General features: G+C 41.5%; 1 long non-coding RNA gene and 1 pseudogene across 2 annotated transcripts; both read left to right on the top strand.

The window, feature by feature from the left end:
• The first annotated feature begins 6,091 nt into the window (after window positions 1–6,091).
• Window positions 6,092–35,131, top strand: LOC311118200 (synaptic vesicle glycoprotein 2B-like; annotated as a pseudogene). The gene is made up of 13 exons: window positions 6,092–6,097; window positions 6,336–6,434; window positions 7,782–7,943; window positions 8,279–8,441; window positions 8,792–8,913; window positions 9,260–9,423; window positions 9,658–9,739; window positions 19,793–19,885; window positions 30,912–31,000; window positions 31,180–31,307; window positions 31,574–31,669; window positions 31,973–32,132; window positions 34,620–35,131. The product of its transcript is annotated as a synaptic vesicle glycoprotein 2B-like (transcript).
• LOC311118193 lies at window positions 26,782–30,719 on the top strand. Its single transcript, XR_014611771.1, has 2 exons — window positions 26,782–27,780; window positions 27,832–30,719. It is a non-coding gene; the product is annotated as an uncharacterized lncRNA (long non-coding RNA).
• Window positions 35,132–66,002: the final 30,871 nt, after the last annotated feature.

The raw sequence follows: 66,002 nt of genomic DNA, 5'->3' as shown, positions 1-66,002 counted from the left end.
TTTGACCCCCTCTCAATCAGAAAGATTTCTGGCTCCCAGGTGTCTTTTATACAGGTAACGAGCTGAGATTAGGAAGTCACTGAGCTCTTCATTAAGGCCATTCTACTGCCAATGTTTGTCTATGGAGATTGCATGGCTGTGTGCTCGATTTTATAAACCTGTCAGCAACAGGTGTGGCTGAAATAGCCAAATCCACATACTTTTGTATATATAATTTAAAAAATAACACAGATCTGATTCCTACACAGGCTCAAGGGGAACCTGGGAGGGCTGGTCTTCCAGTGCCAGTACCTCTTGCAAGTCTTCAGATGTAAAATCCTGAAGTCCCAAAAACTTCTCTGCCTCAGCCACAATAATGTCCAGTTTCTTAGACTTCTTTGAAACGTGGGCCGTACAGTTTAGAACTGTGGCAATGAACGCCACAAAATACACCTTTTTAACACACAGGGTATCTTTTAACTGGCAGCAAACATTTACTACAGGCTGTGGTGCATCCACTACCATATCTTCACTAGCATCACTTGTTTTCTCAATACTGTTAAAATCACCTCCGCATAGGAGATTCGATTAACCTCTAACTTTTGCCACCTCAATCTCCTTCACCCTTACAGGGCACTCCATCTGGCCCGTCATTGGACACTGTGTTAACAAACCTCCAAACGAGCTTCAATGCCATACCACACTCCTTCCGTAGCCTCCAACTGCGCTTAAACACTAGTAAAACTAAATGCATGCTCTTCAATCGAACGCTGCTGGCACCTGCCCACCTGACTAGAATCACTACTCTCGGCGGGTCTGACCTAGAGTATGTGGACAACTACAAATACCTAGGTGTCTGGTTAGACTGTAAACTCTCCTTCCAGACTCACATTAAGCATCTCCAATCCAAAGTTAATCTAGAATCGGCTTCCTATTTCGCAACAAAGCCTCCTTCACTCATGCTGCCAAACATGCCCTTGTAAAACTGACTATCCTACCGATCCTTGACTTCGGCGATGTCATTTACAAAATAGCCTCCAACACTCTACTCAGCTAATTGGATGTAGTCTATCACAGTCCATCTGTTTTGTCTCCAAAGCCCCATATACTACCCACCATTGTGACCTGTACGCTTTCGTTGGCTGGTCCTACATACTAGTCGCCAAACCCATTGGCTCCAGGTCATCTATAAATCACTGCAAGGCAAATCCCCGCCTTATGTTAGCTCATTGGTCACCATAGCAACACCCACCCGTAGTATGCGCTCCAGCAGGTATATCTCACTGGTCATCCCCAAAGCCAACACCTCCTTTGGCCGCCATTCCTTCCAGTTCTCTGCTGCCAATGACTGGAACGAACTGCAAAAATCTCTGAAGCTGGAGACACTTATCTCCATCACTAACTTTAAGTGTCAGTTGTCATAGCACCTTACCGATCACTGCACCTGTACACAGCCCATCTGAAATTAGCCCACCCAACTACCTCATCCCCATATTGTTATTTATTTTGCTCATTTGCACCCCAGTATCTCTATTTGCACATCATCTCTTGCACATATATCATTCCAGTGTTAATACTAAATTGTAATTATTTTGCACTATGGCCTATTTATTGCCTTACCTGTTTTGTTTACCCCATTTGTAACTCTGTGTTGTTGTTTTTAATCGCACTGCTTTGCTTTATCTTGGCCAGGTCGCAGTTGTAAATGAGAACTTGTTCTCAACTGGCTTACTTGGTTAAATAAAGGTGAAATAAAAATAAAACTCCAGATCATGATCCCCCACCACAATTGCAACACTGTCGTCCTTCTACACACCGTTCTTCATTATACTCTGTCCATCTGCACATTCTTGGCCAAATCCTTTACAACTCTTACACTGAAGTGGTTTGAACATCCGTCGTCACTCCTGAGATGACTCCTTTGACGGGTGCTCTACTCCGAAGTTCAAACCACAAAACTTATGTTGTCCGGATTATTTAGTGGTTCTCTGTAGCTCAACTGGTAGAGCACATCCCTTGTAACGCCAGGGTAGTGGGTTCGATCCCCGGGACCACCCATACACAATAAATGTATGCACGCAACGTAAGTTGCTTTGGATAAAAGCGTCTGCTAAAATGGCATATTATTTATTATATTATTTTGAGGCCCATTGCAATGTTCCTCTGTTCCTCAGAAATACAATGAATCAAAATAAGACCACTCCTGGTCACTCTGACAGACCTTTCCCAACGCATACTTCACCATTTCCGACAACTCAAACGGGTCTCCCACATTTGCATCCTTACTCAAAAAACGCATCCCAACAAGAAGTGATTGATTATCATTCATACACGCATTCTCCACTCCAATTTTTGACAATTCACTTTTTGTTCCAGTTTTCGATACTACCGTTGTCCATTCAGAACATTCGTCTTCACCAACTTTGCTACTTCCGCCATCTTCTCCAAATTCCGAGTGGTTTTTGAGCTGCGTTAGTTTTAACAGGACATTCACCCTCATCTCTCCCCTCTCGTGAAATTGATTTCAACGTGGTAATTGATGAGTGATTGACAAAACAATGTTGCGTTTCTCTTTCGGTTTAGGTGACCCCAGTAGCAAAGCGCGAATGGTTATTGATTTGGACACTTTAAAAATGTGTTGACATCGGGATATTTATCAATAGGTATTGTCAACTGGACGCAGCTACATTATTTCCAATGGTATTGTACTCAGGTAAACACTGCTGAGTCCAAAAACGTGCTGTGATTCATTTATTTTGATGATATACCAGAAATCATCAAAACGGGTTTGCTCTGCCTACTATTGATGAAGGTACAGTACTACATTTTCTTACCGGGGACTTTTGGTAAGATATTCGATGCTTGCGTTAATTGCGGTTCGGTTTTGGAAACATAAGGAAGGTATCTTTCATATCAGCGATAAATCATTTTCAAAAAACAAAAGTTTAAATTACTACACACCTTTATATAGTTAGGGCTAGTGTTCCCACACGGCCATATCTCCATGTTACAGCGCGTGTTTATGGAAGACAGCTAATTAGCACAGGTGGTCGTCTATCTAGCATGCTCTGAACACATTCCTATGTGTAACGGAAGAAGGCGGCCAGAAACGTGTTGGAACTGAAAAATACTTCTGGCTGCAACTGTAATAGCAGGTTAAAAGTTTACAGTGACTGTATATTTTGCATTTGGGAAATTATTTTGTTGTGATATGAAAGTAAAGGGCTTTATGTTTCTAGAACCGGTAGGACACTCCATATGGGGTAGCTGCTCAGGAGACGAGAGCACTGTAGTTAGTTAATGCATATCCGGCTAGTTAGCTAACTAATAGCTTCGTGTCAATGAACCCAATGGATTTCACAGGCCCTAGTTAGCAATATTTGGCAGCTACAGTAGCTAGCTACTTGGATAGCAACCCGTAGAATGCCGAGGTTTTTCTTGACAAAATAACGTTAGTCAGAAATCAACAACACACACTCACTGCGCCAAGAAAAATGTCTTCTCCGTCATCACTGTCTTGGTCTCCAACTTCGTCAGGCTCCGGTTCCAGGTCCTCGGGAAAGGGAGGGGGACTACGCTCTGAACTGGTCGCCATCTTCATTCAACGCAAACAGACAGACAGCATCATATAAAACTTTTGAGACGGAGGGGTGGCAGAAAAAAAGAACACCACCTACTGGCTCAAACAATAGTGTGCAATTCGAGGCGTTCCTGTATCTGCGGAACACCCCCGTCATCGAGTATCCCATTGGTTCCTTCATGAACACCCCTCCTCGAGTATCCCATTGGTTCCTGCATGGACGCCCCCCCTCTAGTACCCCTTTGGTTCCTGCAAGAGTATTCTTCAAATGTCATAGATATGCTAATAATTTAGCATTTCTTTGAAATGTCAATGTATTCAAATAAGAGCTTTTATTTTGAAGGCCAACCAATTGCGGACCGCCATAATACAACACATAGAACAGTGGTTCTCAACTGGTTTTGCCTTGGGACCTAAATTGAACCAGTTTGTCTCAGTCGTGACCCAACATTCGCATCGCGAAAAATAATCGGCAAAATACAATCTGGAAAACTATTTCTAATGCTTTGAGAGTAAATGTATCAACTCTTTCGTTGTCAATGATACAATTTTGCCCATATTCTTGATGAAGAATCAACCAATATAGTGCTGCTAATAGCTCTATTGAAATTACTGTGATAAAAAATAAATAAAATAATCTGAGATTCAATTATTTAAAAATGTGAATTCATTATAATTTCTACACACTTTCTACCTGGTTTAAGTTGATTATGTTCAGACTGAAGTATTTTTTCATTGTAAAAAAAGTACATATTTATTTATATATGTTTTTTTTAATCAGACACCCGCGACCCATTCAAAAACTCCCGCGACCCAAATTTGGGTTGCAACCCACCAGTTGAAAATCACTGCCATAGAAGAAGGCCAACCAGGTCCGTGACACTCGCAGACCCAGTGGCGAGAGTGCTGAAACAGAAGACTCAATGTCTGTCTGTCCTTTTGAGTTTTGATGCTGAGTTGTAACCCAACAAAGTAATGTTAGTAATCAGTTATCCCATACAAGTTTTTGTGCTGAATCCACTATGGTGTTTCAGGTGCCAAGTTTATGGTCATGTTGCAGAAGTGTGTAGGAGGGAGATTCCTAGATGTGAGAAGTGTGCATGCAGGCATGGGAAAAAGGAATGTGTAGTATTGGTGAAAGAAGCGGTATTTGTGTTAACTGTAGGGGTGCCCATGTTGCTGGGTATCAGAAGTGTCCGGTGTGAGAGAGGCAGGTTGAGATTGCCAGAGTCAGAGGTGTACAGAAGGTGTCCTATGCTGAGGCAGTGAAGAAAGTAGAGGAAGATGGGTCAAGGGTGAGGGATCCTAATAGGCTCCCGGTGAGTAGTAGACTTTTGCCAGTACAGAGTGATAGGCCCACGAAAAGAAATGTAAGGTTGGCTTTTTAGCATTCATTGCCATGGTTATCAACTGTACCCCAGGAATGGAATGGAAATCATAGAAAATAGGTGTTGTGGTGGCAGAGGCAGAGAAGTACTTGGGATTGCGAGATCTTACTGCAGAAGAGTTACATGGGGTGTTGAATGGTAGTGTCCCGTCCTTCCAGGACGTCAGCCTGGTGTAGGATCAGATTGGGTTAAATTAGTGCAATTGGGTGGTGGGTTTTTAATGAGTGTAGGGTTAGTTGGCAGGCAACATTTTTTTCTCTCCCTTTTCCCATTTTGTGTCACAAAGTATAATGGATTTGTACTCCAGTTGATGGCGGTAATGCAACATTATATTGGATGCCAACGCCGTTAAACCCCACCGAAGAAGAAGGCTAACAGCTCATCCATTTCTTAAAACAGGAAGTAGGTTCAGTTCACTCAGAGAAGAAGAGGCGAAGCAAGAGGGATAATATAGGCCAAAATCTGTCTACTCCGGCAGGTGGCGTTTTTCGTTTTTTTCGCTTATCAAGCGAGGAGTTTTTGTATGGATGTCAATGAGAGTGTCGAAAAAATTGAATGATTTATTTGCTACATGTGGCTTATTTGATAGAATCGAAGTTTTGTAATGCTTAGGTTGTTATGAGTGTACTGATATAAGTAGGACACGTGACAACCCGGCAACCTTGAGAAAAAACACCTCATATCGGAGTTGTGCTTGTTGTTCATGAACGTATAGCCCTCTCATTGGCTAGTTCATGAACGTATAGCCCTCTCATTGGCTAGTTCATGAACGTATAGCCCTCTCATTGGCTAGAATGGTCCCATCTGATCTTGCCTCCCCCTCCGACTGCCTTTCTTTTTTGAAGACATTTCTTTTCATTTTTTAGAGCGGCAACTAGAGTATCTAATCAATATAATGGATAATCTTGCGCTTCACTCCATAACTGTGTGTGGATAAATATGTGGTTCTCTGGTAATACAGTTACTATGCATCAAGAAGTATCCACTGACATGTAGTCTCGACAAAACAAGAAGTCGTACTGGAGTTTTAGCTTGCTGAAACAGCCGGCTATGTCTCGACAAATCCATATAGAGGCGTCCGGAGATGATGCAGCACGACCGCCACTTCTCACCAGCCACCCGGAGCTAGCTAGCCTTGACTCAGATGAAGGTACATGCGTAAACTCCACCTGGTGGACTTTGAAATGTCATGCACCCACCCTATCCGTAAACTAGTCCAACGTCTAGTCTTTACTAGTATACAAATGTAGTCCTGATGTCAAATGCAATATGTAGTAGGTGTAACTGCATTATCAGACTTGTGTTTTCCATGAGATGTTTTTAGTAATTAATGCTCATGCATTTTAAATGGCTTTGTAAATTGTCTGTTGTTTTTATTAACATTTCAGGTGAAGTTCTTTTTGAGAGGAGTAGTGGAGATAATGCAAATGATGTTCATGGACGTAGACAAAGAAAACTAACATATGAGGAAGCTGTTGAAGAAGCAGGTAGACTTTACTGGTATTTTGTGTTTGATGTGTAACACGAGGTGTATTCATTATTATAAACTGGGTGGTTTGAGCGCCGAATGCCTATTATTATAATAATAATAATAATAATAATAATAATAATAACTTTTTACTGCTCTAATTACCATGGTAACCAGTTTATAATAGCAATAAGGCACCTCTGGGGTTTGTGGTACAGTGCATTTGGAAAGTATTCAGATCCCTTGCCTTTTTCCACATTTTGTTCAATTACAGCCTTATTCTAAAATTGATTAAATTGTTTTTTTCACCCTCATCAATCTACACACAATACCTCATAAAAAACGTAAATATCACATTTTACATGTGTATTCAGACCCTTTACTCAGTACTTTGTTGAAGCACCTTTGGCAGCGATGACGCTACAAGCTTGGCACCCCTGTATTTGGGGAGTTTCTTCCATTCTTCTCTGCAGATCCTCAAGCTCTGTCAGGTTGGATGGGGCGCATCGCTGCACAGCTATTTTCTGGTCTCTCCAGAGATTTTCGATCGGGTTCAAGTCCGGGCTCTGGCCGGGCCACTCAAGGACAGTCAGAGACTTGTCCCGAAGGCATTCCTGCGTTGTCGTGGCTGTGTGCTTAGGGTCGTTGTCCTGTTGGAAGGTGAACCTTCGCCCCAGTCTGAGGTCCTCAGCGCTCTGGAGCAGGTTTTCATCAAGGATCTCTCTGTACTTTGCTCCGTTCATCTTTCCCTCGATCCTGACTAGTCTCCCAGTCCCTGCCGCTGAAAAACATCCCCACAGCATGATGTTGCCACCACCATGCTTCACCGTAGGGATGGTGCCAGGTTTCCTCCAGACGTGACGCTTGGCTTTCAAGCCAAAGAGTTCAATCTTGGTTTCATCAGACCAGATAATCTTGTTTCTCATGGTCTGAGAGTCCTTTAGGTGCCTTTTGGCAAACTCCAAGCGGGCTGTCTGTGCCTTTTACTGAGGATGGCTTCTGTCTGGCCACTCTACCATAAAGGTCTGATTGGTGGAGTGCTGCAGAGATGGTTGTCCTTCTGGAAGGTTCTCCCATCTCCACAGAGGAGCTCTGTCAGAGTGACCATCGGGTTCTTGGTCACCTCCCTGACCAAGGCCCTTCTCCCCCGATTGCTCAGTTTGGCCTGGAGGCCAGCTCTAGGAAGAGTCTTGGTGGTTCCAAACTTCTTCCATTTAATAATGATGGAGGCCACTGTGTTCTTGGGGACCTTCAATGCTACATAATTGTTTTTGATACCCTTCCCCAGATCACATCACACCATATTCTCATTAGAAAATAAACAGTATTCCTGTCTAGTGTCTGGTCTCTGCGCCCCACCTTTTAGGTTTTGGTTTGTTCCATGGGCTCCTGTTGGTGGTGTGTGGATGGGCCAACGCCAGTGACGCGGTGGAGATCCTGTGTGTTTCCTTTCTGCTGCCCACGGCCCGCTGTGACCTCCATCTCAGCTCCTCAGACATGGGGTTACTGACGGCCAACATTTTCCTCGGTAAGGAATAGCTTATATGGGTAAATAGTTGATATAATGTCAACTAAACAATTCAGTCATCACATTTAAAAAAGGCCTAAATATCAGTTCACTTGATTACAGATGCTGCTGTAGTACTGATATGTAAGGACAGACTTAATCTGGGTTCTATTAGTGTGAGAAGGCTCATGTGGTTAACAACCAAGTCATTCATCAATCACATGTAAAACCACATTTCACGTCAAGTTCAAGGTTTATGAATAACAACGTTGTTCGTAAGAAATCTGTGCATAAGAACCTTTTCTAAATGAGGCGTCTGAATTTTCTATGCTCTGTTTTGCACTTTGTTCCCATAGGAATGATGATAGGTGGGTACATGTGGGGTTACCTGGCTGACCAGAGGGGGCGCCAGAAGGTCTTGGTGATTTCCCTGACAGTGAACGGAGTGTTTGGGGCGCTGGCCAGCTTCGCCCCGAGGTTCTGGCTCTTCCTTCTACTACGGTTCATCAGCGGTGTAGGGTAAGCACTTTGTTACATACCCCTCTGTTTGGACCTAATGAAGATGGTACACGCAAACACACACACGCACACATCCACAAAGACACAAACACGGAAATGCAAAGTGAATAATTTCACAAACACTCAAAGCTGCATCTGCTCTCTTCATTTTTAAAGGATGAATTTCAACTTTCACCGGAACGTCTTTCCAGGGCATAGGCTAGTCATATGTTTCCCTCTCACCCTCGCCAACAGGCAGTTGTCATTGAAATACCTAGACTCTGCTCAGTTAACACTTTGGAAATCTACTGTGTAGGACTCTTTAAGTGTGTAGTGGATTCTAACAAGTCTTTTCCGTTTGCCTTTTCCAGGGTGGGAGGTTCAATCCCAGTCATCTTCTCCTACTTTTCAGAGTTTCAGCCCAGGCTGAAGAGAGGGGCCATGATAAGTGCTCTGGCCACCTTCTGGATGGCAGGGAATATCCTGGCAGCAGGTGTGCAGTGGACGCCATTAATACACATTGTCTTCTGTCACAGTCAGATGATGCTTGTCCTCGTATCAAATGTTTGAGGGAGGTAGAGATGATTACTGTTGCATGTGTCTGTAGGCAATGTTTAGGTGCACATGCTCATTAAAACCATAAAATATAGGCCCATGTCCAATAATATAATTTTTCTGTTTTAAGTGTCAATCATTCGTGAGACGTGTACGTAATGGAAATACATTGACAAATATTCTAGCCACACACTTTTGCTCCAATGCAAATGTATTTATTGAAAGTCACAATATGTGATGCTAATGAACATTTGGTAAGCGTCTGGGTGTGTGTTTGCCTACAGGCCTGGCGTGGCTGATCATTCCCCGGACCTGGGTTGGCTTTTCTCTGGGTGGGCTGGACTTCCAGAGCTGGAGGCTGTTTGTGGTGCTGTGCTCTGTCCCCAGCCTCACATCGGCACTCATCTTCAGTCTGGCCATGCCCGAAAGCCCCCGGTTCCTCATGGAGGTACACCAGTGCTTACAGGCCACCGATCTTTAAAATCCAAAATGCTTTCTTTAAAGACCACCTTTTTGTGTAACAATAGGCCGTACAGTATAGCTCCGATAAGTGTTTCTGAATAATCCAATAGGACCCTTAGCCTTGTATACAAGTCCAACCAAGTTCAACAAGTTAGTTTACAAAATAATATCCGTAATTTGGTTTGTTTCATCATTAAACACACTTCTCTTTCTTTGCCAGGCTGGCCGTGAGACAGAAGCCCTACATGTCTTCTGCAGGATGTTTGGCAATAAACCACAGAGGCAGTCTCAAGACATTCCCAGTATGTACCTTAGTGCAGGAGTTCCCAAACTGTGGGTCGGGACCCAGTGGGTCGGGGCAGTGGTGCAGATAGGTCGCCGGTTCATCCGATTGACATTTTTTTGCCCATAGATACACATCATTGAATTATTAGTAAATTCCTTAACATTAGTCACAAGAGTTAGATGTTTTGAATGTTATTGTTTTATTATATTTTGGTCTGAGTATGTTTTTTCACTGCTCAGAACCGGCCCTTTTGTTCTGGGGGCCTTAAGATTATTAATAATAATGTATGCACTCACTAACTGTAAGTCGCTCTGGATAAGAGCGTCTGCTAAATGACTAAAATGTATGTAAATGTAAGAACCTTTTGGTCGGGGGGAACCATGTGTTGCTTTGCGTCACAGCTCAACCCTTATCGGGGGTTTGTCAGTCAAAAGAACACGTCAATTAGAGGGTTATGAAGCAAAAGGTTTGTGAACCCCAATGTATACCATCCCATAAATCTCCAGGTATAACAAACTTTAATATATCAGATATTGGTTTTGTTAAAATGTTTTACTTTTTAAAGAAATACTTACATAAAATGGCATATTATTTCATACAAAATTAATTCAAAAGTGGAGTTCAGCAGGCACATTTATTGAGTATAAAGATTACAATCTAAACATAAAGGTATCAATTTAGAGTTATTAAAGTGACTTACTAATAACTTCCATTAAATAAGCTGTTAATGCTTGTAAATGCTTGATAAATGGTTTGTAAATGGTTATAATAGTTACAAATGCCTACGATGCTTATAAGTGTTGTAAATGTTGAAAATAATGCTGGACTACTCATTTATTGATAACCTATTATTTTTTGATACTTGCTAAACAAGTTTCAGTAATTAGAAGTGATTCATCACACTTACAAATCATCAAATATAAACTAAAATATTCTACTTTATTACATCCAAAATTGTGGACCTTCATATTCTATACAAACCCAGATAAATGTACTATGTTACTGTAACATGAATAGTACAGGTCATGAAACCTTTCCCTCAAGGACTCTTGATACATGGGAGTTTCCCATCCCTAAGGAGTTATAGGAGGGGCTGCACAAACCCAGTCACAACTACAATGGACAAACTAATGGCCCTGGCAAGAATCCCCTGTGTGAATTCTAAGTAATCTTGCATAACTATTACCACTATCATCGGAAGATAGTTAATCAGCATTGTGACTAGAATAATCAAAATGATCCTGAAGACCCTCATCTTCATGTTCTTTGTCCCTTCTCTCTCCCTGTCCCCCTCCCGCTGCCCAGTAGGTTTCAGAGCAATCAGAACTGTCAAACAGCAGAACAACTTCATAGAGAACCAGACCAGGGAACTACTTAAGATAAATTCTACTGTATCACTCCTATCAGCAAAGGTCAAGCAGGCCAACCCTGAACATGCTATCTTATATCTCAGGTGTTTGTACTTCAGGAAGACCACAGAGCGGACCACCGCCAGGTAGCACTCCACACCGATATAGGATTGGAACACGGGCTGGCCAGTGAACATGAAAACTAGGAAAAATGCAGTAGTATGTCGAAGAACACCTAGAACATGTTGGTCCAGATAGGCTTAGGCAATGCACAAGCAGACAAAGATTTCAGACACAACGAGGTTGAGAACGAAGAAGTCTGAGGCCACCAAACCTTCCCCTCCCCTCACTATCAGAGGACATAGACATTAGTGGGGAGACTCAAAATGATGTTGGTTACTAAAGAAACAAGGAAGACTAATGCGGCTGCTCCAATGTCAGGATCCAAAGTGACAGTGGAAGTAGTAGTTGCGGTTTTTGCAATAGACCTGTTAATCCCTTCAATATCTGTGGCTTCAGTGGACACTGTAAAAAGTGTGAAAAGGGGTCAGGGATTTCTATTGTCGAGAAGCAGATGACTACTAAATTGTTTTTTATCGAAAAGGTTTAGAATTAAACTGACTGCATGTGGATGGAATTTACATAAACTCTTAAGCCAAAACTAATTCAAAACGTACAGTGCCTTCGGAAAGTATTCAGACCCCTTGACTTTTTACACATTTTGTTACGTTACAGCCTTATTCTAAAATGGAAAAAAACTAGTTTTTCCCTCATTTGCTATGAGACTCGAAATTGAGCTCAGGTGCGTCCTGTTTCCGTTGATTATCCTTGATGTTTCTACAACTTGATTGGAGTCCACCTGTGGTAAATGCAGTTGACTGGACATGATTTGGAAAGGCACACGCCTGTCTATATAAGGTCCCACTGTTGACAGTGCATGTCAGAGCAAAAGCCAAGCCATGAGGTCGAAGGAATTGTCCGTAGAGCTCCGAGACAGGATTGTGTCGAGGCATAGATCTGAGGAAGGGTACCAAAAAATTTCTGCAGCATTGAAGGTCCCCAAGAACACAGTGGCCTCCATCATTCTTAAATGGAAGAAGTTTGGAACCACCAAGACTCTTCATAGAGCTGGCCGCCCGGCCAAACTGAGCAATCGGGGGAGAAGGGCCTTGGTCAGGTATGTGACCAAGAACCCGATGGTCACTCTGACAGAGCTCCATAGTTCCTCTGTGGAGATGGGAGAACCTTCCAGAAGGACAACCATCTCAGCAGCACTCCACCAATCAGGCCTTTATGGTAGTTGCCAGACGGAAGCCACTCCTCAGTAAAAGGCACATGACAGCCCACTTGGAGTTTGCCAAAAGGCACCTAAAGACTCTCAGACCATGAGAAACAAGATTCTCTGGTCTAATGAAACCAAGATTTAACTATTTGGCCTGAATACCAAGCGTCACGTCTGGAGGAAACCTGGCACCATCCCTACGGTGAATCATGGTGATGGCAGCATCATTCTGTGGGGATGTTTTTCAACGGCAGGGACTGGGAGACTAGTCAGGATCGAGGGAAAGATGAACGGAGAAGAGTACAGAGAGATCCTTGATGAAAACCTGCTCCAGAGCGCTCAGGACCTCAGACTGGGGCGAAGGTTCAACTTCCAACAGGACATCGACCCGACGCACACAGCCAAGACAACGCAGGAGCGGGCTCTGGCCAGAGCCCAGACTTGAACCCGATCGAACATCTCTTGGGAGACCTGAAAATAGCTGTGCAGCGACGCTCCCCAAATACAGGTGTACCAAGCTTGTAGTGTGTCACAATAATTTTGTTATCTTAATGGTTGAAGTTAAACACTTCTTAAATCTTTGAATAATTCCCAGAGGTATAAATCTCTAGTTTTAAATAAATTAAACAAAGATTTCTTACTGCAATGGTCAGTCTTTATTCATTGAGAGCGCTCTGCCCTCTCAAGTTCAGAGTCCATCTTTTATACACACACACCAGAGTAAAAATCCCACCCCGCTTTAGGCAGGCTGTATTTTTCCACTGTACACATATATATCATTATCATATTCTGCAACATGTTTCATAATCTCCTCCAAGCCTAACGGTGTCTTCCCGCCCTAAATTGGGAGGCCTATTTCCTTATCTTGGTTTCACAGTTGTAAGTTGACTGTCGACAGTTCTCCTGCTCCTTTGTTGTTTGGCCTAAATCCTACTCATATGCTAAATAGTAACACAATGTCATAATCTTTACTTGTCCTATGCACACACATTATTATCTTATTATTCTTAATACATTTCACACCGTTACATAGTGACATGGTGGAATATTTTAGTCACTACAAATTCTCCTATCATAGTGTCATACCCATGAAGACTCAAGGCTGTAATCCAGGGGTGTCAAACTCATTTTAGCTCAGGGGCCACATGGAGGAAAATCTATTCCCAAGTGGGCCGGACCGGAAAAATCATGGTATATATAACTTCAAAACAGCAACTTCAGATTGTTTTCTTTGTTTTAATATGATCAACATACAACATAAAGCTGGAGCCTGAGGACAGTGTGTCCAAAATAGTACAAGCACAACATCACTATTGATCATAAAACACCTCAAGTTTATTTGAAAATTCTAAAGAAAAAGAACACACAAACACACAATGCCTCAGTGATTAACAGAACTGTTTCACAGATCACAGAACTATATCAGGGTGTCATTTCTCAGGCAGAAATGTAGATACAAATAATGAAATCCTGTTCCCCAAACAAGTGCAACAACCACAGAGTCAAGAATAGGTTAAATATACAAATAAAATAAAATCAATTAAAAACAATAGCACATCAACATAAAAACATATAAACATAAATCTGAAAGCGTTGCTCAAACTCCCGTAACAGTCCAGTTATTTTATCTTTGAACCGCTTCATGTCTGCCACATGTTGGGTCGCGCACACATTTTTCAGACAGGGGAAGTGAGCTGCATCACCACCGGCAAGTTGCGTCTCCCACAATGACAGCTTCAACTTGAAAGAACGTATGCTGTCATAATACTGCGTGACAACTTTGTTGCGCCCTTGCAGCTGTTTGTTCAAGTTATTCAGGTGCTCTGTAACATCCACCATAAATGTAAGGTCCGGCATCCATTCTGCGGAATGAAATTCTAACACTGGTTTGCCCTTTTCTTCCATGAACTGTTCAATTTCCTCTCGTAAATCAAAGAAACGCCTCAGCACAGCACCTCGGCTTAACCATCTTACCTCAGTGTGGTATGGCAGGCCATAGATGTGGTCTTTCTCTCTGAGAATGCTGTCAAACTGACGGTGATTCAGGCTTCTGGATCGGATGAAATGAACAGTTTGGATGACCACCTTCATGACGTTATCCATCTTTAATGACTTGCAACACAAAGCCTCCTGGTGCAAAATACAGTGAAAAGTCAAAAAATCACGTCCTCCATTTGCAGATTGCACTTTCTCTCTGAACTTTGTCACAATGCCTGCTTTTTTCCCGATCATTGAGGGCGCACCATCTGTAGCCAGGCTGACAGCGCGGGACCAGTTCACTCCGACCCTGTCCAGCGCGCCGACGAGTGCGGTAAAAATATCAGCTGCTGTCGTTGTATCTGTCATCGGCACCAACTCCACGAACTCCTCGGTGACGGTCAATGTGTCATCAACTCCGCGGATGAAAAAATGGCCAGTTGTGCAACATCTGTAATGTCCGTGCTTTCATCAATTGCAACCGAAAACGCAATAAATGACTTTACTTTTTGCTTCAACTGGCTGTCCAAATCCACTGAAAGATCGGAAATCCTGTCTGCAACTGTGTTTCTTGTCAGGCTGATATTTGCAAAAGCCTGCCGCTTTTCAGGGCACACAATCTCCGCTGCCTTCATCATGCATGTTTTTACAAATTCACCCTCACTAAATGGTTTTGAAGCCACTGCGATTTCATTAGCAATGAGGTAGCTAGCTTTCACTGCAGCGTCACTGATGTCTCGGCTGTGAGTAAACACAGACTGCTGTTTCTTCAGACCCGCCAACAGTTCATTCACCTTCTCTCATCTCCGCTGTCCTTGAAAGTTGTCATATTTGTCGGCATGAAGACTCACATAGAGGCGACGAAGGTTATATTCTTTCAGCACTGCAACATGCTCTGAACACACCAAACATACAGCTTTCCCATTCAATTCCGTGATTAAATAGGATGACCATTTTTTTTGGAACACTCTGCACTCTGCGTCCACTTTTCTCTTTTTTGACAGAGACATATTGGGGCAATGAGGGTGCCAAAGCACATAATGTTAAAAGTAGAAGCCGTAATAAATATTGCGGGCAAAACAAAGTAGCTCATTGGCTGCACGTGCTTGACCTACTTGCTCTGCCCCGGTATAAACAGTTTGCTTGCTTAACACAATTGCTATTGCGCCATCCAGTGGACGCAATTGGAACAGCAGTTTATTTTATTGAAAAATAGCAGCGCATTTTTATACCCCCAAAAAAAAAAAAAAAAAAAAAAAAAAAAATTTAATTTTTTTTTTTGAAATCATCTCGCGGGCCGGATTAAACCCGTTTGCGGGCCGGATCCGGCCCGCGGGCCGTATGTTTGACACCCCTGCTGTAATCGCTCCCAAAGGTGCTTCAACAAAGTACTGAGTAAAAGGTCTGAATGCTTATGTAAATGTGATATTTCATTATTTTTATTATTTTTACCTGATTTCGCTTTGTCATTATGGGGTATTGTGTGTAGATTAATGAGGAGAAAAACAAAACAATTTAATCCATTTTAGAATAAGGCTGTAACATAACAATGTGGCAAAAGTATGAAAATGTATAAACTCACTAACTGTAAGTCGCTCTGGATAAGAGCGTCTGCTAAATGACTAAAATCTAAATGTAAAAGTCAAGGGGTCTGAATACTTTCCGAATGCACTGTAGGTGCTTTTAAATAGGAAGACACACCACTAGCTAACAATCAATGGAAGTGATAGGGGCAATCGTCTAATGTTTTTTAAAGAATTGCCAAATCACCTTTGAGTAACGTCAAACCAAATATTGCGTTGATTTGACTCTTTTCTTTAACATTGCATGATTGCCCCTATCATTTCCATTGATTGTTAGCTAGCGCTGGCTAAAGATAGCAGAAGTTTCTAGTGGCTGTTTAAAGAAACCATGGATTACAGTTTCTCCTTGCACATGTCATAGACTACTTTCAGGGGATAGGAACCATCTAACATCAAGTTATAAAATCCTGAACTTCCCCTTACATAGTACTTCATTCATTTGTTAACATTGATGGTCTGTAAAAACCAATTACTATATGAATGGACAAAGTCATCGATCACGTGACACTGTTCATTCCTATGTCATGATCTCATCAGTCCATTCGAAGCTTTCAGGCCCCGTACACACTCCGGTCGTGCAACGGATATACAACCAGACCTGGGTTCAAATACATGATTTTGTATCACATATCAGTATAGGATTAGGTATGCTTCATATTGTGGACCCTGCTCAATATACATATCTTGGAGGGACCAGTTAGACAAGGGGTGTCATGTGGCTCATGGGCAGTGGCGATTCTAACATGTAAATCTTGGTGAGGCAAACCCCAAAACTTTTTTTGCTGCAATGCACAACACCACCCTAAACAATACATTAATTGCACTATAACGGTGACAAACGGTGCCCACAAACTGTTAGGGCCTACATAAAGCTGTCCCAACAGAAGTCCCAACAACTTACCACTGCTACACCTGGCTATCAGCGGAGCCTTGTCTGGCAGCGAAACAGTTTATTCAGCCTCATTTACTGCCTTTTTAAAAACATAGCTGATATGGCTGACTTGCATAAGCAAATGTGGTTTCTACTGACAATTGAGATGTACAAACTATGGCATAAGGGGACGACGAGCGGATAAGAGGCAATCCGTAATTTCGATTAAGACATTAATGAGCGAGCTAGGACGGATGTAGTCAATATAACAATTTGTTCAGCACTTTTGAAATGTACAGCGACAGAATTCAAACATGGGCCGTTCTTACAGTATTTTCCCTCTACACCAAGTCAGAACCGTAGAATAAATAAAGGGGGTATATAAGCAGACAATGAAAGCTCTTACAATATTAAATGATTACATTTTTCCCTGAGTTCCCAGTTGTCTTGAACTCACTGAAATCAGATTTCCCAGTTCCGAGTTAATTTTGGTTTGAGCGCGGCCGAAATCATGCTGGATTGACAGCATGGCCAATGTTGAATGTTTATCATTTTTAGCTTGGAAAAGAGACCTTTTAAACCCAGACTTGGGACCACACACCCACTACACTGAATAGCAGGCTAGTGATTAATTTGCAATGCTTGCAGTTAGCCACTGATTCCGTCCAAACCACTCATTGTTGAATTTGCAATTTCCAACTTGGAAATGAGCACCGATACGTTTTATCTATAATTTCTCTTAATTATTTATCTTTATATGACAAGGATAAAAAAATATTTGCCAGTAGATTGTCGACTTGATTCATGATGACGACTGCTTGCTAAGATTTTGAAAGTATGACGTTGACTGTCCCCCCCAAAAAAAATTGTAAAGTGGTTATCCCACTGGCTATAGGGTGAATGCATCAATTTGTGAGTCGCTCTGGACTAGAGCGTCTGCTAAATGACGTAAATGTGCCCTTGAGCAAGGCACTTAACCCTAATTGCTCCTGTAAGTCGCTCTGGAGAAGAGCGTCTGCTAAATGACTAAAATGTAAAATGTAAAAAAATGATCAGTCCAGTCAAAGCTACTGTAGATTTGATGTCATGTTATTTGTGGCCAATGACCTTGAGCCTTCTTGGATGGGCACTTCTAATGTAACTCTATGGCAGCACCCAAGGGATTGCATTTTCGAGCTCTACCCTTAGATTTGGCGGTGACGTAGTGTCCCCATGAGTGACAGAACACTGAGCCAATCAAGGCACAACTATAGAACATTACCAACTCCTATGCTCCGTATTTTCCGCTGGCTGCCCCACCACCACAGAAAGCACTGAGCTAGGCTGAAACGCCTGCATTTTGGAGCTGCCTTACTCAAGAAAGCTAAAAAGAGACCATGTTTGTATGCTGCTTTATTAACTCAATGATATACAGTGAGGGGAAAAAAGTATTTGATCCCCTGCTGATTTTGTACGTTTGCCCACTGACAAAGAAATGATCAGTCTATAATTTTTATGGTAGGTTTATTTGAACACTGAGAGACAGAATAACGACAACAAAATCCAGAAAAACGCATGTCAAAAATGTTATCAATTGATTTGCATTTTAATTAAGGAAATAAGTATTTGACCCCTCTGCAAAACATGACTTAGTACTTGGTGGCAAAACCCTTGTTGGCAATCACAGAGGTCAGACGTTTCTTGTAGTTGGCCACCAGGTTTGCACACATCTCAGGAGGGATTTTGTCCCACTCCTCTTTGCAGATCTTCTCCAAGTCATTAAGGTTTCGAGGCTGACGTTTGGCAACTCAAACCTTCAGCTCCCTCCACAGATTTTCTATGTGATTAAGGTCTGGAGACTGGCTAGGCCACTCCAGAACCTTAATGTGCTTCTTCTTGAGCCACTCCTTTGTTGCCTTGGCCGTGTGTTTTGGGTCATTGTCATGCTGGAATACCCATCCACGACCCATTTTCAATGCCCTGGCTGAGGAAGGAGGTTCTCACCCAAGATTTGACGGTACATGGCCCCGTCCATCATCCCTTTGATGCGGTGAAGTTGTCCTGTCCCCTTAGCAGAAAAACACCCCCAAAGCATAATGTTTCCACCTCCATGTTTGACGGTGGGGATGGTGTTCTTGGGGTCATAGGCAGCATTCCTCCTCCAAACACGGCGAGTTGAGTTGATGCCAAAGAGCTCAATTTTGGTCTCATCTGACCACAACCAACACTTTCACCCAGTTCTCATGCGTTTTTCTGCATTTTGTTGTTGTTATTCTGTCTCTCACTGTTCAAATAAACCTACCATTAAAATTATAGACTGATCATTTCTTTGTCAGTGGGCAAACGTACAAAATCAGCAGGGCATCAAATACTTTTTTCCCTCACTGTATATATTTCTTAGCTAAAAAGTTGGGGCTCAAAACAGTTGGCACTCATGATCTTTCTCATCAGTCCCTCTTCACAGTAATGGCCCCAAATGGCAAAATCACACTTGCAAGTTAGACAGACACACAGTATATTTTTGTCTCACATATGTTTTAGCTCCCCATATCCCTGTACTAAAAGCTGCACAATTCTGTTGATATCATCTTTTCAAATCCCTTTATGTTTTGGCCTCAAGTAACTGCACATACTGTATTAGCTCATATACCAGAGGTGATCAATCTTGGGACTCTATTCAATCTGTATCGCTGAGGTGCTACAGATTGCGCGATAGAAATGTAAAGGTCATTTCCAATTGAGCCGATATATGCAGTGTTTCCGATGAATGCAGTCTCCGCTAACGCGGAAACATTGCCTTTCAATTTAAATCACACTGAACTTCCGTGATACGGATTGAATAGAGCCCTTACCCTTCACGTTTCAGTGTGGTTGAAGGCTTTTGCTCCAGCCAAGCAGTAAACATACTTGATTCTACTAATCATAGTCTTCCATCATGGCCTTGATTAGTAGAATTAGATGTGTTAATGATGCTACTACTTTTCACTTGATGTCATGTTAAATATGGTGTGTTGTGTATCGTTGACAGATTTGTGGGCTGCATGCCCCTTCTGAGAAGAAAGAGAGGGAGACTATGAGAGGTGGAACACACACTCAACGCTTTGTCAACCTCCTCAAACAGGTAACACCATGCATACATGTACACGTGCTCACAGACATAGGAGACAGGCACATACACAAATAGGCGCACACACACTCGTGTTTTTTTTTTTTTCAAGACTGAAGCGCCCTCCGATGGGATATAACAGCTTCAGAACTAATGGATTTGCTGAAGGAAATGTTGTACTGTACTTAATGCTGCATCTCAGATCCCCTATATATATATATATATATATATATATATATATATATATACATAAATACATACATACATACATACATACATACATACATACATACATACATACAGTGGGGAAAAAAAGTATTTAGTCAGCCACCAATTGTGCAAGTTCTCGCACTTAAAAAGATGAGAGAGGCCTGTCATTTTCATCATAGGTACACCTCAACAATGACCGACAAAATGAGAAAAAAAATCCAGAAAATCACATTGTAGGATTTTTAATGAATTTATTTGCAAATTATGGTGGAAAATAAGTATTTGGTCAATAACAAAAGTTTCTCAATAGTTTGTTATATACCCTTTGTTGGCAATGACACAGGTCAAATGTTTTCTTTAAGTCTTCACAAGGTTTTCACACACTGTTGCTGGTATTTTGGCCCATTCCTCCATGCAGATCTCCTCTAGAGCAGTGATGTTTTGGGGCTGTCGCTGGGCAACACAGACTTTCAACTCCCTCCAAAGATTTTCTATGGGGTTGAGATCTGGAGACTGGCTAGGCCACTCCAGGACCTTGAAATGCTTCTTACGAAGCCACTCCTTCGTTGCCCGGGCGGTGTGTTTGGGATCATTGTCATGCTGAAAGACCCAGCCACGTTTCATCTTCAATGCCCTTGCTGATGGAAGGAGGTTTTCACTCAAAATCTCACGATACATGGCCCCATTCATTCTTTCCTTTACACGGATCAGTCGTCCTGGTCCCTTTGCAGAAAAACAGCCCCAAAGCATGATGTTTCCACCCCCATGCTTCACAGTAGGTATGGTGTTCTTTGGATGCAACTCAGCATTCTTTGTCCTCCAAACACGACGAGTTGAGTTTTTACCAAAAAGTTTCATCTGACCATATGACATTCTCCCAATCCTCTTCTGGATCATCCAAATGCACTCTAGCAAACTTCAGACGGGCCTGGACATGTACTGGCTTAAGCAGGGGGACACGTCTGGCACTGCAGGATTTGAGTCCCTGGCGGCGTAGTGTGTTACTGATGGTAGGCTTTGTTACTTTGGTCCCAGCTCTCTGCAGGTCATTCACTAGTTCCCCCCGTGTGGTTCTGGGATTTTTGCTCACCGTTCTTGTGATCATTTTGACCCCACGGGGTGAGATCTTGCGTGGAGCCCCAGATCGAGGGAGATTATCAGTGGTCTTGTATGTCTTCCATTTCCTAATAATTGCTCCCACAGTTGATTTCTTCAAAGCAAGCTGCTTACCTATTGCAGATTCAGTCTTCCCAGCCTGGTGAAGGTCTACAATTTTGTTTCTGGTGTCCTTTGACAGCTCTTTGGTCTTGGCCATAGTGGAGTTTGGAGTGTGACTGTTTGAGGTTGTGGACAGGTGTCTTTTATACTGATAACAAGTTCAAACAGGTGCCATTAATACAGGTAACGAGTGGAGGACAGAGGAGCCTCTTAAAGAAGAAGTTACAGGTCTGTGAGAGCCAGATCTTGCTTGTTTGTAGGTGACCAAATACTTATTTTCCACCATAATTTGCAAATAAATTCATTAAAAATCCTACAATGGGATTTTCTGGAAATGTTTTTCTCAATTTGTCTGTCATAGTTGACGTGTACCTATGATGAAAATTACAGGCCTCTCTCATCTTTTTAAGTGGGAGAACTTGCACAATTGGTGGCTGACTAAATACTTTTTTCCCCACTGTATATATATATATATATATATATATATATATGTATGCTGTTGGCCTTATAGTAATAAATTATGTATCGTTAAGGCAAAATGTTTGGAAATGTCAAAAGTAAAATATAGTAAACATGATTGACATTCTATAATCCAGATGTATGTTTAAATAAGCAATATAGCCAATACAGTGTGTAACCATGCCTTAATGTATGTATGTGTATTATTTTTGAGAAAGGGTCTGCCACCAATATAATGAGATAAGAGGAAGAGGTCATATGGAAAAGTTCACATAGCCTTTTTGGAGAAAAACAACATGTGACATCTAGACGTTGAAAGATAAGGGTGGCGTGGCCATGGAAGAAGTTAATCAATTACCCTAAGGATAGCAACTGTGTATGCTATGCAAGGATGACTATGCTCTTGTATTTGTATAAAAGGAGATCTTTGAGCCAAGGAGAGCCAGTTCTTTCTGCATGGAGAAAGGCTCAGGCTTTGAATGCAATAAAGTCTAAATTCTTAAATTCACAGGCTCTGATGTCTTGAGAGATATTTTTGAGTTGATTATCTAGTAAAATGTTTCTACAACATAATTGGCGTCACGAACAGGATTTGATAGGGATCAGTGACGGTATGTATTTGCAGTTGTGAAACGGCTTGGACGGACCATACAAACAAAAGCGGCCGCTTTTAAAAAGGTAAGAAGTTCTTACTAAAATAGTATAACGTTTGTGTGGTCCGATCCGGGGCTCGGCAACATCTAAAGAAATACCAAGTAGGTCTCTCCAAATTTAAGAACCAGAAAGTTAGACACTATGAGCTTTTGAATTTAAGAATACATGTCGCTGTTGTTTGTCTGAACCGTCTGTTCAATTGATTTGATTCATTTGATTCAGTTGATTCATCTTGCTGATTGCTATGTCTGGGTCATTTCGACACGGGTGGTTGTACGGCTGGCTGAGCGATCAGACAATAACAGGTTAAGTCCTGCAGATACCGCTTTAGACGTTAATCGTCTTGAGGACTGCATAGGTAGGCAGAAATCCTGGGTAATGCCGCTTCTTTTTCTGTGTTGAGGAAGTGTAACAGAAAAATTAGGGCAGAATTGACAGGTCGCTTAGCAAAGCGTAGTATAAATAGAAATCTTGTGGATACCGCTTTGGAGGGCTATAATTAGCATTCCATTGGCCTGAACAGACAAGATTACTTACGGATACCGCTCTGATGATAAATTCTTTGTTAGAGGTCTGTACGGGTAAGTAGTGAATCATCCTGTGTTGTGATGATGTCAATATTATGTAGGGTCTATCATTTGATTCATTTGATTCAGTTGATTCATCTTGCTGATTGCTATGTCTGGGTCATTTCGACACGGGTGGTTGTACGGCTGGTTGAGCGATCAGACAATAACAGGTTAAGTCCTGCAGATACCGCTTTAGACGTTAATCGTCTTGAGGACTGCATAGGTAGGCAGAAATCCTGGGTAATGCCGCTTCTTTTTCTGTGTTGAGGAAGTGTAACAGAAGAATTAGGGCAGAATTGACAGGTCACTTAGAAAAGCGTAGTAGTGAAGTCCAGGTATGTAATACTTAGGGGGCTATAAATAGAAATCTTGTGGATACCGCTTTGGGGCTATGATTAGCATTCCATTGGCCTGAACAGACAAGATTACTTACGGATACCGCTCTGATGATAAATTCTTTGTTAGAGGTCTGTACGGGTAAGTAGTGAATCATCCTGTGTTGTGATGATGTCAATATTATGTAGGGTCTATCAGGTAAAAAAGTTAGGTCATCCTGAGTAGATGAACGGGTTAAATAGCTACAAGGGCTTCCAAATTTTGATAAAGTGTTATATATAGAGTAGGTCTGCTCATCTGTGTGAGTGAGAATATAATATTAAATCCTGTAAGTAGATAGCCTTTCTGTAAGGAAGGGAAATCTATTTGAGGTTGGTTGAAGCTTCTGTCTGATGGAGAAAGGGTGTGCAAAATCTCTCTTAGGAAAGAGAAGAATAAATGGTGCGTGGGTATTCATTGACCAACTGAGTGTAGAAAATTCACGTTACCAGGAGGGGTAGAATAAATCCTGTTGGAGGAACAGGTCACGTTTATTGGTGTGGTCATATGACGTCTATGCATTGTATTTTGATAAATCTGTTAGGGTATGTTTCTGACATTATATTTAGAAACTTTAGAGGTGATGCAGTATTATGATAAATTGACTACAGTAAAATAATAACTAGGATAGGGTTAACATTCCAAATTTGGGCCCTTTGATAGAATAAAATATTCCTGTAGGTTATACAAAGTAATTAAGGGCGTTTAAGAACAACATTGTATAAATATGGAATAAGAGTGGTATAATGATGTAAATTAGTTGCACTCTGAAGTTTGAATGATGAGATATAGAGGTGTGTTTGATAATTATAGATACATTGAAATAATAAGCTTTTCTTGTAAATTATATCTTGGAGTTTCGTACAACAATGCCTGTCATAGAATTTTGTAAGATCAGGGAATAGTGACCAGCATATATGATTCTAGGAGGATTCTATGACTGAGGGAAAGGATTTGGGTAATTTGTTGTTTGTTCTGCTGAGACTAGATGGTGATTAACTGATTTGTGGCAATAAAGAATAATTAGAAACATGAATGGTTTGGTAGATATGAATATATGGAATATAATGAATTTTATGTGAGTGTGATTTAATACGAGGGATTGGATAAAATTATAGGTGTTGATTTGCCCAAACACGTAGATGTACGTGGAAATGGGAGAGAGTACATAGGACATGTGGTAGAATTAAGCATTATAATAAACTATCTATTATTTCAGAAGCAGATATATAATTCATTTGGTTAGGTCGTTAGATCTATTTCAAAATCAATGAATGTGGGGTTTGACTTGTTGACTGCTAAGTTGATTACGTTGAGCGTGTGAGATCTGTGTCCTTCAAAGCTATTTTCTGATAAAGTGTGGTATGTGTCAGATACTGAAACTACTGACCATTATCATTGGAATAAAGGAGGATTAACTTGTCATTTCGATAAAGCATAGATTCTGCATCGCTGAACAGAGTCTAGGTTTTCTAAGTAAAGTTTAGCTACAGTTGTGGGTTGTTTAGATTGAAGGAACAGTCAGGACTATTAGTTATTGTTAGGATGTGAGTAGATTTTACTAATGCCATGAATTAGTTTCCGGTAAAAAGAGAGTCATACTTGTTTGACTGTATCGAGCTGAAATAGTTATTTAAAGAAAGTTTGAATAGTTGGATGGAAAACATGCATTTGACAAAATTCTAATTGTTATTACTTTATTCTATGGTTTGCGTGACATCAGTAATGTATGCGAATAGTTGAATTCTAGAATGATAATGTATTTTAGTTACGTGAATTGGGGGATGCAAGAAGCTTTGGCTATTATGCTATAGTGGGTTCTAGATTTGTTGAATAAACAAACTCATATTTTAAACTAAAGTAATGCAATAGGCTACAATTATAACATTATCAGAAAAAGGCACTATATGCTCATCTGTGGTCCTCTGTAGCTCAGTTGGTAGAGAACGGTGCTTACAAAGTCAGGGTAGGGTGTTCGATTCACAAGGGGGGCTAGTATAAGTATAATAATGTATGAGCCCACTAATTGTGAGTCGCTTGGAAAAAGAGCATCTGCTAAAATGTTAACGGATATGGAGAGAAGAGTGCGTGGTAGTCATTGAATGAGGTTTTGCTAGATTAAATGAGTGACAATGGTGAAATATGTCTATAGATAAATTGGATTGTGATAAATTGATTATTTCAATATATGATGGTAAACTACAGCAAGTGTTTGGTATTACTTGTAGCTTACTTAGAAAGGATATATTAATAGATTCATTCATTCTGATAATGGCGGAGTGGGGGTTTAATTGTGTGGCTATGATTTTAGTTGATTACAGGAGAAATAGGATATAGTTTACGACTTATGGAGAAGTGAACGTCTTTTATGGTAATAGATCAACTGAACCAAACATATGACATTACTACGGCAATTTAGGATGGTTAATGTTGTTAAGTGGGGTTTTTAAACCCTATGATAGAGGTAAATGCAGAACGCTGTTTGAAAGTGGTTTTATTTCGTCTGCTAGGAAAAATTGAAGAATTTCCATTTTTTCTCTGTGGATGTTAAACTTGCTGAAACGTGAGAGCGTTATAATGGACATTATGGGGTACGTTAGGTGTACGGGGATCGTGTGTTTTGTGGGAGGTCGTGGAAGGTGGAATGTAATCGGCAGGAGATTGCTAGCTAGTTAGCGGTGAAAGCTAGTGTGGTTTTCGTTGGGTGACGTCATTTGCTCTATGAACTGGAAGTAGATGCTTTGTGTGGCACTGGTGGAGCGACGGGTAACGGTACTTTTATGGTGAAAGTTGTCAATGTGTGCAGAGGGTCCCTGGTTTGAATCCAGTAGGGGACAGAAAGCAAATCTTTTACATTGATGGTATTGATGTGAATTACTGGTTTCGTTGATAACATTATAGGGAAGATGTCCTACCAATCTATGTCGAATAGGATAACATAGTAATTGAAATTGCATATTGGTGAATTGGATGTTTTATTGATTTATATTTAGGAGAATGAGAATATGTTATTAGGTAGTATTGCTTTGTGGAGACGATTAAATAATGAAGAACATGTCTCGATAGTTGAATAAGGAACGATATTTGATAATTGATCATTTTATTATGACATTATATAGTTTGTGTAAACAGCAGTGAGTTATGATGATGTTTATTACTTCAGATAACGATAAATTGTTTATAGTACGTTGAACCTGGGGAGGTAGTTGTTGCTGTTGGCTTGATGGATTAAGTAGACATCTTTTTATGGGTTTTGGATTATGAAACAATAAGTTTGTATTTTAGGTAAAAAGAAAAAAGAAAACATCGATGCAACAGTTTGCGACGTTTAAATTACTAAAAAGGGGTTATAGGTTTATAGTGGAAGGTGTAGTTAACTTAATAAAATGGGTTAATATATAGTATCTTCTAAGTGGGAGTTTTCTTTTAAGGATTGATGGGATTCTCCTATAATATTGTGTTAGGGGTGAGATAGGAATGGGGAGATATGTATGATGTTTTGTGTGTAATTACTATCTTTGGATTGATGATTATATGTTAACGACATGTATACTTTCTCTTCCAGGAACATGGGGATTTCTTTATTGGGAGGTTAAAAAAGTCTGTAGGCTAAGGTGGAACTAGTTAGTAAAATTAAGTAGTTTTATTCTTAGGTTGTCATAGGGAGCTACAAAAATAAATAAGGCCTGGCCATTTTTGTTTGTTTATTGTTTTACTATATGGTGTTCAAATAACCACAAACAAACTACTTAGTATGAAATGTTAGTTGTATAGGATTTTTATTTCTATTTGGGGTTTTTTGACAGGATGGAAGTGAAATATCTTAAAGGGGCATACACATGTAATGTGGGTTTTATTTACTGAGGGATAAGTAAATATGTGTGATTTATTTTGAAAAGAGCTGTACTAAGGAATTACAACATTTATGAAAGGTTTTGATGGTTGTTAGAAGTAGTATACTATAGGATGAAACAATTCATTGAATGATTTCAATGACCTCTGAAATCTGTCCTGGCTTTATAGTGTGACCTGATCACCCGCACTATGAATTCTAGAGGCATGCTGAATTAAGGGGTTAGATAAAATAAGGATAATTGTGAAGAAGTTTACAAATTGGAAAAATCCTATATATAAATTAGTCTAAACAGGACAAGGAGGAAGTGAGAGTTAGTCCTGAAGGAGAAGTATTCCTTGAATAGTGTTATGGAATACAGTTAAGTAAAGATGTGCTCAAGGGTTGTCATTTTAAGGTTAGTTATTATGTTAGGTTTGATAGGCAATATTGTTTTGTTTTGTTTTTTGTACACATGAATCACGATGTGATGTATGTGTCCAAGGGGGGAAATATGCAGGGTGTATTAAGGATGTGAGCAGTAGTAATAATGTGTTATGGGTTAGGTTAAATCATTTTTGTTTTTGTGATAGGTTAAATATTTTTTTTTGTGTTAGGTTAAATCATTTTTGTTTTTGTGATAGGAGGCATGGTGTAGAGGTGGTCTGTCTATGTGATAAGTGGACTACAACAAGCTGTAAGTGGGTGTGCTTCATAATCTCAAGGCTTCTTTTAACGGATGAGAGGACATGAGTAGCATACTGTGTCTCACCTAACATAACAATGTTCTTAAGATTTTATTTTCATGGGTGAAGATAACTCTGCCCAATTGAGTAGGATAATCTGAGTATTTTCTGTGCCCTGGAGACTATGTGATGGCAAAAGACTACAGAAGAAAGAGCTGTACCAGGTGTTGTTGGCTACCTTAATGATGGTAAAACTGGTGGAGACAGATACTAAGATTCATGTTTCCCACTATAGGAGTGTTCCAACCTCAGCCATTGGGTAGCATTGTTGTCTTTTGTGTGTGTCTGTGCTTGTGTTTTTGCAGCAGTAACTCTGAGCTTTCCTGTGAGAAGGCTGATAGAAGGACACTTTTCACAGACCGATGTTGATAGATTGAGAGGGACTTTGGCTGATCCGGAAATCCTAGTGATGGGGGAAGGTTAACAACAAAAGTGACCTACATATCGTTGTCCAGGTTATACTGACGATGGTACGGATAGAGGGGAGTATCGGGTATCATCTTAACCATTGTACCAGAGTGAGGGAACTGATGATTGAGAGATTCCAGACCTCCAAGATGCACCAGATATCCTTATCATTGATTTCTCTGTACTTGACTAGTTACCTGATAATAAGGGGAATGGAGTACTGATAATAATAAAGAGCAGAAGAACAAGACATAGAAGGGATATAGACAGGATTAGAATGTATATTCTTGCACAGGCAGGAACCATAACTAAAAATACAGGAAGGGATCACTATTAAAATACAAGGGTTAAAATAGTATTGGTGTGTGAGAAACCAGCACAAAGAGTATGGGGAAGTCACATGGGGTAGTGTGACCTTAAGGTAATGAAAGAAAGAGACAGGTGAATCATAGACATAAGGAGAACAGTCCAAGATTTAGATAAACAATTTGATGTAGTATTTGGTGTTAGATTTCCAGGGGAAAGTGGTATTAGAAGAGAGAAGTGTAAGCAATTGTTAGAATAGGAACAAGGAAAGGGAAACACCAGAGTAATGTCAAATAGAGTATGAGCAAAAATATAGGAATGTTACAATAAAACAATTGTGTTATATAGTTTGGAAGAATTCAAGGGAGAATGTGAAACATAATGATTTGTCATGTAGACGATGTTACTAGGGATGTTTTGGATTGGAAATTAACTCAACTGAACTGTTATGATCTGTCCTTTCCTGAGGTTACAACGGATGGTGTCGTAATGCATTGCAGAGATCAATTGGCTCAGAACGGTGTAAACCTCAATAAAAACCAAAAATCCTCTACTCGGCTGAAGAAGAACAACAAAGGCGTTGAAGATGTTCCTGTCTGACACCACCCCTGCCAGGAGACCTGAATCCAGCATCAAATATACTGGGTTGCACATGGACAAAACAGGATGATGGTGGAGGTGTGGTGGTTCAGGTGTGACATTGGAATTGGGACATTGTTATGGGTAATCCAAGATGAACTATGAAGAACATAATGAAGACGCCAGAAGATTGAGTGCCGGAAGAGGAAGGGAGTGTTAGTTGAGGTAGTATGTTGATTAAGGAGGTATTATACACTACTAAATTTATAGTAATTTGGACAATGCATTAGGGTACGGATCTGTTGTAATTCTCGTTATGAGGAAGTTAATGCTAGAATTATTATAATATAAATATACATTCGGCTAGTGTCAATATGTGCCAAGGTGAGAGATTTAACTTTGAATGATGGAACCAAAGTGAATAACTAAGAATTGTCATTCTAAATTTGGTTTGGGTAATTTATCTGATAATGACTATGAATTATAAGGTGACTGATTGATTTGAATAAGTTATTAATATGTTAATAACTAATGATGTTGACATTGCAATTAATGGGTTAGATATTGACATTGATTATTTTGATTGTTATAATACTTGTGATATGGGGTAAAAAGGTTATGTAAGCTAAAGATGTTTACACTATTTTTAACATGTCCTAGATATTATGGTTAAAACAAAGTTGCATTTATTTCTTATATATTTTGATGTGTTAGGATACTACCACGTATATTGGAAATATAACAAAATAAAAGGGGAGCAATGGTTACAAAGCTCAACAGCAACAATTGGAGGTTAGCTTAAAGGGAAACCTTCAAGACTTGTAACCAATACCTGACTGGGCTCTGGGTCCTCATCAGGATGGGTCAGACAATGAGGAAGATACATTGGTCTGAATATATATTCTTATAAAATGTAACCACAGATGTCAAGGCTAAGAATAAGTATATGCACATGCTTACACTCATTTTATGGTATCTTTTGTTTTATTGGTTGGGACTTAAAAGTCCCAAAGGGGGGATTATATAGTAATAAATTATGTATCGTTAAGGCAAAATGTTTGGAAATGTCAAAAGTAAAATATAGTAAACATGATTGACATTCTATAATCCAGATGTATGTTTAAATAAGCAATATAGCCAATACAGTGTGTAACCATGCCTTAATGTATGTATGTGTATTATTTTTGAGAAAGGGTCTGCCACCAATATAATGAGATAAGAGGAAGAGGTCATATGGAAAAGTTCACATAGCCTTTTTGGAGAAAAACAACATGTGACATCTAGACGTTGAAAGATAAGGGTGGCGTGGCCATGGAAGAAGTTAATCAATTACCCTAAGGATAGCAACTGTGTATGCTATGCAAGGATGACTATGCTCTTGTATTTGTATAAAAGGAGATCTTTGAGCCAAGGAGAGCCAGTTCTTTCTGCATGGAGAAAGGCTCAGGCTTTGAATGCAATAAAGTCTAAATTCTTAAATTCACAGGCTCTGATGTCTTGAGAGATATTTTTGAGTTGATTATCTAGTAAAATGTTTCTACAACAGCCTTTAGATTCAGGTTTTTCTTTATCACATGAGGTTCAGCACAAAGTAAAATACAAACCCTGTATGTGAATTTACAACAACGCTTCTTGTATGTAGAACATGTTTATTTTCACTTAAATCAATGTTGCTTGTGTTGTAGGGCCTGACACCAATAAGACAGCTGTTTGTTGGAGAGTTGGCCTCTAGAAGTGTATGTCTGGTCGTCATATTCTACTGCATCTCATTTGGGTGGGTCTCAGCTCTCCTTAATACAATATGTCTGTCTTCAGCTGTCCTTGTTATCCATACTGCATGTACGGATGACTTTTGACACATAAATATACATAAACATTGACAGTTTATACCTGGGGGTAGTTATCCTGTGTCCTAATCCCTCTCTCTCTGTGTGTGTGTGTGTGTGTGTGTAGGTACTATGGGCTGTGGATGTGGTTCCCAGAGCTTTTCAAGAGAGCAGAGGATGGAGGCTCTCCTTGTGCCAATGTGTCTCGCTTCCAAAGCCATGACAACCAAAGCTGCTACCCAGTCAAAACGGCAGGTGTGTACCAAACACAGGAGCAATGCACTTCTCAATAAAATGCTCACTCCTGCCAGACTTCAGAAATCGGTTATGTGTAAACAGTAGCTATGTATGTTAAATCTGTGGGCACCAGTTTCTCTTTAATGATGAAATATTGTGCTATCTTTAACATTTTGCTAAGTTTGTTATTCAAGTAAAAAAGTATATTTCATGGGACTTTAGTGGCACTTTTATTTATTGAAGACTAATTGTGTGTGTGTGTGTTGGACTGCTTCCTTTCGCAGTGTACATGGAGGGCTTTGTCACTGCAGCCTCCAACCTACCAGGGAACATCTTCACCATTCTCCTAATGGACGTCATTGGAGGAAAGGCCCTGCTTTGTGAGTTGTTTTTCCCTCCCGTCTTAAAAGACATAAGAGCATGATCGAAAATATGCATTTAGTTATTAGAAGTTTCAGTGACATATTGTTGCTAAATCAGGATAATTATGCAGCATTGGGAATGGTGTCATAAAATGGCCATTTAGCAGACACTTTGATCCAAAGCCACTCACAGTTAACCCATGTTTGTGGTCTATGCAGGAATCAAACCCACAAGTCGAAGTTGCCTAGAACCATTCTATTCCCCTGTGTGTGTGTCATCTGTTTTTTTTTTTTATGTATGTACTGTGCTCTCTGTCCCAGGTTGCAGCCTATTGTTGTCCAGTGTGAGTGTGTTCCTCATCTACGAGGTGAAGACGAAAGCTCAGAGTCTGCTCATCTCCTGTGTGTTCAGTGGAGTGTCTGTGGTGGCCTGGAATTCCTTGGATGTGTTGGGCACCGAGCTCTACCCCACCCAGCTACGGTAACCGCTCCATCACTGCATACACCAACATAATAGCCCCGGTCCCAAATCTGTTTGTGTTGCCTTCCCAACTCCTATTTACTAGAAGGCTTCACGGATCCACCTGTACCCGAATACCCGAGACCCGAGCGGGTCCGGATCCAGAATTCGAAATAATGTCACGGGTCTGGGTCGGATCTATTATGATTGTCACTGGTCTCGGGTATGTGTAATTTTAGCGGACTTGTCCGGAAGGGCCCGTACAGATCAGAAAGGAGACATTTTGTAATTTATGCTGCTGCTCTTGCTTTTCACGAGAGTAGAGCGTGTAGCTTGTTGTTGACCAATCATAAGTCATCAAAGCGGCATTAGGCTAAAGCCATAGAGCCTCGCTCGGTGTGAGGCAAAAGTTAGGAGATATCTAAATCAATGTAAGATGGAATTAAAAGTTAAAGGAGAAGGCTACAACGACCAAGATCCAACAGGTAGGCTGCTAATTCATATTCTTAATGGAGTTGTTGTCATTCGTAACTGTAGGATGAGGAAGCGCATGCACTGCGGCCTCAGTTAGCCTAGCTAGCTAATGTTAGCTAGCTTCTCCTGGTTTGATGCAGTCCAAGACAGGTACTACGTAATCATATTGGATGATAAATAACCTAGCTGTGGCAGCTATTAGTCTACTATAGCGCAAGTCGGCTTGGTTGGTTGCTGTCTCTCGTCTCTTCCTCCCTGCTCCCCATGTCACTCATTCACAGTACAGCCTCTCCCCCGCCTGCTAGAGTGACACCCCTCTCCCTCCTCTCGCTTATCAGCTCTTTTTAATATACACTACTGGTCCAAAGTTTTAGAACACCTAGTCAGTCAAGGGTTTTTCTTTCTTTCATTTTACTATTTTCTACATTGTAGGGCCCCGTGTAGCTCAGTTGGCAGAGCATGGCGCTTGCAACGCCAGGGTTGTGGGTTCGATTCCCACAGGGGGCCAGTATGAAAAAAGTATGGAAAAGTATGAAAATGTATGCACTCACTAACTGTAAGTCGCTCTGGATAAGAGCGTCTGCTAAAATGACTAAAATGTAAGACATTAAAAACTATGAAGTAACACATATGGAATCATGTAGTAACCAAAAAAGTGCTAAACAAATATATATATTTTATATTTGAGATTCTTCAAATAGCCACCCTTTGCCTTGATGACAGCTTTGCACACTCTTGGCATTCTCTCAACCAGCTTCACCTGGAATGCTTTTCCAACAGTCTTGAAGTAGTTCCCACATCCGATTTATCCCAAACCATCTCAATTTGGTTGAGGTCAGGGGATTGTGGAAGCCAGGTCATCTGATGCAGCACTCCATCACTCTCCTTCTTGGTCAAATAGCCCTTACACAGCCTGGAGGTGTGTTGGGTCATTGTCCTGTTGAAAAACAAATGATAGTCCCACTAAGCCCAAACCAGATGGGATGGCGTATCGCTGCAGAATGCTGTGGTAGCCATGCTGGTTAAGTGTGCCTTGAATTCTAAATAAATCACAGACAGTGTCACCAGCAAAGCACCCCCACACCATAACACCACCTCCTCCATGCTTTACGGTGGGAAATACACATGCGGAGATCATCCGTTCACCAAGACACAGCGGTTGGAACCAAAGATCTCAAACTTATCCTCTGCAGCAGAGGTAACTCTGGGTCTTCCATTCCTGTGGCGGTCCTCACAAGATCCAGTTTCATCATAGCGCTTGATGGTTTTTGCGACTGCACTTGAAGAAACTTTAAAAGTTCTTGAAATGTTCCGTATTGACCTTCATGTCTTAAAGTAATGATGTACTGTCATTTCTCTTTGCTTATTTGAGCTGTTCTTGCCAGCCCCCCATACCTTGTCACAACACAACTGATTAGCTCAAGCGCATTAACTTTTAAGAAGGCACACCTGTTAATTGAAATGCATTCCAGGTGACTACCACATGAAGCTGGTTGAGAGAATGCCAAGAGTGTGCAAAGCTGTCATCAAGGCAAAGGGTGGCTATTAGAAGAATCTCAAATATAAAATATGTTTTGATTTGTTTAACACTTTTTGGGTTACTACATGATTCCATATGTGTTATTTCATAGTTTTGACATCTTCACTATTATTCTACAATGTAGAAAACAGTAAAAATAAAGAAAAACCCTTGAATGAGTAGGTGTGTCCAAACCTTTGACTGGTACTGTACATAACGGGTCTAGTTGTCCTCGGGTCCGTTTGGAACGGGTCTCTATATTTAAAAAATGAATTTATGCATGTTGAGTCCGGGTGGGAAAGCCCCAGGTCCACTTTAGAACGGGTCCTATTGGTCCTCTATTGTCACGACTGGTCCAAGATCTGTTTCTGCTGTCTTGCCAACTCCTATGACATGCAATGGGACCAAGCTACCAAACAGCCATCTTTTTAAAACATTTCCCAGCAAAGGCTCTTTGCCAGGCTGATTGTCTTGTCTCTCACACTGTGCTCACTGTCAATCTTGGTTTATTTTAGGTCCTCCGCTCTGGGCTTCTTCACAGGAGTAGGCAGAGTGGCAGCCATCATGGGTAATATAGTCTTTGGCCAGTTGGTGGACACCAACTGTGTGATACCAGTTCTACTTGTGTCTGCTTTGCTGCTGACAGGGGGGATCACTGCCTTGCGCCTTCCAAGCACTAAACAGGCAGAGCTCACCTGAGGCCTCTGTGAAATGAAGTCCAGAAGACACATTGTTTATTCCTGCTTGTAGTCCTCGCCAAGGGTTATTCCCTGAACCTAGTCTACCTAGAGATGCCTTTTTCCAATCATGACCAAAGATATCAGATCTAGAAGACATTTTATAAAACGGATGTTATGAAATGCTGGATTGCACAAGTGCACTTTTAGAAACCGTGTACCTTAATGGTTTCTCAGTCATTAACAAGTCATTGACCAGAGCTAATACAGTGAGGGAAAAAAGTATTTGATCCCCTGCTGATTTTGTACGTTTGCCCACTGACAAAGAAATGATCAGTCTATAATTTTAATGGTAGGTTTATTTGAACAGTGAGAGACAGAATAACAACAAAAAAATCCAGAAAAACGCATGTCAAAAATGTTATAAATTGATTTGCATTTTAATGAGGGAAATAATTATTTGACCCCCTCTCAATCAGAAAGATTTCTGGCTCCCAGGTGTCATTTATACAGGTAACGAGCTGAGATTAGGAGCACACTCTTAAAGGGAGTGCTCCTAATCTCGGCTTGTTACCTGTATAAAAGACACCTGTCCACAGAAGCAATCAATCAATTCGATTCCAAACTCTCCACCGTGGCCAAGACCAAAGAGCTCTCCAAGGATGTCAGGGACAAGGTTGTAGACCTACACAAGGCTGGAATGGGCTACAAGACCATCGCCAAGCAGCTTGGTGAGAAGGTGACAACAGTTGGTGCGATTATTCGCAAATGGAAGAAACACAAAATAACTGTCAATCTCCCTCGGCCTGGGGCTCCATGCAAGATCTCACCTCATGGAGTTTCAATGATCATGAGAACGGTGAGGAATCATCCCAGAACTACACGGGAGGATCTTGTCAATGATCTCACGGCAGCTGGGACCATAGTCACCAAGAAAACTATTGGTAACACACTACGCCGTGAAGGACTGAAATCCTGCAGCGCCCGCAAGGTCCCCCTGCTCAAGAAAGCACATATACAGGCCCGTCTGAAGTTTGCCAATGAACATCTGAATGATTCAGAGGAGAACTGGGTGAAAGTGTTGTGGTCAGATGAGACCAAAATGGAGCTCTTTGGCATCAACTCAACTCGCTGTGTTTGGAGGAGGAGGAATGCTGCCTATGACCCCAAGAACACCATCTCCACCATCAAACATGGAGGTGGAAACATTATGCTTTGGGGGTGTTTTTCTGCTAAGGGGACAGGACAACTTCACCGCATCAAAGGGACGATGGACGGGGCCATGTACCGTCAAATCTTGGGTGAGAACCTCCTTCCCTCAGCCAGGGCATTGAAAATGGGTCGTGGATGGATATTCCAGCATGACAGTGACCCAAAACACAAAGGAGTGGCTCAAGAAGAAGCACATTAAGGTCCTGGAGTGGCCTAGCCAGTCCTTTCTGTGGAGGGAGCTGAAGGTTCGAGTTGCCAAACGTCAGCCTCGAAACCTTAATGACATGGAGAAGATCTGCAAAGAGGAGTGGAACATAATCCCTCCTGAGATGTGTGCAAACCTGGTGGCCAACTACAAGAAACGTCTGACCTCTGTGATTGCCAACAAGGGTTTTTCCACCAAGTACTAAGTCATGTTTTGCAGAGGGGTCAAATACTTATTTCCCTCATTAAAATGCAAATCAATTTATAACATTTTTGACATGCGTTTTTCTGGATTTTTTTGTTGTTATTCTGTCTCTCACTGTTCAAATAAACCTACCATTAAAATTATAGACTGATCAGTTCTTTGTCAGTGGGCAAACGTACAAAATCAGCAGGGGATCAAATACTTTTTTCCCTCACTGTACAGTGAGCTCCAAAGGTATTGGGACAGTGACACATTTTCTGTTGTGTATTAAAGTAGTCAAAAGTGTAGTATTTGGTCCCATATTCCTAGCACGCAATAATTACATCAATCCTCTGACTCTACAAAGTTGTTGGATGCATTTGCTGTTTGTTTTGGTTGTTATTATTTTGTGCTCAATAGAAATGAATGGTAAATAATGTATTGTGTCATTTTGGATTCACTTTTATTGTAAATAAGAATAGAATATGTTTCTAAACATTTCTACATTAATGTGGATTAGTGTTGCATGGTATACCGGTACCACGGTAATATCACGGAACCAAAACCTCATGATACTTATGATCCCAACGTTATAGAATATTTAATATAGTTTCATATAATACTAAAAATTTTCGGTCCTATCGATCTAAAGAAGGTGCTGGCGCCTGGTCATAAAATGTTTATAAAGTCAGTTTTGTTTATAAATTCTGATAAAAAAATCTCTTGTATGTGCCGGTCCAATAATGTCCACTTGACTTATGTCCTCATGCCATATCAAATCAAATCAAATCAAAATTGTATTTGCCACAAAACAACAGGTGTAGACATTACAGTGAAATGCTTACTTACAAGCCCTTAACCAACAATGCATTTTTTTAAGTAAAAAAAAAGAAGAAGAAAAGTGTTAAGTAAAAAAATAAAAGCAAATAACTAAAGAGCAGCAGTAAAATAAAATAACAGTAGGGAGGCTATATACAGGGGGTACCGGTGCGGGGGCACCGACTAGTCGAGGTAATTGAGGTAATATGTTGGTAGAGTTGTAAGCAGCAGCTGTAATCCGCCAGCCGCATCCCCTTCCAGCCATCACTCACCTGTTTCTCTCTGTCCGTTCTTCCTGCGCATCCATTCCTTCATCAGTTTTTAAAATATAATTTAGCCGTGATGGCTAAATTAGTCTTCTGTTGTTACATTTGTACATTTAATACGTTGGAGTAGCGTGTGCAGAGTGAGCAAAGTTGATACATTGTATATAATTTCATCCCTGGTATAACCAAGAGCACAGGCCAGTCTTATAGGCTTTGCAAGTTTGCTGTCAGTCAGCAGTGCCAGAGAGGAAAAACAGCTTTGACAGTCATACGTGTAGCTTTAAAGCAAAGAAAACGGCTTGTCTCTAGATCAAATGGTAAAACACATTACTCAGATTACCGGAGCTACCGTTTTTTCTTCCTGTGTGATTTAGCACATATTTGATATATACTGAACAAAAATATGAACGCAACATGCAACAATTTGTAAAGGAAATTTTACTTTGTGCATCTTGTCTTTGGTGTCATAAACAATCCTTGGTTCCTGCCTGTGTCTGGTCAAGATATGAGGGGGGGACAGTCATGACCCCCTCCGGAGGACCATCTGGCAGAATTCCCAGAATATGTTCTTTAAGTTAAGCTAGGAGACAGAGCCAGTCACATGTAGGAACCAATACAATGAATCATGTTTATGTAGGTTTATGTAGCTGTATATAAGGCTCTATGTAAGGAACGCCCTTTTAAAGCTCACTTCAGAACGGTACTTTATGCAACTAAATTTGACTGTGACCTCTCCAGCTTGCTGGCAATAAAGAGTGATTCATTTAATATTGACCTTGAGTGTCCTGTGTAAGAATTTCCACAACAAACTTCAAAGATTTTATTGAGTTACAGTTCATAAAAGGAAATCAGTCAATTGAAATAAATTCATTAGGCCCTAATCTATTGATTTCACATGACTGGGATTACAGATATGCATCTATTGGTCACAGATACCTTTAAAAAAAAAAAGTAGGGGCGTGGATCAGAAAACCAGTCAGTATCTGGTGTGACCACCATTTGCCTTTGAATAGAGTTTACCAGGCTGTTGATTGTGGAATGTTGTCCCACTCCTCTTCAATGGCTGTGTGAAGTTGCTGGATATTGGCGGGAACTGGAACATGCCGTCGTACACGTTGATCCAGAGCATCCCAAACATGCTCAATGGGTGAGTGAGTACGCAGGCCATGGAAGAAATGGGACATGTTCAGCTTCCAGGAATTGTGTACAGATCCTTGTGACATGGGGCCGTGTGTTATCGTGCAACATGAGGTGATGACAGCGGATGAATGGCATGACAATGGGCCTCAGGATCTCCTCACGGTATCTCTGTGCATTTAAAATTGCCATCGATAAAATGCAATTGTGTTCGTTGTCCGTAGTTTATGTCTACCCATACCATACCCCACCGCCACCATGGGGCACTCTGTTCACAACGTTGACATCAGCAAACCGCTCGCCCACATGACGCCATACACGTGGTCTGCGGTTGTGAGGCCGGTTGGACGTACTGCCAAATTCTCTAAAATGACGTTGGTGGCGGTTTATGGTAAAGAAATTAACATTCAATTCTCTGGCAACAGCTCTGGTGGACATTTCTGCAGTCAGCATGCTAATTGCATGCTCCCTCAAGACTTTAGACATCTGTGGCATTGTGTTGTGTGACACAACTGCACATTGTAGAGTGGCCTTTTATTGTCCTCAGCACAAGGTGCACCTGTGTAATGATCATGCTGTTTAATCAGCTTCTTGATAGGCCTCAGCTGTCAGGTGGATGGATTATCTTGGCAAAGCAGAAAGGCTCACTAACAGGGATGTAAACAAATTTGTGCACAACACTTTTGAGAAATAAGCTTTTTGTGCATATGGAACATTTCTGGGATGTTTTTTTCAGCTCATGAAACATGGGACCAATACGTTACGTGCTGTGTTTATATTTTTGTTCAGAGTAATTTCACAAACCATGTTGCGGGCCGTTTTAAACTAATCCCAGGCCGCTTATTATTGTTTTGATAACAAACAATGTTGTTCAAATTTGATTGGCACAGGAAGAAAGGCCTGGTATCGTATCGTTGGTATCATGGTAGCATCCACATTAATGTAGAAGTGTTTAGAAACATTCTATTCTTATTTACAATAAAAGTGACTCCAAAATGACACACTACATTATTTACCATTCATTTCTATTGGGCACAAAATAATCTGCAACACAGCCAAAACAAACAGCAAATGCATCCAACAAGTTTGTAGAGTGACAAGCTTGATGTAATCATTGTGTGCTAGGAATATGGGACCAAATACTAAATTTTAACTACTTTAATACACATAAGTGAATTTGTCCCCCTATTTTTGGACCCCTAAAATGGGGGGATTATGTACAAAAGGTGCTGTAGTTTCTAAACGGATCACCCGATATGGATGAAAATCCAAAGTGCTGGAGTACAGAGCCAAAACAACTATTTTTGGCGCTCATTGTGTATCAGATATTGATTATACATTGCTTCATGAATTCATTGCTTGAGTCTGGGATCTTAAAGGGAAACTCCACTTACTATCTTTTGATCTTCCTTTCATTAGACCACTTGATACAATCACAAAATGTTTTGCATGTCAGCGTCAACTTTTCAAGATATTGGATTTCAAGAAACCAAATGTCACCAGCCACATCACAAAACGCATCATCATGACTTTGACTGCTGACATGCAAAACATTTTGGGACTGTATCAACAGTTGATTATTGGGAAAAAAATAACAAAGGATAGTTTTTGAGTGGAGTTCCCCTTTAAGTGAAGTCACAACGTTTTTGTAAAAATGCTAAGCAAATAAAATGTACAGGTAATTGCATTGAGTTGACTTAATTAGATCCAAAGATTTATGACCATCTGTAAGGATGGGTTGCCACTGCTTATAGTCACTGCTATAACGCACCTTGCATCGAATTCCAGCCAAGGGCTATTACGAGTTGTTGATGTTCTATGGATGTAAAAGGTTGTTATCAATAAAACATGACTATAGTGCAGAGCGTTCGATTTGGCTGCTGGGGGACAAGGAATTGGCTAAACATAGTTATAAGTAGACCTAATGTATTTTTTTTCTCCAACCAACGTAGGCATACAGTACATAGCGAAGTTAGTTACCTGTGTCATTGCCAACAAAGGGTATATAACAAAGTATTGAGAAACTTTTGTTATTGACCAAATACTTATTTTCCACCATAATTTGCAAATAAATTCATAAAAAATCCTACAATGTGATTTTCTGGATAAAAAAATTCTCAATTTGTCTGTCATAGTTGATGTGTACCTATGATGAAAATTACAGGCCTCTCTCATCTTTTTAAGTGGGAGAACTTGCACAATTGGTGGCTGACTAAATACTTTTTTTCCCCATTGATTGATGGACCACGTCAAATTGTCTAGCTAGCTAATAACAGATCACCTCAATATGGCTAGTTGACAAGCTAACTTTCAGGGGATAAACTAGATGGCTATATTTGAGAGGACCAAACCTGCCGTAATTATAAATAAATGTATAAATCAATCAATACACACAAATACATGAATTAATAGATAAATCAAAAAATGCACACATAGATAAATAATTATTAAAATATTTTATCCCACTTTCTTACATTTTCATTTATGTTATTTCTTCATTTTGGGGGGGGATTTGCTTGTATTGTTTTGTATTACTGCACTGTTGGAGCTAGGAACATAAGCATTTCTCTACACCCACGATAACATCTGCAAAATATGTGTACGCCACCAATAAAATAATTGTTTTAATGTATTTATTTCTGTATTTCTTCCTCCAACATGATAATGAGGGGGTGTCAAGCAAACGTACAGTGCCTTGCAAAAGTATTCATCCCCCTTGGTGTTTTTCCTATTTTGTTGCATTACAACCTGTAATTTAAATGGATTTTTATTTGGATTTCATGTAATGGACATTCACAAAATTGTCCAAATTGGTGAAGTAAAATGAAAAAAAATTACTTGTTTCAAAAACTTCTACAAAATAAATAATGGAAAAGTGGTGCGTGCATATGTATTCACTCCCTTTGCTATGAACCCCCTAAAAAAGATCTGGTGCAACCAATTACCTTCAGAAGTCACATAATTAGTTAGATTGCACACAGGTGGACTTTATTTAAGTGTCACATGATCTCAGTATATATACACCTGTTCTGAAAGGCCCCAGAGTCTGAAACACCACTAAGCAAGGGGCACCACCAAGCAAGCGGCACAATGAAGACCAAGGAGCTCTCCAAACAGGTCAGGGACAAAGTTGTGGAGAAGTACAGATCAGGGTTGGGTTATAAAAAAATATCTGAAACTTTGAACATCCCACGGAGCACCATTAAATCCATTATTAAAAAATGGAAAGAATATGGCACCACAACAAACCTGCCAAGAGCGGGCCGCCCACCAAAACTCACAGACCAGGCAAGGAGGGCATTAATCAGAGAGGCAACAAAGAGACCAAAGATAACCCTGAAGGAGCTGCAAAGCTCCACAGCGGAGATTGGAGTATCTGTCCATAGGACTACTTTAAGCCGTACACTCCACAGAGCTGGGCTTTACAGAAGAGTGGCCAGAAAAAAGCTATTGCTTAAAGAAAAAAATAAGCAAACATTTGGTGTTCGCCAAAAGGCATGTGGGAGACTCCCCAAACATATGGAAGAAGGTACTCTGGTCAGATGAGACTAAAATAGAGCTTTTTGGCCATCAAGGAAAACACTATGTCTGGCGCAAACCCAACACCTCTCATCACCCCGAGAACACAATCCCCACAGTGAGGCGTGGTGGCAGCATCATGCTGTGGGGATGTTTTTCATCGGTAGGGACTGGAAACTGGTCAGAATTGAAGGAATGATGGACGACGCTAAATACAGGGAAATTCTTGAGGGGAAACCTGTTTCAGTCTTCCAGAGATTTGAGACTGGGATGGAGGTTCACCTTCCAGCAGGACAATGACCCTAAGCATACTGCTAAAGCAACACTTGAGTGGTTTAAGGGGAAACATTTAAATGTCTTGGAATGGCCTAGTCAAAGCCCAGACCTCAATCCAATTGAGAATCTGTGATATGACTTAAAGATTGCTGTACCCCAGCGCAACCCATCCAACTTGAAGGAGCTGGAGCAGTTTTGCCTTGAAGAATGGGCAAAAATCCCAGTGGCTAGATGTGCCAAGCTTATAGAGACATACCCCAAGAGACTTGCAGCTGTAATTGCTGCAAAAGGTGGCTCTACAAAGTATTGACTTGGGGGGGGGGGGGGGGTTGTCTTGTTTCTTGTTTGTTTCACAATAACAAATATTTTGCATCTTCAAAGTGGTAGGCATGTTGTGTAAATTAAATGATTCACTGCTCAAAAAAATAAAGGGAACACTTAAACAACACAATGTAACTCCAAGTCAATCACACTTCTGTGAAATCAAACTGTCCACTTAGGAAGCAACACTGATTTACAATACATTTCACATGCTGTTGTGCAAATGGAATAGACAACAGGTGGAAATGATAGGCAATTAGCAAGACACCCCCAATGAAGGACTGGTTTTGCAGGTGGTGACCACAGACCACTTCTCAGTTCCTATGCTTCCTGGCTGATGTTTTGGTCACTTTTGAATGCTGGCGGTGCTTTCACTCTAGTGGTAGCATGAGACGAAATCTACAACCCACACAAGTGGCTCAGGTAGTGCAGCTCATCCAGGATGGCACTTCAATGCGAGCTGTGGCAAGAAGGTTTGCTGTGTCTGTCAGCTTAGTGTCCAGAGTATGGAGGCGCTACCAGGAGACAGGCCAGTACATCAGGAGACGTGGAGGAGGCCGTAGGAGGGCAACAACCGAGCAGCAGGACTGCTACCTCCGCCTTTGTGCAAGGAGGAGCAGGAAGGGCACTGCCAGAGCCCTGCAAAATGACCTCCAGCAGGCCACAAATGTGCATGTGTCTGCTCAAACGGTCAGAAACAGACTCCATGAGGGTGGTATGAGGGCCCGAAGTCCACAGGTGGGGGTTGTGCTTACAGCCCAACACCGTGCAGGACGTTTGGCATTTGCCAGAGAACACCAAGAATGCTAAAAAGTAATAGCGAATTTGCATGGAGGCTGCTAGCTAAATACAGTGCCCTCCTGAATTATTGGCACCCTAGGTAAATATGGACAAAAAAGGCTGTGGAAAAATGTAGTTGTTTATCAGCTTGAGTTTACACTCAAAATATCATATGAATCAAACCTTTGAGTTAAAATTGCTCAAAGAAAAAATAGTTTAAAAATATATATTGTATTCAAAAACATGCATGTCACAATTATTGGCACCACTAGAAATTGTTATGTATATTTCGATTTAAGATTTTACTTTTTAAAGTTCATCTGAGTCTTCGGGAACTCTTAAATTCCTGTTTCACTGGGGTATAAATATGAGGTGACACACAGGCTAAACTCCCTTAGTTATCCATCTAGTTGAATGCACCAATTTGTAAGTCGCTCTGGATAAGAGCATCTGCTAAATGACTAAAATGTAAAATGTAATGAGAAAGGTCAGAGAACACAAATTAAATGAGACAAAAGGTTGTTGACCTTCACAAATCAGGCAATGGCTATATAAATATAGCTACACGCCTGAAAATACCCATCTCCACTATTAGGGCAATAATTAAGACATTTAAAACAACTGGATCTGTGATGAACCTGCCTGGATGAGGACGCAAGTGTATTTTGCCCCCACTCACAGTGCGAAGGGTGGTTCAAGTGGCCAAAAAATCTCCAAGGATCACAGTTGGAGAATTGTAGAAGTTGGTTACATCTTGGGGTCACCAAAACTACAATTAGACGCCACCTCCATTCCAACAAGTTATTTGGAAGGGTTGCCAGAAGAAAGCCTCTGCTGTCACCAAACCACAAACATAAGTGCCTGGAGTTTGTTAATGTCATTGGAACTTTGGGGATTAGGTTATTTTCTGCATGACCAGAGCTCTTTTTACATCCAAAGGCCCTGGGAACCTTGTTAGGATACATGGCATCATGGACTCCCAAGTACCAGGAGATTTTAAGCAAAACCTATCTGCCTCTGCCAGGGGGCTAAAACTGGGTTGCGTTGGATCTTCCAGCAGGACAATGATCCTAAGCATACCTCCAAATCCACACGAAAATGGTTCACTGACCATAGAATGAAGCTTTTGCAATGGCCATCCCAGTCCCCTGACCTAAACCCCATTGAAAACCTGTGTGGTGAGCTGCAGAGGAGAGTCCACAAGCGAGGACCAAGGAATCTGAAGGATCTGGAGAGTTTCTGTATGGAGAAATGGTCTCAAATCCCTTCCTATGTGTTCTCCCACCTCATCAAACATTATAGGAGACGACTCAGAGCTGTTCTCTTGTCAAAGGGAGGGTACAGAAAGTACTAAATGCAGAGGTGCTAATAATTGTCACATGCATGTTTTTGAATAAAATAATTATTTCTTTATGACTTTGTTTTTCTTTGAACAATTTAAACTCGAAGGTTAGATTCATATGATATTTTGAGTTTAAGATCAAGTTGATAAACAACATTTATATTTGTTCATTGCCTTTTTTGTTCATATTTACCTAATGTGCCAATAATTCAGGAGGACACTGTATGCTAACGAGTGCAAACGAAAATAAACTAATTGCAAAGACAGGCAATCCAGCTCATAAAGTTATACATATACACTACCAGTCAAAAGTTTGGACACATCTACTCATTCAAGGGTTTTTCTATATTTTTACAATTGTTTACATTGTAGAATAATAGTGAAGACATCAAAACTATGAAATAACACATATGGAATCATGTAGTAACCAAAAAGGTGTTAAACAAATCATAATATGCATTCTGGGTGATTCTGGGGAAAAGCGCGCTCTCCTCCAAGGAGTGAATGTCCCGAGACAGAAGAGTCATTTTCCTGTGCGTTTTTGCTGCCAACTTTACTTTATTTTCCTTTTTTCCATCGCAACTTTTTTCCCTCATTCAACTTTTTCACTCCGGACGCTTTATCTGGACATGGTTCGTCAACATCTTCAACAGCCGAAGCTAAGTAGGAACATTAACATGATGTCTTCTAATTGCAGTCGCTGTACTCATAATATACAGGAGAACGATCGCCTTACGGCGAGAATAGCTGTGCTACAAGCCCAGCTTCAGACGCAATCGTTAGGCAAGGGTAATTTCAGTGTAGGAAAGGAAGAAACAGCGTCTGTGCCACCAGTAAGTACAGATAGTAACGTTAGTATAAATCCCCCCGCACAGTCCCCGCAGCCGGACAACTTTCTCATGGCTTCTGGAGGGAAATACTGTTGGAATGCTCAACCGGTGTCGCTCATTCAGCCGACAGAAACTTTCAACCGGTTTTCCCCATTATGTAGCGAGTCGGAGTCTGAGTCTGAGTCTTCTCTTGTCTCTACTCCTCCCGTTACGGGGTCTGAGACGCCGAAGGCTCCCACCATTAGCTCTGACAAATTGAAAACCCTAGTCATTGGCGACTCCATTACCCGCAGTATTAGACTTAAAACGAATCACCCAGCGATCATACACTGTTTACCAGGGGGCAGGGCTACCGACGTTAAGGCTAATCTAAAGATGGTGCTGGCTAAAGCTAAAACTGGCGAGTGTAGAGAGTATAGAGATATTGTTATCCACGTCGGCACCAACGATGTTAGGATGAAACAGTCAGAGGTCACCAAGTGCAACATAGCTTCAGCATGTAAATCAGCTAGAAAGATGTGTCGGCATCGAGTAATTGTCTCTGGCCCCCTCCCAGTTAGGGGGAGTGACGAGCTCTACAGCAGAGTCTCAGCACTCAATCGCTGGTTGAAAACTGTTTTCTGCCCCTCCCAAAAGATAGAATTTGTAGATAATTGGCCCTCTTTCTGGGACTCACCCACAAACAGGACCAAGCCTGACCTGCTGAGGAGTGACGGACTCCATCCTAGCTGGAGGGGTGCTCTCATCTTATCTACCAACATAGATAGGGCTCTAACTCCTCTAGCCCCACAGTGAAATAGGGTGCAGGCCAGGCAGCAGGCTGTTAGCCAACCTGCCAGCTTAGTGGAGTCTGCCAATAGCACAGTCAGTGTAGTCAGCTCAGCCATACCCATTGAGACTGTGTCTGTGCCTCGACCTAGGTTGGGCAAAACTAAACATGGCGGTGTTCGCCTTAGCAATCTTATTAGGATAAAGACCTCCTCCATTCCTGCCATTATTGAAAGAGATCGTGATACCTCACATCTCAAAATAGGGTTACTTAATGTTAGATCCCTCACTTCAAAGGCAGTCATAGTCAATGAACTAATCACTGATCATAATCTTGATGTGATTGGCCTGACTGAAACATGGCTTAAGCCTGATGAATTTGCTGTGTTAAATGAGGCCTCACCTCCTGGTTACACTAGTGACCATATTCCCCGTGCATCCCGCAAAGGCGGAGGTGTTGCTAACATTTACGATAGCAAATTTCAATTTACAAAAAAAAAAATGGCGTTTTCGTCTTTTGAGCTTCTAGTCATGAAATCTATGCAGCCTACTCAATCACTTTTTATAGCTACTGTTTACAGGCCTCCTGGGCCATATACAGCGTTCCTCTCTGAGTTTCCTGAATTCCTATCAGACCTTGTAGTCATAGCAGATCATATTCTAATTTTTGGTGATTTTAATATTCACATGGAGAAGTCCACAGACCCACTCCAAAAGTATTTCGGAGCCATCATCGACTCAGTGGGTTTTGTCCAACATGTCTCTGGACCTACTCACTGCCACAGTCATACTCTGGACCTAGTTTTGTCCCATGGAATAAATGTTGTAGATCTTAATGTTTTTCCACAAAATCCTGGACTATCGGACCACCATTTTATTACGTTTGCAATCGCAACAAATAATCTGCTCAGACCCCAACCAAGGAGCATCAAAAGTCGTGCTATAAATTCTCAGACAACACAAAAATTCCTTGATGCCCTTCCAGACTCCTTCTGCCTACCCAAGGACGTCAGAGGACAAAAATCAGTTAACCACTTAACTGAGGAACTCAATTTAACCTTGCGCAATACCCTAGATGCAGTTGCACCCCTAAAAACGAAAAACATTTGTCATAAGAAACTAGCTCCCTGGTATACAGAAAATACCCGAGCTTTGAAGCAAGCTTCCAGGAAATTGGAACGGAAATGGCGCCACACCAAACTGGAAGTCTTCCGACTAGCTTGGAAAGACAGTACCGTGCAGTACCGAAGAGCCCTCACTGCTGCTCGATCATCCTACTTTTCCAACTTAATCAAGGAAAATAAGAACAATCCAAAATTTCTTTTTGATACTGTTGCAAAGCTAACTAAAAAGCAGCATTCCCCAAGAGAGGATGGCTTTCACTTCAGCAGTAATAAATTCATGAACTTCTTTGAGGAAAAGATCATGACCATTAGAAAGCAAATTACGGACTCCTCTTTGAATCTGCGTATTCCTCCAGGGCTTAGCTGTCCTGGATCTGCACAGCTCTGCGAGGGCCTGGGATCGGGAGAGACACTTAAGTGTTTTAGTACTATATCTCTTGACACAATTATGAAAATAATCATGGCCTCTAAACCTTCAAGCTGCATACTGGATCCTATTCCTACTAAACTGCTGAAGGAGCTGCTTCCTGTGCTTGGCCCTCCTATGTTGAACATAATAAACAGCTCTCTATCCACCGGATGTGTACCAAACTCACTAAAAGTGGCAGTGATAAAGCCTCTCTTGAAAAAGCCAAACCTTGACCCGGAAAATATAAAAAACTATCGGCCTATATCGAATCTTCCATTCCTCTCAAAAATTTTAGAAAAAGCTGTTGCGCAGCAACTCACTGCCTTTCTGAAGACAAACAATGTATACGAAATGCTTCAGTCTGGTTTTAGACCCCATCATAGCACTGAGACTGCACTTGTGAAGGTGGTAAATGACCTTTTAATGGCGTCAGACCGAGGCTCTGCATCTGTCCTCGTGCTACTAGACCTTAGTGCTGCCTTTGACACCATCGATCACCACATTCTTTTGGAGAGACTGGAAACCCAAATTGGTCTACACGGACAAGTTCTGGCCTGGTTTAGATCTTACCTGTCGGAAAGATATCAGTTTGTCTCTGTGAATGGTCTGTCCTCCGACAAATCAACTGTACATTTCGGTGTTCCTCAAGGTTCCGTTTTAGGACCACTATTGTTTTCACTATATATTTTACCTCTTGGGGATGTTATTCGAAAACATAATGTTAACTTTCACTGCTATGCGGATGACACACAGCTGTACATTTCAATGAAACATGGTGAAGCCCCAAAATTGCCCTCGCTAGAAGCCTGTGTTTCAGACATAAGGAAGTGGATGGCTGAAAACGTTCTACTTTTAAACTCGGACAAAACAGAGATGCTTGTTCTAGGTCCCAAGAAACAAAGAGATCTTCTGTTAAATCTGACAATTCATCTTGATGGTTGTAAAGTCGTCTCAAATAAAACTGTGAAGGACCTCGGCGTTACTCTTGACCCTGATCTCTCTTTTGACGAACATATCAAGACTGTTTCAAGGACAGCTTTTTTCCATCTACGTAACATTGCAAAAATCAGAAATTTTCTGTCCAAAAATGATGCAGAAAAATTAATCCATGCATTTGTTACTTCTAGGTTAGACTACTGCAATGCTCTACTTTCCGGCTACCCGGATAAAGCACTAAATAAACTTCAGTTAGTGCTAAATACGGCTGCTAGAATCCTGACTAGAACCAAGAAATTTGATCATATTACTCCAGTGCTAGCTTCCCTACACTGGCTTCCTGTTAAGGCAAGGGCTGATTTCAAGGTTTTACTGTTAACCTATAAAGCGTTACATGGGCTTGCTCCTACCTATCTTTCCGAGTTGGTCCTGCCGTACATACCAATACTTACGCTACGGTCACAAGACGCAGGCCTCCTAATTGTCCCTAGAATTTCTAAGCAAACAGCGGGAGGCAGGGCTTTCTCCTATAGATCTCCATTTTTATGGAACAGTCTGCCTACCCATGTGAGAGACGCAGACTCGGTCTCAACCTTTAAGTCTTTACTGAAGACTTATCTCTTCAGTAGGTCATATGATTGAGTGTAGTCTGGCCCAGGAGTGTGAAGGTGAACGGAAAGGCTCTGGAGCAACGAACAGCCCTTGCTGTCTCTGCCAGGCCGGTTCCCCTCTCTCCACTGGGGTTCTCTGCCTCTAACCCTGTTACAGGGGCTGAGTCACTGGCTTGCTGGTGCTCTTTCATGCCGTCCCTAGGAGGGGTGCGTCACTTGAGTGGGTTGAGTTACTGACGTGATCTTCCTGTCTGGGTTGGCGCCCCCCCTTGGTTTGTGCTGTGGTGGAGACCTCTGTGGGCTATACTCGGCCTTGTCTCAGGATTGTAAGTTGGTGGTTGAGGATATCCCTCTAGTGGTGCGGGGGCTGTGCTTTGGCAGAGTGGGTGGGGTTATATCCTTCCTGTTTGGCCCTGTCCGGGGGTTTCTTCGGATGGGGCCACAGTGTCTCCGGACCGCTCCTGTCTCAGCCTCCAGTATTTATGCTGCAGTAGTTTATGTGTCGGGGGGCTGGTGTTAGTTGGTTATACCTGGAGTACTTCTCCTGTCTTATCCAGTGTCCTGTGTGAATTTAAGTATGCTCTCTCTAATTCTCTCGTTCTCTCTTTCTCTCTGAGAACCTGAGCCCTAGGACCATACGTCAGGACTACCGGGCATGCTGACACCTTGCTGTCCCCAGTCCGCCTGGCCTTGCTGCTATTCCAGTTTCAACTGTTCTGCCTGCGGTTACGAAACCCCTACCTGTCCCAGACCTGCTGTTTTCAACTCTTAATGATCGGCTATGAAAAGCCAACTGAGAGACCTGAGCCCTAGGACCATACGTCGGGACTACCGGCCGTGGTGACTCCTTGCTGTCCCCAGTCCGCCTGGCCTTGCTGCTATTCCAGTTTCAACTGTTCTGCCTGCGGTTATGGAACCCCTACCTGTCCCAGACCTGCTGTTTTCAACTCTTAATGATCGGCTATGAAAAGCCAACTGAGATTTATTCCTGATTATTATTTGACCATGCTTGTCACTTATGAACATTTTTGAACATCTTGGCATGGTTCTGTTATAATCTCCACCCGGCACAGCCAGAAGAGGACTGGCCACCCCTCATAGCCTGGTTCCTCTCTAGGTTTCTTCCTAGGTTTTGGCCTTTCTAGGGAGTTTTTCCTAGCCACCGTGCTTCTACACCTGCATTACTAGCTGTTTGGGGTTTTAGGCTGGGTTTCTGTACAGCACTTCGAGATATTAGCTGATGTACGAAGGGCTATATAAAATAAAATTGATTGATAATATATTTTATATTTGAGATTCTTCAAATAGCCACCCTTTACCTTGATGACAGCTTTGCACACTTGGCATTCTCTCAAACAGCTTCATGAGGTAGTCACCTGGAATGCATTTCAATGAACAGGTGTGCCTTCTTAAAAGTTAATTTGTGTAATTTCTTTCCTTCTTAATGCGTTTGAGCCAATCAGTTGTGTTGTGACAAGGTAGGAGGGGTATACAGAAGATAGCCCTATTTGGTAAAAGACCAAGGCCATATTATGGCAAGAACAGCTCAAATAAGCAAAGAGAAACGACAGTCCATCATTACTTTAAGACATGAACATCAGTCAATACGGAACATTTCAAGAACTTTGAAAGTTTCTTCAAGTGCAGTCGCAAAAAACATCAAACGCTATGATGAAACTGGCTCTCATGAGGACCGCCACAGGAATGGAAGACCCAGAGTTACCTCTGCTGCAGAGGATAAGTTCATTAGAGTTACCAGCCTCAGAAATTGCAGCCCAAATAAATGCTTCACAGAGTTCAAGTAACAGACACATCTCAACATCAACTGTTCAGAGGGGACTGTGTGAATCAGGCCTTCATGGCTGAATTGCTGCAAAGAAACCACTACTAAAGGACACCAATAAGAAGAGACTTGCTTGGGACAAGAAACACGAGCAATGTACATTAGACCGGTGGAAATGTGTCCTTTGGTCTGGAGTCCAAATTTGAGATTTTTGGTTCAAACTGCTGTGTCTTTGTGAGACGCGGTGTGGGTGAACGGATGATCTCTGCATGTGTAGTTCCCACCATAAAGCATGGATGAGGAAGTGTTATGGTGCTTTGCTGGTGACACTGTGATTTATTTAGAATTCAAGGCACACTTAACCAGCATGGCTACCACAGCATTCTGCAGCGATACGCCATCCCATCTGGTTTGGGTTTAGTGGGACTATCATTTGTTTTTCAACAGGACAATGACCCAACACACCTCCAGGCTGTGTAAGGGATATTTGACCAAGAAGGAGAGTGATGGAGTGCTGCATCAGATGACCTGGCCTCCACAATCCCCCGACCTCAACCAAATTGAGATGGTCGGGATGAGTCGGACGGCAGAGTGAAGGAAAAGCAGCCAACAAGTGCTCAGCATATGTGGGAACGCCTTCAAGACTGTTGGAAAAGCATTCCAGGTGAAGCTGGTTGAGAGAATGCAAAGAGTGTGCAAAGCTGTCATCAAGGCAAAGGGTGGCTATTTGAAGACTCTCCAATATAAAATATATTTTAATACGTTTAATACTTTTTTGCTTACTACATGATTCCATGTGTTATTTCATAGTTTTGATGTCTTCACTATTATTCTACAATGTAGAAAATAGTAGAAAATTAAGAAAAACCCGTGAGTGAGTAGGTGTTTGAAAACGTTTGACCGGTAGTGTACATGTAACAAAATATATTTAAAAAAAAACGAACATGTAAAACTTTGTCCTCCGAAGAGATGGGCCAATAAAATAAACACAAATAGAGTGTGTAAGTGGGGTTAGGGTGGTGCTTCCCCTTACACTGTAAAGAGCTTTGGGTGTCTAGAAAAGTGCCAAGTAAGTCCATTCAGTTATTATAATTATAATTACATGTTTTGCCGTATTCCATAGTTTGAAGACCATGCCTTTGTACAGAGACAGAAACGGATACAAAAATGTTAAGTTAAATAAATTACTATAGTAAGTTCCCAGGTGCCAAATAAATTAACAGGGTTTAAGTTTTCACCTTAATTCAGCCAATTTCAAAACTTTATACTGTGAAACTGTACGTTTTGCTTGTGGATTTTGAAAATAAAAATCTAAGATCAAGATGTGTCAATTTGTTAGTCTACTTTTGAACTTTCGTTTTAGGACTAAAGCCCCACTGAGCGTTCTACTCAATGCAGCGTCAATGGGTGCTGATGAAGATTTAGTCAAAAGTGCATTACTGTGACTTGGAAACACGATGCCATTTCAAAAGGAGGCAAATATTTAGTAGGGCAAGCTTTTGTCATCATTTTGATGTTTCCAGATTGACCCCCACCCTGGGTAATGGGGATGAATTGAAGGCATGTGTCAATACTTATGCTAAATTAGCTAATTCCTTCCTACAAATTATCACCATGTAGAGTGCCTGTTTTGTTCTACAGCCCAATATATTGGCACCCTTGCAATTTTCTTAATTCTCAATTTCTTCTAAAATAAGTTTTTTTTAACAAAACCGGTCTCCACTCCTTAGTGGATTTTCTACATTGCAGAACACTTTTTGTAAACTTCAGTTTAGAATTTTTATTTAGAAAATCAAGACATGGTATTCAAAGACAATGTCGGTGCCAAAGGCTGTGCAAACAAGTACTATTTATTTAACATTTATTTAACTAGGCAAGTCAGTTAAGAACAAATTCTTATTTACAATGACGGCCATCGCAGTGCTGGAGGCATCACTACAGACCTGGGTTTGATCCCAGGCTGAGTCACAGCCAGCCGTGACCGGGAGACCCATGAGGCGGCGCACAATTGTCCGGGTTAGGGGAGGGTTTGGCCTACCGGGATTTCCTTGTCCCATCGCACTCTCACGACTCCTTGTGGTGGGTCGGGCACCTGCAAGCTGACTTTGGTCAACTGCTGGACGGTGTTTCCTCTGACATTGGTGCGGCTGGCTTCCGGGTTAAACGAGCAGTGTGTCTAAAGTCAATCTGGAAACATCAAAATGATGACAAAAGCTTGCCCTACTAAATATTTGCCTCCTTTTGAAATGGCATCGTGTTTCCAAGTCACAGTAATGCACTTTTGACTAAATCTTCATCAGCACCCATTGACGCTGCATTGAGTAGAACGCTCAGTGGGGCTTTAGTCCTAAAACGAAAGTTCAAAAGTAGACTAACAAATTGACACATCTTGATCTTAGATTTTTATTTTCAAAATCCACAAGCAAAACGTACAGTTTCACAGTATAAAGTTTTGAAATTGGCTGAATTAAGGTGAAAACTTAAACCCTGTTAATTTATTTGGCACCTGGGAACTTACTATAGTAATTTATTTAACTTAACATTTTTGTATCCGTTTCTGTCTCTGTACAAAGGCATGGTCTTCAAACTATGGAATACGGCAAAACATGTAATTATAATTATAATAACTGAATGGACTTACTTGGCACTTTTCTAGACACCCAAAGCTCTTTACAGTGTAAGGGGAAGCACCACCCTAACCCCACTTACACACTCTATTTGTGTTTATTTTATTGGCCCATCTCTTCGGAGGACAAAGTTTTACATGTTCGTTTTTTTTTAAATATATTTTGTTACATGTACACTACCGGTCAAACGTTTTCAAACACCTACTCACTCACGGGTTTTTCTTAATTTTCTACTATTTTCTACATTGTAGAATAATAGTGAAGACATCAAAACTATGAAATAACACATGGAATCATGTAGTAAGCAAAAAAGTATTAAACGTATTAAAATATATTTTATATTGGAGAGTCTTCAAATAGCCACCCTTTGCCTTGATGACAGCTTTGCACACTCTTTGCATTCTCTCAACCAGCTTCACCTGGAATGCTTTTCCAACAGTCTTGAAGGCGTTCCCACATATGCTGAGCACTTGTTGGCTGCTTTTCCTTCACTCTGCCGTCCGACTCATCCCGACCATCTCAATTTGGTTGAGGTCGGGGGATTGTGGAGGCCAGGTCATCTGATGCAGCACTCCATCACTCTCCTTCTTGGTCAAATATCCCTTACACAGCCTGGAGGTGTGTTGGGTCATTGTCCTGTTGAAAAACAAATGATAGTCCCACTAAACCCAAACCAGATGGGATGGCGTATCGCTGCAGAATGCTGTGGTAGCCATGCTGGTTAAGTGTGCCTTGAATTCTAAATAAATCACAGTGTCACCAGCAAAGCACCATAACACTTCCTCATCCATGCTTTATGGTGGGAACTACACATGCAGAGATCATCCGTTCACCCACACCGCGTCTCACAAAGACACAGCAGTTTGAACCAAAAATCTCAAATTTGGACTCCAGACCAAAGGACACATTTCCACCGGTCTAATGTACATTGCTCGTGTTTCTTGTCCCAAGCAAGTCTCTTCTTATTGGTGTCCTTTAGTAGTGGTTTCTTTGCAGCAATTCAGCCATGAAGGCCTGATTCACACAGTCCCCTCTGAACAGTTGATGTTGAGATGTGTCTGTTACTTGAACTCTGTGAAGCATTTATTTGGGCTGCAATTTCTGAGGCTGGTAACTCTAATGAACTTATCCTCTGCAGCAGAGGTAACTCTGGGTCTTCCATTCCTGTGGCGGTCCTCATGAGAGCCAGTTTCATCATAGCGTTTGATGTTTTTTGCGACTGCACTTGAAGAAACTTTCAAAGTTCTTGAAATGTTCCGTATTGACTGATGTTCATGTCTTAAAGTAATGATGGACTGTCGTTTCTCTTTGCTTATTTGAGCTGTTCTTGCCATAATATGGCCTTGGTCTTTTACCAAATAGGGCTATCTTCTGTATACCCCTCCTACCTTGTCACAACACAACTGATTGGCTCAAACGCATTAAGAAGGAAAGAAATTACACAAATTAACTTTTAAGAAGGCACACCTGTTCATTGAAATGCATTCCAGGTGACTACCTCATGAAGCTGTTTGAGAGAATGCCAAGTGTGCAAAGCTGTCATCAAGGTAAAGGGTGGCTATTTGAAGAATCTCAAATATAAAATATATTATCAATCAATTTTATTTTATATAGCCCTTCGTACATCAGCTAATATCTCGAAGTGCTGTACAGAAACCCAGCCTAAAACCCCAAACAGCTAGTAATGCAGGTGTAGAAGCACGGTGGCTAGGAAAAACTCCCTAGAAAGGCCAAAACCTAGGAAGAAACCTAGAGAGGAACCAGGCTATGAGGGGTGGCCAGTCCTCTTCTGGCTGTGCCGGGTGGAGATTATAACAGAACCATGCCAAGATGTTCAAAAATGTTCATAAGTGACAAGCATGGTCAAATAATAATCAGGAATAAATCTCAGTTGGCTTTTCATAGCCGATCATTAAGAGTTGAAAACAGCAGGTCTGGGACAGGTAGGGGTTCCATAACCGCAGGCAGAACAGTTGAAACTGGAATAGCAGCAAGGCCAGGCGGACTGGGGACAGCAAGGAGTCACCACGGCCGGTAGTCCCGACGTATGGTCCTAGGGCTCAGGTCTCTCAGTTGGCTTTTCATAGCCGATCATTAAGAGTTGAAAACAGCAGGTCTGGGACAGGTAGGGGTTTCGTAACCGCAGGCAGAACAGTTGAAACTGGAATAGCAGCAAGGCCAGGCGGACTGGGGACAGCAAGGTGTCAGCATGCCCGGTAGTCCTGACGTATGGTCCTAGGGCTCAGGTTCTCAGAGAGAAAGAGAGAACGAGAGAATTAGAGAGAGCATACTTAAATTCACACAGGACACTGGATAAGACAGGAGAAGTACTCCAGGTATAACCAACTAACACCAGCCCCCCGACACATAAACTACTGCAGCATAAATACTGGAGGCTGAGACAGGAGCGGTCCGGAGACACTGTGGCCCCATCCGAAGAAACCCCCGGACAGGGCCAAACAGGAAGGATATAACCCCACCCACTCTGCCAAAGCACAGCCCCCGCACCACTAGAGGGATATCCTCAACCACCAACTTACAATCCTGAGACAAGGCCGAGTATAGCCCACAGAGGTCTCCACCACAGCACAAACCAAGGGGGGGCGCCAACCCAGACAGGAAGATCACGTCAGTAACTCAACCCACTCAAGTGACGCACCCCTCCTAGGGACGGCATGAAAGAGCACCAGCAAGCCAGTGACTCAGCCCCTGTAACAGGGTTAGAGGCAGAGAACCCCAGTGGAGAGAGGGGAACCGGCCTGGCAGAGACAGCAAGGGCTGTTCGTTGCTCCAGAGCCTTTCCGTTCACCTTCACACTCCTGGGCCAGACTACACTCAATCATATGACCTACTGAAGAGATAAGTCTTCAGTAAAGACTTAAAGGTTGAGACCGAGTCTGCGTCTCTCACATGGGTAGGCAGACTGTTCCATAAAAATGGAGATCTATAGGAGAAAGCCCTGCCTCCCGCTGTTTACTTAGAAATTCTAGGGACAATTAGGAGGCCTGCGTCTTGTGACCGTAGCGTAAGTATTGGTATGTACGGCAGGACCAACTCGGAAAGATAGGTAGGAGCAAGCCCATGTAACGCTTTATAGGTTAACAGTAAAACCTTGAAATCAGCCCTTGCCTTAACAGGAAGCCAGTGTAGGGAAGCTAGCACTGGAGTAATATGATCAAATTTCTTGGTTCTAGTCAGGATTCTAGCAGCCGTATTTAGCACTAACTGAAGTTTATTTAGTGCTTTATCCGGGTAGCCGGAAAGTAGAGCATTGCAGTAGTCTAACCTAGAAGTAACAAATGCATGGATTAATTTTTCTGCATCATTTTTGGACAGAAAATTTCTGATTTTTGCAATGTTACGTAGATGGAAAAAAGCTGTCCTTGAAACAGTCTTGATATGTTCGTCAAAAGAGAGATCAGGGTCAAGAGTAACGCCGAGGTCCTTCACAGTTTTATTTGAGACGACTTTACAACCATCAAGATGAATTGTCAGATTTAACAGAAGATCTCTTTGTTTCTTGGGACCTAGAACAAGCATCTCTGTTTTGTCCGAGTTTAAAAGTAGAACGTTTTCAGCCATCCACTTCCTTATGTCTGAAACACAGGCTTCTAGCGAGGGCAATTTTGGGGCTTCACCATGTTTCATTGAAATGTACAGCTGTGTGTCATCCGCATAGCAGTGAAAGTTAACATTATGTTTTCGAATAACATCCCCAAGAGGTAAAATATATAGTGAAAACAATAGTGGTCCTAAAACGGAACCTTGAGGAACACCGAAATGTACAGTTGATTTGTCGGAGGACAGACCATTCACAGAGACAAACTGATATCTTTCCGACAGGTAAGATCTAAACCAGGCCAGAACTTGTCCGTGTAGACCAATTTGGGTTTCCAGTCTCTCCAAAAGAATGTGGTGATCGATGGTGTCAAAGGCAGCACTAAGGTCTAGTAGCACGAGGACAGATGCAGAGCCTCGGTCTGACGCCATTAAAAGGTCATTTACCACCTTCACAAGTGCAGTCTCAGTGCTATGATGGGGTCTAAAACCAGACTGAAGCATTTCGTATACATTGTTTGTCTTCAGAAAGGCAGTGAGTTGCTGCGCAACAGCTTTTTCTAAAATTTTTGAGAGGAATGGAAGATTCGATATAGGCCGATAGTTTTTTATATTTTCCGGGTCAAGGTTTGGCTTTTTCAAGAGAGGCTTTATCACTGCCACTTTTAGTGAGTTTGGTACACATCCGGTGGATAGAGAGCTGTTTATTATGTTCAACATAGGAGGGCCAAGCACAGGAAGCAGCTCCTTCAGCAGTTTAGTAGGAATAGGATCCAGTATGCAGCTTGAAGGTTTAGAGGCCATGATTATTTTCATAATTGTGTCAAGAGATATAGTACTAAAACACTTAAGTGTCTCTCCCGATCCCAGGCCCTCGCAGAGCTGTGCAGATCCAGGACAGCTAAGCCCTGGAGGAATACGCAGATTCAAAGAGGAGTCCGTAATTTGCTTTCTAATGGTCATGATCTTTTCCTCAAAGAAGTTCATGAATTTATTACTGCTGAAGTGAAAGCCATCCTCTCTTGGGGAATGCTGCTTTTTAGTTAGCTTTGCAACAGTATCAAAAAGAAATTTTGGATTGTTCTTATTTTCCTTGATTAAGTTGGAAAAGTAGGATGATCGAGCAGCAGTGAGGGCTCTTCGGTACTGCACGGTACTGTCTTTCCAAGCTAGTCGGAAGACTTCCAGTTTGGTGTGGCGCCATTTCCGTTCCAATTTCCTGGAAGCTTGCTTCAAAGCTCGGGTATTTTCTGTATACCAGGGAGCTAGTTTCTTATGACAAATGTTTTTCGTTTTTAGGGGTGCAACTGCATCTAGGGTATTGCGCAAGGTTAAATTGAGTTCCTCAGTTAAGTGGTTAACTGATTTTTGTCCTCTGACGTCCTTGGGTAGGCAGAAGGAGTCTGGAAGGGCATCAAGGAATTTTTGTGTTGTCTGAGAATTTATAGCACGACTTTTGATGCTCCTTGGTTGGGGTCTGAGCAGATTATTTGTTGCGATTGCAAACGTAATAAAATGGTGGTCCGATAGTCCAGGATTTTGTGGAAAAACATTAAGATCTACAACATTTATTCCATGGGACAAAACTAGGTCCAGAGTATGACTGTGGCAGTGAGTAGGTCCAGAGACATGTTGGACAAAACCCACTGAGTCGATGATGGCTCCGAAATACTTTTGGAGTGGGTCTGTGGACTTCTCCATGTGAATATTAAAATCACCAAAAATTAGAATATGATCTGCTATGACTACAAGGTCTGATAGGAATTCAGGAAACTCAGAGGAACGCTGTATATGGCCCAGGAGGCCTGTAAACAGTAGCTATAAAAAGTGATTGAGTAGGCTGCATAGATTTCATGACTAGAAGCTCAAAAGACGAAAACGCCATTTTTTTATTTGTAAATTGAAATTTGCTATCGTAAATGTTAGCAACACCTCCGCCTTTGCGGGATGCACGGGGAATATGGTCACTAGTGTAACCAGGAGGTGAGGCCTCATTTAACACAGCAAATTCATCAGGCTTAAGCCATGTTTCAGTCAGGCCAATCACATCAAGATTATGATCAGTGATTAGTTCATTGACTATGACTGCCTTTGAAGTGAGGGATCTAACATTAAGTAACCCTATTTTGAGATGTGAGGTATCACGATCTCTTTCAATAATGGCAGGAATGGAGGAGGTCTTTATCCTAATAAGATTGCTAAGGCGAACACCGCCATGTTTAGTTTTGCCCAACCTAGGTCGAGGCACAGACACAGTCTCAATGGGTATGGCTGAGCTGACTACACTGACTGTGCTATTGGCAGACTCCACTAAGCTGGCAGGTTGGCTAACAGCCTGCTGCCTGGCCTGCACCCTATTTCACTGTGGGGCTAGAGGAGTTAGAGCCCTATCTATGTTGGTAGATAAGATGAGAGCACCCCTCCAGCTAGGATGGAGTCCGTCACTCCTCAGCAGGTCAGGCTTGGTCCTGTTTGTGGGTGAGTCCCAGAAAGAGGGCCAATTATCTACAAATTCTATCTTTTGGGAGGGGCAGAAAACAGTTTTCAACCAGCGATTGAGTGCTGAGACTCTGCTGTAGAGCTCGTCACTCCCCCTAACTGGGAGGGGGCCAGAGACAATTACTCGATGCCGACACATCTTTCTAGCTGATTTACATGCTGAAGCTATGTTGCACTTGGTGACCTCTGACTGTTTCATCCTAACATCGTTGGTGCCGACGTGGATAACAATATCTCTATACTCTCTACACTCGCCAGTTTTAGCTTTAGCCAGCACCATCTTTAGATTAGCCTTAACGTCGGTAGCCCTGCCCCCTGGTAAACAGTGTATGATCGCTGGGTGATTCGTTTTAAGTCTAATACTGCGGGTAATGGAGTCGCCAATGACTAGGGTTTTCAATTTGTCAGAGCTAATGGTGGGAGCCTTCGGCGTCTCAGACCCCGTAACGGGAGGAGTAGAGACAAGAGAAGACTCAGACTCAGACTCCGACTCGCTACATAATGGGGAAAACCGGTTGAAAGTTTCTGTCGGCTGAATGAGCGACACCGGTTGAGCATTCCAACAGTATTTCCCTCCAGAAGCCATGAGAAAGTTGTCCGGCTGCGGGGACTGTGCGGGGGGATTTATACTAACGTTACTATCTGTACTTACTGGTGGCACAGACGCTGTTTCTTCCTTTCCTACACTGAAATTACCCTTGCCTAACGATTGCGTCTGAAGCTGGGCTTGTAGCACAGCTATTCTCGCCGTAAGGCGATCGTTCTCCTGTATATTATGAGTACAGCGACTGCAATTAGAAGACATCATGTTAATGTTCCTACTTAGCTTCGGCTGTTGAAGATGTTGACGAACCATGTCCAGATAAAGCGTCCGGAGTGAAAAAGTTGAATGAGGGAAAAAAGTTGCGATGGAAAAAAGGAAAATAAAGTAAAGTTGGCAGCAAAAACGCACAGGAAAATGACTCTTCTGTCTCGGGACATTCACTCCTTGGAGGAGAGCGCGCTTTTCCCCAGAATCACCCAGAATGCATATTATGATTTGTTTAACACCTTTTTGGTTACTACATGATTCCATATGTGTTATTTCATAGTTTTGATGTCTTCACTATTATTCTACAATGTAAACAATTGTAAAAATATAGAAAAACCCTTGAATGAGTAGATGTGTCCAAACTTTTGACTGGTAGTGTATATGTATAACTTTATGAGCTGGATTGCCTGTCTTTGCAATTAGTTTATTTTCGTTTGCACTCGTTAGCATACAGTGTCCTCCTGAATTATTGGCACATTAGGTAAATATGAACAAAAAAGGCAATGAACAAATATAAATGTTGTTTATCAACTTGATCTTAAACTCAAAATATCATATGAATCTAACCTTCGAGTTTAAATTGTTCAAAGAAAAACAAAGTCATAAAGAAATAATTATTTTATTCAAAAACATGCATGTGACAATTATTAGCACCTCTGCATTTAGTACTTTCTGTACCCTCCCTTTGACAAGAGAACAGCTCTGAGTCGTCTCCTATAATGTTTGATGAGGTGGGAGAACACATAGGAAGGGATTTGAGACCATTTCTCCATACAGAAACTCTCCAGATCCTTCAGATTCCTTGGTCCTCGCTTGTGGACTCTCCTCTGCAGCTCACCACACAGGTTTTCAATGGGGTTTAGGTCAGGGGACTGGGATGGCCATTGCAAAAGCTTCATTCTATGGTCAGTGAACCATTTTCGTGTGGATTTGGAGGTATGCTTAGGATCATTGTCCTGCTGGAAGATCCAACGCAACCCAGTTTTAGCCCCCTGGCAGAGGCAGATAGGTTTTGCTTAAAATCTCCTGGTACTTGGGAGTCCATGATGCCATGTATCCTAACAAGGTTCCCAGGGCCTTTGGATGTAAAAAGAGCTCTGGTCATGCAGAAAATAACCTAATCCCCAAAGTTCCAATGACATTAACAAACTCCAGGCACTTATGTTTGTGGTTTGGTGACAGCAGAGGCTTTCTTCTGGCAACCCTTCCAAATAACTTGTTGGAATGGAGGTGGCGTCTAATTGTAGTTTTGGTGACCCCAAGATGTAACCAACTTCTACAATTCTCCAACTGTGATCCTTGGAGATTTTTTGGCCACTTGAACCACCCTTCGCACTGTGAGTGGGGGCAAAATACACTTGCGTCCTCATCCAGGCAGGTTCATCACAGATCCAGTTGTTTTAAATGTCTTAATTATTGCCCTAATAGTGGAGATGGGTATTTTCAGGCGTGTAGCTATATTTATATAGCCATTGCCTGATTTGTGAAGGTCAACAACCTTTTGTCTCATTTAATTTGTGTTCTCTGACCTTTCTCATTACATTTTACATTTTAGTCATTTAGCAGATGCTCTTATCCAGAGCGACTTACAAATTGGTGCATTCAACTAGATGGATAACTAAGGGAGTTTAGCCTGTGTGTCACCTCATATTTATACCCCAGTGAAACAGGAATTTAAGAGTTCCCGAAGACTCAGATGAACTTTAAAAAGTAAAATCTTAAATCGAAATATACATAACAATTTCTAGTGGTGCCAATAATTGTGACATGCATGTTTTTGAATACAATATATATTTTTAAACTATTTTTTCTTTGAGCAATTTTAACTCAAAGGTTTGATTCATATGATATTTTGAGTGTAAACTCAAGCTGATAAACAACTACATTTTTCCACAGCCTTTTTTGTCCATATTTACCTAGGGTGCCAATAATTCAGGAGGGCACTGTATTTAGCTAGCAGCCTCCATGCAAATTCGCTATTACTTTTTAGCATTCTTGGTGTTCTCTGGCAAATGCCAAACGTCCTGCACGGTGTTGGGCTGTAAGCACAACCCCCACCTGTGGACTTCGGGCCCTCATACCACCCTCATGGAGTCTGTTTCTGACCGTTTGAGCAGACACATGCACATTTGTGGCCTGCTGGAGGTCATTTTGCAGGGCTCTGGCAGTGCCCTTCCTGCTCCTCCTTGCACAAAGGCGGAGGTAGCAGTCCTGCTGCTCGGTTGTTGCCCTCCTACGGCCTCCTCCACGTCTCCTGATGTACTGGCCTGTCTCCTGGTAGCGCCTCCATACTCTGGACACTAAGCTGACAGACACAGCAAACCTTCTTGCCACAGCTCGCATTGAAGTGCCATCCTGGATGAGCTGCACTACCTGAGCCACTTGTGTGGGTTGTAGATTTCGTCTCATGCTACCACTAGAGTGAAAGCACCGCCAGCATTCAAAAGTGACCAAAACATCAGCCAGGAAGCATAGGAACTGAGAAGTGGTCTGTGGTCACCACCTGCAAAACCAGTCCTTCATTGGGGGTGTCTTGCTAATTGCCTATCATTTCCACCTGTTGTCTATTCCATTTGCACAACAGCATGTGAAATGTATTGTAAATCAGTGTTGCTTCCTAAGTGGACAGTTTGATTTCACAGAAGTGTGATTGACTTGGAGTTACATTGTGTTGTTTAAGTGTTCCCTTTATTTTTTTGAGCAGTGAATCATTTAATTTACACAACATGCCTACCACTTTGAAGATGCAAAATATTTGTTATTGTGAAACAAACAAGAAACAAGACAACCCCCCCCCCCCCCCCAAGTCAATACTTTGTAGAGCCACCTTTTGCAGCAATTACAGCTGCAAGTCTCTTGGGGTATGTCTCTATAAGCTTGGCACATCTAGCCACTGGGATTTTTGCCCATTCTTCAAGGCAAAACTGCTCCAGCTCCTTCAAGTTGGATGGGTTGCGCTGGGGTACAGCAATCTTTAAGTCATATCACAGATTCTCAATTGGATTGAGGTCTGGGCTTTGACTAGGCCATTCCAAGACATTTAAATGTTTCCCCTTAAACCACTCAAGTGTTGCTTTAGCAGTATGCTTAGGGTCATTGTCCTGCTGGAAGGTGAACCTCCATCCCAGTCTCAAATCTCTGGAAGACTGAAACAGGTTTCCCCTCAAGAATTTCCCTGTATTTAGCGTCGTCCATCATTCCTTCAATTCTGACCAGTTTCCAGTCCCTACCGATGAAAAACATCCCCACAGCATGATGCTGCCACCACGCCTCACTGTGGGGATTGTGTTCTCGGGGTGATGAGAGGTGTTGGGTTTGCGCCAGACATAGTGTTTTCCTTGATGGCCAAAAAGCTCTATTTTAGTCTCATCTGACCAGAGTACCTTCTTCCATATGTTTGGGGAGTCTCCCACATGCCTTTTGGCGAACACCAAATGTTTGCTTATTTTTTTCTTTAAGCAATAGCTTTTTTCTGGCCACTCTTCTGTAAAGCCCAGCTCTGTGGAGTGTACGGCTTAAAGTAGTCCTATGGACAGATACTCCAATCTCCGCTGTGGAGCTTTGCAGCTCCTTCAGGGTTATCTTTGGTCTCTTTGTTGCCTCTCTGATTAATGCCCTCCTTGCCTGGTCTGTGAGTTTTGGTGGGCGGCCCGCTCTTGGCAGGTTTGTTGTGGTGCCATATTCTTTCCATTTTTTAATAATGGATTTAATGGTGCTCCGTGGGATGTTCAAAGTTTCAGATATTTTTTTATAACCCAACCCTGATCTGTACTTCTCCACAACTTTGTCCCTGACCTGTTTGGAGAGCTCCTTGGTCTTCATTGTGCCGCTTGCTTGGTGGTGCCCCTTGCTTAGTGGTGTTTCAGACTCTGGGGCCTTTCAGAACAGGTGTATATATACTGAGATCATGTGACACTTAAATAAAGTCCACCTGTGTGCAATCTAACTAATTATGTGACTTCTGAAGGTAATTGGTTGCACCAGATCTTTTTTAGGGGGTTCATAGCAAAGGGAGTGAATACATATGCACGCACCACTTTTCCATTATTTATTTTGTAGAAGTTTTTGAAACAAGTAATTTTTTTTCATTTTACTTCACCAATTTGGACAATTTTGTGAATGTCCATTACATGAAATCCAAATAAAAATCCATTTAAATTACAGGTTGTAATGCAACAAAATAGGAAAAACACCAAGGGGGATGAATACTTTTGCAAGGCACTGTACGTTTGCTTGACACCCCCTCATTATCATGTTGGAGGAAGAAATACAGAAATAAATACATTAAAACAATTATTTTATTGGTGGCGTACACATATTTTGCAGATGTTATCGTGGGTGTAGAGAAATGCTTATGTTCCTAGCTCCAACAGTGCAGTAATACAAAACAATACAAGCAAATCCCCCCCCAAAATGAAGAAATAACATAAATGAAAATGTAAGAAAGTGGGATAAAATATTTTAATAATTATTTATCTATGTGTGCATTTTTTGATTTATCTATTAATTCATGTATTTGTGTGTATTGATTGATTTATACATTTATTTATAATTACGGCAGGTTTGGTCCTCTCAAATATAGCCATCTAGTTTATCCCCTGAAAGTTAGCTTGTCAACTAGCCATATTGAGGTGATCTGTTATTAGCTAGCTAGACAATTTGACGTGGTCCATCAATCAATGGGGAAAAAAAGTATTTAGTCAGCCACCAATTGTGCAAGTTCTCCCACTTAAAAAGATGAGAGAGGCCTGTAATTTTCATCATAGGTACACATCAACTATGACAGACAAATTGAGAATTTTTTTATCCAGAAAATCACATTGTAGGATTTTTTATGAATTTATTTGCAAATTATGGTGGAAAATAAGTATTTGGTCAATAACAAAAGTTTCTCAATACTTTGTTATATACCCTTTGTTGGCAATGACACAGGTAACTAACTTCGCTATGTACTGTATGCCTACGTTGGTTGGAGAAAAAAAATACATTAGGTCTACTTATAACTATGTTTAGCCAATTCCTTGTCCCCCAGCAGCCAAATCGAACGCTCTGCACTATAGTCATGTTTTATTGATAACAACCTTTTACATCCATAGAACATCAACAACTCGTAATAGCCCTTGGCTGGAATTCGATGCAAGGTGCGTTATAGCAGTGACTATAAGCAGTGGCAACCCATCCTTACAGATGGTCATAAATCTTTGG

Source organism: Coregonus lavaretus (assembly GCF_964263955.1).
Source record: "Coregonus lavaretus genome assembly, contig: HAP1_SCAFFOLD_435, whole genome shotgun sequence".
NCBI lineage: Eukaryota > Metazoa > Chordata > Actinopteri > Salmoniformes > Salmonidae > Coregonus > Coregonus lavaretus.
Note: the sequence above shows the minus strand (reverse complement) of the source record. Positions and strands in the feature narration are given on the sequence as shown.